This window comes from Pinus tabuliformis, chromosome 5_1 (genome assembly GCF_031772625.1).
Source record: "Pinus tabuliformis cultivar Carrire ecotype Pingquan chromosome 5_1, CPIR1, whole genome shotgun sequence".
NCBI lineage: Eukaryota > Viridiplantae > Streptophyta > Pinopsida > Pinales > Pinaceae > Pinus > Pinus tabuliformis.
Genome location: NC_142305.1, coordinates 941833270 through 941905358, shown reverse-complemented (window position 1 = coordinate 941905358; position 72089 = coordinate 941833270). Strand labels below are relative to the sequence as shown.

At 37.3% G+C, this 72089-nt stretch overlaps 1 long non-coding RNA gene across 7 annotated transcripts; it reads left to right on the top strand.

The window, feature by feature from the left end:
• Positions 1–14848: 14848 nt before the first annotated feature.
• On the top strand, positions 14849–65827 carry LOC149167874 (uncharacterized). Of its 7 annotated transcripts, none has more exons than XR_016260964.1 (4): positions 14849–15656; positions 31337–31407; positions 59318–59854; positions 64690–65827. It is a non-coding gene; the product is annotated as an uncharacterized LOC149167874 (long non-coding RNA). The 7 variants fall into 7 exon arrangements; XR_016260966.1 differs by having other exon boundaries at positions 14850–15641; XR_016260965.1 differs by lacking the exons at positions 59318–59854; positions 64690–65827 and adding exons at positions 58092–58168; positions 59060–59186 and having other exon boundaries at positions 14855–15656.
• The last annotated feature ends 6262 nt before the right edge of the window (positions 65828–72089 follow it).

The following is a 72089-nucleotide window of genomic DNA, read 5'->3' as shown; positions in this document are numbered from 1 at the left end:
CCCTCTTATTCATTCATTTCCATGCATTTTGACTTGGTTCTCCCTTATGTTTCCTTGGCACTCCCTAACACTCCTTGGCATGCATTAACACTCTCTAGCACACCTTGGCACTCTCTACCACTCTATAATATGCCCTAGCCATACCCCTCTTGCAAAAGGTAAAGTCCTAACTTATTAACCCTATTATGATTTCATTTCCTTGCATTTTATAAACTATGTGGTACCTTTTGTTTTCCCAACATTCCCTGGCACGCATTGGCACACCCTTGCACCTGACACATCTTAGCATGCCTTAGCACCTATCATGTCTTGGAATGCCTTATCACCTGGCACGTCTTGACATACATTGGCGTGCCTTGGTGCTATCTATCATATATTGGCACCCATGACTTGGCATTGCCTAGAAATATGCCTTGTCACTCCCTCCTTGGCACACTTGGCACTCACTATAACTCATTGACACACTCTCTTATTTGTTTATTTCCATGAAGTTTTACAAGGTGCTCCCTTGTGTTTCCTTGGCACTCCTAACACTCCTTGACAACACCTTGGCACTCCTCAACATGCCCTAGACCACTCCATAACATGCCCTAGGACTCCCTAACACAAATTAGGACAAGTTGGAACATGTTGGAACTTGACAAGTCTTAGCATGCATTAAGATGCCATGGGATTATTCTTTGTGCGTGTGGGACTATTACCAATGCATAAGAAAATTAAACAACCTCTTAATGCACGCAAATTGCTATATAAGATGTCAACGAGTAAGGAGATATGCATAGATCAAAAGCATTGAAAGGACAATTGTTGAGATTGATAGATTTTAAATTTTGTTGTTTATTAAACAAGGCCTCGACACCATAAACACAGGGACCATATCTTGAAAGGCAGTTTGAAATTGATCTTATTAAGCCTAAACTGTAAACACCCAAGTGATCACACAGATATCAACAGTGTATGACGTGTCAACATTCTATGCATAAAAGGAAATCAATGGATAAAATGTAGGAACATCTAAACCCTTGCTAAGTCAACAATATTTAGTGAAAAATATGCCTGAGAGAGTTCTATTGGGACGTGTGCAAGGGTACATGGCAAATATTGGAGTTAAGCGCACAACAAAGAGTTCTTTGCCCAACTTGCCCTTGAATCCATGCACATTTTCCATTTGTCACCGAGAAAATGCACTAGTGTCCACGAGAGAAACCAACTACCAAGTCAAGTGCTAAATGTTATAAATTGAGATCTAAAGTATGCCACACTGATTTATATGAAATTCCATGATATGCAACAAGGTTTGTATGGTGAGTGCCAACAAGTGGAAGAAACATTAGTTTCAAATGACAAATGCCAACATGACAACATATTGTGTTAATCACATGATACCCTGCAAATGATGAAACTAAAACAAAGGAGAAGCACACTTAGCGCCCATATGAATGCCATGCCAAGAAAGAAGCAACCAAGTGTTAAAAATTGAGTGTTGAATGCACCCAAAACTCCAATAAAGAGCACACAAATGTCAAGCATCGTTATTTTCCAAGTAAATTGCTTGCAATCTGTTTTGGTCGTCATCATAGTTTTTTGGGTGGGAACCATAGATGGAATAGATGATACCCTTTTTGGAGAAAAAATGCATCATCCTATCAATGAGAATATACCTAGTAGTTTCTACTGCATTTTCTTAATTCCTTTTCGAATATCTTTAATCATCTTCACTATCTTATAAAAACCAATACATCATGTAAAGACAGATATCATGACATGGAAATTTTGTTTAAAAACCCTTATAGAAGATCTGGCCACAAAAATACGACAGAGCAACCCTCAATTTTATGTCAAAACATATTTTTTTAAACAGTAAAGAGTAGAAGGATTATATTAATCTATGGCCGTACGCAACCAAAAATCGAGAGAATTATAGATTGTTTACATTGCCATCCATGGGCAACACTATTTTTAGACTGTTCATCCAGACCCAATTCTTTTCCAAAAGTATGAAATTCCACATATCTACTTGATTACCACTATATACCCTACAAAACTGATTCAACATCAAAATATATTTATGTTTCATCATCAGAAAACAAAAACACAGGGGATTGGCTAATCTTCCATTGTAGCTAGATAATTGAGATAAATTCTAGTAATGTCTTCATCAAACCAGAGTTATTTTCTTCCAGTTTGATTTGGAGTTCTTCAATTTGCATTCTCAGAGCATCCACTTCATCCTCTAATTGATGAATCTTCAGGTTCTTTTCTATCTGCCTCTCCTGCATTTCATATGCTCCTTTTGTTGCTGATGAAGACATCTTTTCATAACTGCCAACCCCTCCCTGAGTTCAACATGTTCCTTGACACAGATACCACAATTTGGAGATGGGAAATCAGGCTGTGGAGTGCCCCTCCCCCGTTCCTTCACCAAGCGCCTAGTCATTCTGCCCGAACGAGGGCGACGAAAACCCCAAGAACTCGGAACTGAGACCACCTCATGGGAATGACTCATTGCCTCCATGTAAACAACAGATATACAATGATAGGAAGGGTTACCTGAACATAAATGATAAACACAGAGCCTCTCAATTGCTTAACGAAGACCATAGAAAGGATAAACACAGAGCCCAACAAAGACCACACAGAAAGGATAAACACAAAACCCAACAAAGACCACATAGAAAGGATAAACATAGAACCTCTCAATTAGCTCCCTTTTATCAAATGTACCAAAGCCCCCCTTTGCAAACACTAGCTTACACACCTAAGAGTGACTTCCCTCTAATCCCACAGCGGTGACAAACCCTTGGATCCCCAGAATTCCTAGACCTTGCCACAGGCTCCTTGAGCTAATTACCACTAGGACAGAAACAAACCCGCTCTTTTGGCAGAAGATCAAACCATTATTCCTCCTTATATATAAATTCTCGAGCCTTAGCCAAATGTGGAAATGAGGGACTGTGCACTTACCTCTTGCATCCCAATGATCCTCCATAATGTTCCTGAGTGTTGAAATGACTTCCATCTTGTCCAAATTCATCGTCCCCTCCGCGAACTGTCTGCACCAGCCCAGATGGATTAAATTCTAGTCTTGTTCTGAGGGAATTCTCATGTTTTTTCCTTGAATGAATACGCTATGGAGCCTGATCCGAGAAGTGAGTACCAGAGCTCCCACACTTAAGCACAAGCCAACTCAAAGTGTTACTACCTTCTAAGGACAGTATGCATGCGACAAAGGATAATGCACGTCACGCTGAGGAGATCCTCCACGAGGCGGGGAGGGGGGCATGTGATGAGAGGGCAGATGTGACAAGGGAGGGGAGGATAGGAGTGGGGGTGAAGTGGTATGAGCAAGAAAGGTGGCCTAGGTGTCCAGGAGAGGCAGGTGATGTGGCAGAGGAGGTGGAAGAAGGGGGGAGGGTGAAGAGACAAGAGTGAAGGAAGAGGGAGGTGCCAAGGGGGAGCCAAAAGGGAGCCATGCGAGATATGATGGGAATTATAAACCACTTGATCTCCCTATTTTCCATCTTATTATTTCAATTTTTAATGCAGGAATAAAAAATAACAATCAAGTTTTGGATTTTCATATAAGCAATTAGGGGATAGGAAAATGTCCCGCTACACCATTCACTTCGCTGCTTTCTTCTTTCATCTTGCATGCCAAGTTGGCTTGCCTGTCAACTTCCTTATTTTTCCCTCTTAGGATGTGAAAAAACTTTAATTGTCCAAAGTGAGGAAGCATTCCTTGGACTCTCCTGAGGATTTGATTCAACTTATTGTTCTGAGCTGCTGAGTTGTGGTTCATATGCTTTATGATCAGAAGGGAGTCCCCTAGAATATTCATATCCATGATTCCTTTTTTCTGAGCCAAGGTGAGACCAAGAAACAAGCCATAAGCCTCAACTTGATTATTTGTCTTCTTTCCCAATCCCCAGGCGTATCTATCTTCTATGATTCCTTCGGGATTAATGAGAATCCCTCCCCCTCCTGCCACCCCATGTCAAAACATATTTTAAACAAACCTCAACATGCCACAATCAAGGAGAAGTTGGTGACTTTTGTAAGGTCTTAGAGGGATTATTGAGAATCTCTCCCCCTCCTACCACCCCATGTCAAAACATATTTTAAACAAACCTCAACATGCCACAATCAAGGAGAAGTTGGTGACTTTTGTAAGGTCTTAGATTAACATTCCAGCAAGTCCCTGTAGCTACCTATTGTATTAGTCAAACTACAAATCAAAAGCATCATATGAATGAGTCACAAGTGTGAAGAAGATGGAAAGGGAAATCTCTGCTGCAATTATAATCAAACAAAGATTTGTATAAATGTTTAGCAAGAGTGCAATATTTCTGCACTAGATCAACTAGCAAAAGAGATCTCAAATCTAAAGATGAACCTATGCCTTCAACTGATACTCATAATACTCAACACCTTATAACAAATGATGTGGTAGAATGTTTTTTGTCCAATTGTTGTAGCATTTTCTCCTACATTAGTTTTATTGGGTGTTTTGAACATCGATAAACTTTAAAGACCATGTCACATCTTCCACATTACATTAATGGGATTTCAATTTTGACTATACCCTTTTTCATATTTCATTTATCACCTTGACGCATTCTCTTGCATTTTCTTCATCACCATGTGTTCCAACTCCAGTGATGCATCCATGCATCTTTTAACAAACTCAACAACCTCTATTTTATTTTGCTTTTCAATTGCTTGCATGTACATTTGCAAGCTCTTCACAACCATCTTCAAATTTTGCACCTCCACCTGGAAAATATACTTATGTTGCATTTCGTCTTCCTTACCTTTGACAAAAAACTTAAAGGATAATTCCTTCTCCTTGAGATTTTTCTCGAGGGAAACAATTGTTTCTTTGTATTCTTTGATATTTTTTGCAGTTGTAGTGCAAGTACTTTCTTTCTCTACAACGATGGCTTCAAACTGTTTCCTTTGGTCTTCTTCTATTTAACAAATAAATATAAAACATTTTCTTTCTCTTCAATTCTTCCTTCAAGTACTTATTTTTATTTCCTTGCTTCTTCAAGATCCCTTGATGGAAGTCATGAGAGCCATATTAGAAGATGAGAAACAATTTTACACTTTGTCAAATATTGGAAGTTGTGAGAGCCATGGCTCGATAAAGAAAGTTGCGGCCTTTAAACTTGTGCAACTAGGGCACCTTTGTTTCTATGCAGACCAATATGACTCCCACATTGAGGTCACACATCCCTCCAAGTGCTCCATAAGACCATGGTTTGACTTAGCCCCCTTTGGCTGCAACTTGTAGAATGTTCCCTCTTTTTATAGTTTTCCATTAGTGGTATTTTCCTTTTGGCTCCAACTCGTTTCTAGTTTTTTAATTGTGTTTTGGGTTTGGGTCACTGTCATGGAAGAGATCTAGGTGGCTGATTATTGGGAAGACCCAGTGCCAAAAGCCAACACCTTTGCGATGCCAGTTTGCAGATCGGGGCTTGAAGGAAGCATGACATAGGGTTTTGTGGCTCCACTTGGTAGATCGGGGCTTAAAAGAAGCATGAAACGGGGTTTTGTGACTCCACTTGGCATATTGGGGCTTGAAGGAAGCATGGTATAAGGTTTTGTGGTTCCACTTCGCATATTGGGGCTTGAAGGAAGCATGGTATAGGGTTTTCATTCATGGTATTTTTAGCCTCTTTTTGGATATTCACTCATGGAGGGTTTTCATTGGTGGGCTTCTATTCAAAGCAATAACATGGGTACAACTGGAGATTTGGGTCTTCACACTAGCATCATCGATTTTCCAGACTTCCGACGGCTGGGGTTTTCATTCCTTGGAGGGTTTCTCATTTCCACCTTTGATCTCCCCCTCCATCTTGTCTGCTTTTGATGATCCACTTGCTTATGGGCCGACAACTAGGGTTTTCTCCTTGGGGTTATCTGCCCCGTGTACTACTCCTCATGGGTTACCAATTTCCATTACAGAGCCCTACCTTTGCGGAAATATTTCGATACCATTGACAAAATTGTCTACCCTTGCCTCCCATGGGATTTATTCCCCCTCCTCGCCTCTGGCTCTCTTTGTCTAACATGGTGTGTGTAGATTATGTATATTGGCCATTGATGTTTTTGAGCTTGATCTTAGAGTTGGTGCCTGAGAGGAGTACTGTAATAACATTTGATATTATAAAAGCGTGTACTTATTGCATCTATGATACAGAGCATGTAAATAGTATGCAACCATATCTATATATGTATTATGTAAATGGCATATCATTGTATGACTCTCGTAAGAAGGCATACCTATTACCATTGTGTCCTTAATGATTTGGATAACTTGTTTAATATAGTGCACAACCACTGATAGAGCATGGGTCACGTGTTAGTTGAATTCTCTATGAGTGGATTGTGTTGGTTGTAAACTCTAGGGGGTGTGATAGGCCAAAACCTGAAGTTTCCTATACATTTAACTAGAGTTCATTGAGAATATGTATGAACCATTTACTTGAAGGAGATCTTAGTGGGTCGGTAGTTGCAATAGTTAGGTACCCATGTATTTTGGTGGATTCACTCCTTTATGTGGATGCTGACAATTTGGTAATGTCTACATGATCGAGGAATGAGACACAAATGCCAAGTTAGATAATATATATACTTTATTGATCAAAAGTGTCTTTAATGCATTGAACCAATGGAAGATGATGATAAAGACTTACCTGACAAAGATAAAGACATGTCCACCTCACTAAGGGTGAAGGTTGGGATTATTAACTCCTACCTATCATATAGAATATTATATGATGCTGGAGATTTGGGTCTTCACACTAGCATCATCGATTTTCCAGACTTCCGACGGCTGGGGTTTTCATTCCTTGGAGGGTTTCTCATTTCCCCTTTGATCTCCCCCTCCATCTTGCCTGCTTTTGATGATCCACTTGCTTATGGGCCGACAACTAGGGTTTTCTCCTTGGGGTTATCTACCCCGTGTACTACTCCTCATGGGTTACCAATTTCCATTACAGAGCCCTACCTTTGCGGAAATATTTCGATACCATTGACAAAATTGTCTACCCTTGCCTCCCATGGGATTTATTCCCCCTCCTCGCCTCTGGCTCTCTTTGTCCCGCCTGTCGGTTTTGAAGAATTTATTCCTTCTAGTTCTCTGGAAATTGCTCCTCCACCGGACAATCTTGTCTCCATTCATTTTTCTTCTCCCACAGTCCCCCCACCGATCTCATTGACACCTCCTCCATTGACCACAACCACCCTCCACAGGAGCCCACTCATTCCCCTGAGCTCAACCCCTGATCTACTACTAGAAAATGAAAGAACCCCTCTGTGAAGGAAAATAAGGACCAACTCTCCTTCGTTCTGGGTGACAGGATCGAGATGCATGAATTCATTCAAATGTATGAGTTTGCATGGGTGGGTTGTGCTCGTGGCATTCGTTTTAGCGGGATGGAAATATCAAAATGGATGACAAAGGAGTGGGGGGCTCACATCAACCTGCTACCAACTTTCAAGATACGAGTAAGAGGTTGGCTCATTTTCTTTTTTAGCAAGTCTAATGATGTTCATTGGGATCTGAATAAATTTTGGAGTTCTACCCCTTTCATTCTTAAGCATTGGACCCCTCTTTTTTATCCCACTCAGAGAGAAACTAGACAAGGCCCCTATTTGGGTTTGAATTCTTGAACTAAAAGTACAATTTAGGTCAGAGAAATTGGAAACAAGTTGGGGGAATGTTTGGAGGTCAACCTCACTTTAAAAGACTCTATGGAGATGAAGGTGGCAAGGGTAATGGTAAATATGGATATCTGAGACGACTTATGGGGTGAAATGAGACTCCAACATTAGGGAATCACTTCTCTTCAGACTTTAGACTACGAGGGCATCCCATTTAAATGCCATAGATGTTACAAGCATGACCACAATGCTACAAACTATCCCCTAGGGTTCCATGGAAACTAAGGCAAGTACACTCCCTCATCTCCCAAGATGAAGGAGAAAGGCTTTGTTGCGATGGTGTCAACTCATCTTGTCCTTTCTACAGTTGTCTCAACTGTCCTTATTGTCTCGACGACTTTGGCTCTATACCTCACTACAACTGTTCCTATGATCATTAATGGGGCTTCCATGGAGCACACATCTGATCGGCCACAACTCCACTTAGCCACTACTTCGATGACGCCACCCTCAGGTACTCTCTCTTCATCTGTTTCTTTATCTTCTATTGTTAGCTTTATTTTGGATTTGGGGAAAGATTGGAATACAACAAAACATGCACTCCCTATATATATGTTATTGAAAACAATTATAAGTTTGTGTGGCTAGGGTCATGTGGTAGATATCAACTTCTTCAATGAATCCTAGAAGTCACATCCCTTGGGTGGGTGACTTCAAGAACAAACCAAATCTACTTTCCATTGTGGCTAATAATTGGCCATGGTTAGCTTGATAGGAAAAAAGGTATTGTAAGAAAGCCTTATGTTTTTTGATAGCATGATTAAATCCTTAGATCAAATTCCATTTATACATGTTGATGTAGAACTTTTATGGTGGTGATAAAAATGTCTTGAAGTCAAAACTCAAAAAGTGTATTGAGCTTAGTTAACCCAATATGGGAGTGCAATCATTTTGTTAAAGTTCATGATTCTAACAAATAAAAGGAAACATATGAATATCCAAGATGAATGTTGAATCCATAATTTGAAGATGTATATGAAGACACCAAGTATGTTCATGACCCTAGAGAAATATGTAAGGAAAATTCTTTAGTCACATGTACCATTATCTTTTGTTGATTATTATAGCCTTGCAATGAAACACTTTTTCATGTAAAGGCCATTCTTGGGTTTGCTTGATATGGCGTGTTGTAGCTAAAAGGAAAATATAACAAGAGGTTGTATCTCCTATAGTTGTTAATTGATGAAATTTTGTTTAATGAATGTGGTGTCATAAGTCCTTAGATTAGTAAGTATAGAGTGCAAGACCAATTTGGATGCATTCTATATCTATAACATTTTCCTAGAGAATTAGTGGGAACGTTATTTGGGCACAAAGGTGTCTTGATAGATGGAAGTATGTTCATAAAATTCCTTATTGTTCAATGTTTATAGTTAGGTTGATGTTAGGCCCTAGAGTATAATAAATTCTTGATTATTTGTGCGGTCCCAATGTTTGGACAAAATGTATGATTGGTCTCCAATTTGTATGTTGTTTGAGATGAAAATCCTATAAGTAAATAATAATGTATGAGCAAATATGAAGAATTTGTTGTAGAGATGCTAGAAAGCTTCTACAATGAATAACTAGTGGTTGGTTATTATAGCGGTGAAAGATAAATTAAAACAATATTGTTTGACGCCTAGTGTTAATGGTAGATATTTTGGAATTATGAGTTTGCAATAGGGAGGACCTAATGATGTTATAGACATCATAGAGAGTTTTTGGAATTTCATCCAAACCATGACAATGATATTCCTTGTGGTAGCAATGGATATTGGTTAGAGATGGACAAACAAGGTACACTTTTTATTATATTGACTCAAAACTAGGACCATATGGAAAGATGAATCACACCTTATATTTGGAGGAAGTCTAACATGGTGTGTGTAGATTATGTATATTGGCCATTGATGTTTTTGAGCTTGATCTTAGAGTTGGTACCTGAGAGGAGTACTGTAATAACATTTGATATTATAAAAGCGTGTACTTATTGCATCTATGATACAGAGCATGTAAATAGTATGCAACCATATCTATATATGTATTATGTAAATGGCATATCATTGTATGACTCTCGTAAGAAGGCATACCTATTATCATTGTGTCCTTAATGATTTGGATAACTTGTTTAATATAGTGCACAACCACTGATAGAGCATGGGTCACGCGTCAGTTGAATTCTCTATGAGTGGATTGTGTTGGCTGTAAACTCTAGGGGGTGTGATAGGCCAAAACCTGAAGTTTCCTATACATTTAACTAGAGTTCATTGAGAATATGTATGAACCATTTACTTGAAGGAGATCTTAGTGGGTCGGTAGTTGCAATAGTTAGGTACCCATGTATTTTGGTGGATTCACTCCTTTATGTGGATGCTGACAATTTGGTAATGTCTACATGATCGAGGAATGAGACACAAATGCAAAGTTAGATAATATATATACTTTATTGATCAAAAGTGTCTTTAATGCATTGAACCAATGGAAGATGATGATGAAGACTTACCTGACAAAGATAAAGACATGTCCACCTCACTAAGGGTGAAGGTTGGGATTATTAACTCCTACCTATCATATAGAATATTATATGATGCTGGAGATTTGGGTCTTCACACTAGCATCATCGATTTTCCAGACTTCCGACGACTGGGGTTTTCATTCCTTGGAGGGTTTCTCATTTCCACCTTTGATCTCCCCCTCCATCTTGTCTGCTTTTGATGATCCACTTGCTTATGGGCCGACAACTAGGGTTTTCTCCTTGGGGTTATCTACCCCGTGTACTACTCCTCATGGGTTACCAATTTCCATTACAGAGCCCTACCTTTGCGGAAATATTTCGATACCATTGACAAAATTGTCTACCCTTGCCTCCCATGGGATTTATTCACCCTCCTCGCCTCTGGCTCTCTTTGTCCCGCCTGTCGGTTTTGAAGAATTTATTCCTTCTAGTTCTCTGGAAATTGCTCCTCCACTGGACAATCTTGTCTCCATTCATTTTTCTTCTCTCACTGTCCCCCCACCGATCTCATTGACACCTCCTCCATTGACCACAACCACCCTCCACAGGAGCCCACTCATTCCCCTGAGCTCGACCCCTGATCTACTACTAGAAAATGAAAGAACCCCTCTGTGAAGGAAAATAAGGACCAACTCTCCTTCGTTCTGGGTGACAGGATCGAGATGCATGAATTCATTCAAATGTATGAGTTTGCATGGGTGGGTTGTGCTTGTGGCATTCGTTTTAGCGGGATGGAAATATCAAAATGGATGACAAAGGAGTGGGGGGCTCACATCAACCTGCTACCAACTTTCAAGATACGGGTAAGAGGTTGGCTCATTTTCTTTTTTAGCAAGTCTAAAGAGGTTCATTGGGATCTGAATAAAGTTTGGAGTATTTACTCTACCCCTTTCATGCTTAAGCATTGGACCCCTCTTTTTTATCCCACTCAGAGAGAAACTAGACAAGGCCCCTATTTGGGTTCGACTTCTTGAACTAAAAGTATAATTTAGGTCAGAGCAACCTCTCAGGGAAATTGGAAACAAGTTGGGGGAATGTTTGGAGGTCAACCTCACTTTCAAAGACTCTATGGAGATGAAGGTGGCAAGGGTATTGGTAAATATGGATATCAGAGACGACTTATGGGGTGAAATGAAACTCCAACATCAAGGCATCACTTCTCTTCAGACTTTAGACTACGAGGGCATCCCCTTCAAATGCCATAGATGTCACAAGCATGACCACAATGCTACAAACTATCCACTAGGGTTCCATGGAAACTAAGGCAAGTACAATCCCTCATCTCCCAAGATGAAGGAGAAAGGCTTTGTTGTGATGGTGACAACTCATCTTGTCCTTTCTACAGTTGTCTCAACTGTCCTTATTGTCTCGACGACTTTGGCTCTAGACCTCACTACAACTGTTCCTATGATCATTGGTGGGGCTTCCATGGATCACACATTTGATCAGCCACAACTCCACTTAGCCACTACTTCGATGATGTCACCCTCAGGTACTCTCTCTTCATATGTTTCTTTGTATTCTATTGTTAGCTTTATTTTGGATTTGGGGAAAGATTGGAATACAACAAAACATGCACTCCCTATATATATGTTATTGAAAACAATAATAAGTTTGTGTGGCTAGGGTCATGTGGTAGATATCAACTTCTTCAATGAATCCTAGATGTCACATCCGTTGGGCTGGTGACTTCAAGAACAAACCAAATCTACTTTCCATTGTGGCTAATAATTGACCATGGTTAGCTTGATATGAAAAAAGGTATTGTAAGAAAGCCTTATGTTTTTTGATAGCATGATTAAATCCTTAGATCAAATTCCATTTATACATGTTGATGTAGAACTTTAATGGTAGTGATAAAAATGTCTTGAAGTAAAACCTCAAAAAGTGTATTGAGCTTAGTTAACCCAATATGGGAGTGCAATCATTTTGTTAGAGTTCATGATTCTAACAAATAAAAGGAAACAGATGAATATCCAAGATAAATGTTGAATCCATAATTTGAAGATGTATATGAAGACACCAAGTATGTTCATGATCCTAGATAAATATATAAGGAAAATTCTTTAGTCACGTGTACCATTATCTTTTGTTTATTATTATAGCCTTGCAATGCAACACTTTTTCATGTAAAGGCCATTCTTGGGTTTGCTTGATATGGCGTGTTGTAGCTAAAAGGAAAATATAACAAGAGGTTGTATCTCCTATAGTTGTTAATTGATGAAATTTTGTTTAATGAATGTGGTGTCATAAGTCCTTAGATTAGTAAGTATAGAGTGCAAGACCAATTTGGATGCATTCTATATCTATAACATTTTCCTAGAGAATTAGTGGGAACGTTATTTGGGTACATAGGTGTCTTGATAGATGGAAGTATGTTCATAAAATTCCTTATTGTTCAATGTTTATAGTTAGGTTGATGTTAGGCCCTAGAGTATAATAAGTTCTTGATTATTTGTGCGGTCCCAATGTTTGGACAAAATGTATGATTGGTCTCCAATTTGTATGTTGTTTGAGATGAAAATCCTATAAGTAAATAATAATGGATGAGAAAATATGAAGAATTTGTTGTAGAGATGCTAGAAAGCTTCTACAATGAATAACTAGTGGTTGGTTATTATAGTGGTGAAAGATAAATTAAAACAATATTGTTTGACGCCTAGTGTTAATGGTAGATATTTTGGAATTATGAGTTTGCAATAGGGAGGCCCTAATGATGTTATAGACATCATAGAGAGTTTTTGGAATTTCATCCAAACCATGACAATGATATTCCTTGTGGTAGCAATGGATATTGGTTAGAGATGGACAAACAAGGTACACTTTTTATTATATTGACTCAAACTAGGACCATATGGAAAGACGAATCACACCTTATATTTGGAGGAAGTCTAACATGGTGTGTGTAGATTATGTATATTGGCCATTGATGTTTTTGAGCTTGATCTTAGAGTTGGTACCTGAGAGGAGTACTGTAATAACATTTGATATTATAAAAGCGTGTACTTATTGCATCTATGATACAGAGCATGTAAATAGTATGCAACCATATCTATATATGTATTATGTAAATGGCATATCATTGTATGACTCTCGTAAGAAGGCATACCTATTATCATTGTGTCCTTAATGATTTGGATAACTTGTTTAATATAGTGCACAACCACTGATAGAGCATGGGTCACGTGTCTGTTGAATTCTCTATGAGTGGATTGTGTTGGTTGTAAACTCTAGGGGGTGTGATAGGCCAAAACCTGAAGTTTCCTATACATTTAACTAGAGTTCATTGAGAATATGTATGAACCATTTACTTGAAGGAGATCTTAGTGGGTCGGTAGTTGCAATAGTTAGGTACCCATGTATTTTGGTGGATTGTCACTCCTTTATGTGGATGCTGACAATTTGGTAATGTCTACATGATCGAGGAATGAGACACAAATGCAAAGTTAGATAATATATATACTTTATTGATCAAAAGTGTCTTTAATGCATTGAACCAATGGAAGATGATGATGAAGACTTACCTGACAAAGATAAAGACATGTCCAACTCACTAAGGGTGAAAGTTGGGATTATTAACTCCTACCTATCATATAGAATATTATATGATGCTTATGATCATACATGAAAAGGTTGTGGCCCTATTAATGTATTGATCATTGTGATGTAGAATTGTTATCAACATGTGTATTCTTCTTATGTGTTTTTAGAAGGTTGTTAGATCATGGCTTGATGAAAGATTTTGATCAACAAGATTTTTTAAGTTAGTACACAATTGAAATTTCCTTAACACGTTTTTCTTGACAAAAAAAACTCTTATTTATTTATATATGTACTTTTACATTGTTAAATAAATTGAACACACAATTTTGGTGTATAAAATATGTTCACTCTCTTATTATTTAGATTAAAATTTCAAAGATTAAAAGTTTTTTTTTTTTTTTTTTTTTTTTTTTTTTATGTCAAGGAAAAAAAGGACAAATTAGTCTTACATGAATTGAATTCTATCACATGCATGCATAGGTTATTCATCATCAGTGTGAACCCATGAAAAGAGAACTCTATGGTTAGGTATATTAAGATCTAGACAATTTTCCTTCTTACCACTCGAGCAAGTTCACTTTAACATATTGATGTCACTTTTAGAGATAGTGTGCCAATTACCTTCTATAAAATAGAGATTGAAAATGTAACCACCCACAAGTTTTTTATATTGTTTTATTTGGATGGGAAAAAAACAAAATGTCATGCATGAAAAATAGTATCTTGGTCTCTCCACGGTGAAAGAGAAAACACAAGTACATGTTATATATAGTTGCTTCTGACCATGCAAGGACGGACGAAAAGTAGAGGTAATATATGCATTGTTTTCACCTAAAACATCCCCTCCATCTACTCCTACTGGCTTTCTTGTGCACTTTTTTTATGCAATTAAGGTGAGTGCTATAACGACTTTATGATTTTGACATTAAATCATATTCGAGGTGAAAACATTTATATCCCATTAGGAGGAAAAACATTCTTTATCTTTCCTTATTAATTAACTATCTCCGTTTTTGAAACCATCGCATCTTTGGTCCATTCATTGCGATCAAACATTTTTTTCCCTCTTATTACGTACTCTCAAACCCTGTGTTGTTTATGTGGTTATAGACGTGCACTAGCCCCATTTTTAAGGGAAACTCCAAGTCATGCATTCTTTTTTATTTTATTTAAACCATCAACTGAAAATCGTGGCTTTATATTCACCATACTCAACCAGTCTGTCGTTCTATTGCAGAGGAGCCTAGCAGAGCAGGTGCGCCTTCTCCGTATTGTCAAGCAACAAAGATGATGCCTATGCCGGGGTTCCGAACACCCACAGCGCCGGGTAAGCAGAAGGAATCCGATCCCTGTCCTGCAAGTCCTTCGACTCCTACAGTCGTGGTTTCAACTAGCCCGGCTAGGAAGCTGAGGTCGGTGTCCTGTGTTGAGAAGGACAAGTTTAGAATGAAGCCGAGGCCTCACTACTCTTCATCTAGTCAAAGGGCCTATCGACGTCGTTTCTGGCGACGGCCAAGGGCACATTTACTATAAGGTTGAGTTCCGGGCACATTTATTGGGAGGTCGAGTTCATTTGGATTGGAGGCAGAAATTGTTCAGCATTACCAGAATTATCTTGAGGACAAACTCAGTTACCGGAAGGTCAAGCCCATCAATTATTGTGACCATATTTCTGAAGAGGCTGAATCTATGTGGGAGTGGATTTGTTATCGGAGAGGTCGAATTGTTGAGCCGGGATGAGAGCATCATTTTTGAGGTCGTATCCTTAAGCGAAGAGTAGCAAAAGTTATTGAAGGTTCCAATGTTTTAGAAGACCAAGATTAACTTCTTCTACAGGCCGATTTGTTTCATTGTTGCAATATCTATAAGACAGGTTCAACAATGCATTGTAAATATTCAGATCAAGCTAATAAGAATCATCATTTTGTCCCCTTTATATCTCTGTTGCATGTGTTCATTACTTTGTCTTTCAAATATTTGACGAAACGTTTGTCTTTGAAATGTTTGAAGAAATGCGTAAAAGAAGTTTAAATTTTTGTGAATTAAAACCAACATATTTTAGCTTGGGGACATTACATGGCAGTATCTTCCTTTATATTTTGGAATTGCTTCATGCCCTCATCATCCCATATAAGATCTTAGTCCTTCAACAAATTTGATATGGGTTTGGTAATCTCTACAAAATTTAGTATGTACCCATTGATGAAATTTATTTTATCGAATGGAGGTTGCACTAATTTCTTACTTCTAGGTAATGGGATTTGTTGAATTGCTTCTATGATAGTTGGATCAATCTTGATGCCTTCCTTTGACACCATGTTCCTAGGGAGTTTTCTTTCATAAACTCTGACGACTGACTTCTTTGGATTCAAGGAATTGCTTCGTGCTCTCACCATCCCATATAAGATCTCAGTCCTTCAACAAATTTGATATGGGTTTGGTAATCTCTACAAAATTTAGTATATACCCATTGATGAAATTTATTTTATCGAATGGAGGTTGCACTAATTTCTTACTTCTAGGTAATGGGATTTGTTGAATTGCTTCTATGATGGTTGGATCGATCTTGATGCCTTCCTTTGACACCATGTTCCTAGGGAGATTTCTTTCATAAACTCTTACGACTTCTTTGGATTCAAGGATATCCCATACTTTCGACATTCGTGGAAAGCCTATTTAAGAAGATGAACATGGACAAATTCCTTTGGACATAGATTGCCTTAGGGATTCGCCCCTTGTATTGGAGAAGAGCCAACCTAATGTGAGGGAATATACCACTGAGGTGACAATGATAATCTTTCTAAGTTTCTCTTGGGGTTTCACATCTATAGTTAGGGATTTTTATCTTAAGTGACAACTTGGATGGTAACAATTTGGCATTATTGCCAAGGGTAAAGCCCATTTCCTCATGTCTTGAATTTTCACATTCATATATTGATGATCCTACAATTACAAGTTGTAAAAGTTCACCTGGTGACTCCGCATAAGGAGGTTGTTTTGAAGAGATATTCTACAATAACATCCTCATAGGGCATTTTTCACTAGATTGCAGAACTGGAAAGATATTATATAAGAAAGGTATACAAATTAGCATGTCAGTTACAAAAGTCAAGTAGCTCAAGTATTTAGTTTGTTGATGATATAAGTTCCTTATTTTTAATAGATATGGCCACACTATGGTTAGATGACATCTACAAACCACTTGAATTCTCTCAAATTAATGAAGCTCCACATGAAATTCTAGAAAATGCCATTGATAGCATTCCTGCATTCCAAGGAAATAATGTTGTTTTTGCCTTGGATCATTAGCCAAAATTAGGAGTGTGATATTTAGAATGGGAGGAGTGGGACACTTAGATGTCACCACAAAGTTGTTTGCATTGTCTCCTGTGGATGATGTTGTGGAATGGTGGAAAGGATTGCTTGATAATTAATTCAATGCATGGCCCCCCTTCAAAATGCTTTCCTTGAGAAACGAGGAGAATGAAAAGATAATAGATACTTATTATTTGCTCTAAGTAGTGCTAAAGGAAATCAGAATGAAACTATAGAAGAGTTTAATAAGTGGTTTAACCGGATTGTGCAAAAATCACCGTGCAAATATTAGAATTCTAGAGTTAACCATCCTTATATATTACCTTGATTCAATTGATGGAAAGATTGGTTTCCAGAGCAGAGAAAAGGATCCCCAGAACCTTAAGGCAGTCCAAATTTCAACAGTTAAAATTGTGAAGAAGATGACCATTGCTAGTAAAACAAATCAACCTAGTTCTTCAAGCGCAAATATTGCCTGAGTTGAAGCAAGATCATGAGTGGTTAATACAATTGTTCTTGCTCTTACTCCTGCTGCTGTAACAAAATTAATAGAATCTATTAAACGTACGGAGTCCATATTTACCGAACATAACATAGCCATGTGTTGTGCTCTACAACAACCCCCCGTTTCATATCATTTTTTTTTTTCATAACTATAATATGGAATGGGTCCCTTTTTATTTGAAATTGGTATCAACTTATTTTTATTCAAAAAGGTCCGAAACGAAATAATACATTATAAAACCTTTTTGATAAACCAATTAATCGGTCTTATAATAAAAACGAATAATCTTTTTATCATTGCGATAAAGCGATCGCAAGATCGCATATCGCAATGACAAGGGAGGCAGGACTTAAAAGACCCATTGATTTTCCCCGACGCGACAATGCACAAAAGGCTATCGGATATCGGGAAGGTAAGCAATCATAGCAAAGGGCCCCTCTTCGCTCCGATGCGATATCGCTATCGGCGATCGGGGATATACCATGCCTGCATCTAAAGCCCTCGCTCAAAACTCCCGATGCGAATTGGCGATATCGCTATCGGCAATCGGGGATTCCGAAAGGAACCAATATAACAACTTAAGCTTTCCCCCGATCGTCGATTGCGATAAAGCTAAAAGCGCAGATTTCAAAAAAGATTGGTAAAGCCGGGATATTTTATGGTTATTTAGTATTAATGGCCTTTCTTTTCCCGATAGCGATTCACTTGCACTCAACCGCCAAAACATCAAAGCCACGCTTAAATGAATCATTTGGCCAATAAACGACATAATGAGCATTTAAAGGATTGACAGGTTTAAACGACCATTTAATGAAACAGTAAGTCTAAAATCTCTTCAGAGATTGCATTCGTGGCCACCTTAATTTAAATCCTCCATTATTCATTGATTCATATATCTCGTTCTTCTTTGGTTTGCGCTATCAATTCTCTGCATTATGTTCATTTTCACTCCTGTGCAAAGCTCTTCCGAAGCAGTAAATTCAAGAAAAATGGGGAAGAAATCTAAGAAAACCGCAACAGCTTCCTCTTCGCCAGCTATAGGGCAACCCACTGCCGATCCAGGAACAAACAGAAAGGGACTGATATCCGACACTACATGTCTAGGACTCGGCAAAACTACTTGGCTAAGCACCTATAATTTGATTGAGGCCGAAGAGCCTGAGGTAACAACAGTGCAAGCCACAGCAGACACGACTCGAAAATCTGATACTACTCTAAAGGATTTAGCCGACTTTTCCTTCATTGGATAGCAGCCCGGGAACAAATTCTCCCATATATAGATGTGGTGAAGTGGGCAATTGAAGAAATCCCAATCACAAACAGAACATTTTGCACCATGGACGGGAGAGTCTTCGGTTCATTTCAACCTGATGATTTGAGGCAAATGTACCATTTGCCTGTACCGGAGAAGAAGTAACAGGGCATTCTTGGAAAAATTCAGAAATGAGAACGAAATTGAATCTGAACCCATTCGGGATTGGAGGCAAAACCCAACAAAACACAAGCATGAGTCTTCGGGTAAGTACTCTGTCGATTCTTTGTGTTCTCCTTATTGTTATGCCGGGATAATGATGTGTAGATTGTGGGGGTTACATAATTCCGCAAACTTCACTATAGAGATGGTTCCTTTGATGGAGGCAACATGTAATAGTGAAATAATGGATTGGGGAACTATACTGTCTGATAAGCTAGCAACCGCAGTCCTTGAATTTAGAAACAAATCCCGCATTACTGAAAGGGTCATTCCCCCATTCTACTATAGTGCCTATATCTTGGACACCCTGTGTTTTAATTCTGAATTTCCTGTGCTTGGATGGAGATGGACTCCACAAGACCCCATGCCCATTCATATATACCACCAGAAGTTATGGAAAGCCCACTATAAGCACCATTTACATCAAGTTTGCAATGGTTTTATGTTACCCATTCACTATTCCATTTTTGATAAACCTGCTCCTAAGATTTCCTACCAAGCGGAGGTTGACTTGACATCCGTAGGAAGATGGTTCGGAGAAGAAAAATTCACCTATGTAAGAGTTTTCGGCAGCCAAGCCAAGCCTCATGTCCTCCCTTTGTACATACCCGATAAACTGTTAGCCCGGGAGGTAGCCTATTAGATTACATCCGAAGGAGTTACACAGACTCTAAGGAACAAAAAGAAGCAGGTTTGGCCTCCTTTTCCTCTAAGATGCGGTGTCTACGCTCTGCATGACTTTAAACATGCAGAGAAAGAGGCTGATAAGATCAAGGCACTAAATCTAACCACTCTTCCTAATAGGCGGTTTGATCCAAACAAAGTCGTCTGAACAGGCAAAATTAACTAAATTCGATCATAAAGAAGATATGTTTGATGACCTGTTCTCCTCAGCCGAATCAATATTCCAGGTTAAATCGCTGGCCAGAATGAAATATCAGGATGACGGGTTAGTTGAATCTAACAGACTTAGAGAACAGAGGTTGCAAACTCTGCCTCTAGATCTATTAGCAACAACCCCAATGATAGAATCAAGCGAGCCTGAGCAACGACTCACTAAGGAACCTCCTGCTACATCAAAAGAGCAGGAGGAAGTGCAGGGAAAAGAGAAGGAGGAAGTGCAGGGAAAAGAGCAGGAGCAGAGCAGCACAAAGGTGAATGTAGATGCCCAGATTGACCCGAAATTGCTCCAGGAATGGCAGCAATTCGACTCAATCATAAGCAATCTTGAGAGCTCAAAGGAAGTCCAAATATCAAAAGCGGCTGACACACAGGAGACAACATCTAAACAGGTTCCAAATGGAACCAACGACCTACCCAGTACTACAGGAATAGAGATAATTCCTAAGGATCCCTCCGATCAGATTGTTTTGCAAGTGGAAGAAATACCTCCATTGGATGTCTTTTACAGCCCAAAGCACAGGGCTGTAATAAAACGATAGCGGAAAAGGAGAAGGACTGATCAACCTTCCCTATTCCCGGAACAAACAGTGACAGCCAATGTGGTCTGGAAAGAGGAATTTAATCCTTCTGATGACCTTACTAAATTGTCCCAATATGCTGGAGCCTATTCAGCAGCCACCATGGACAAGGCATTAGAAGTAACTAATCTGTTAAGAGAAAAAGACCAATCAATCGCCTCGCTACAAGTACAGTTATCGGAGGCACAGCAGAAGGCAGAACAACTGGAGCAGCAATTGTACACACAACAACAAATAAACAATCAATTGAATAAACAATTGTAGGAAGAAAAACAAAGAATTGATTCAAGCGCCGTTCAAAAGCAGAAGGAGCTGTCGGAAGCGCTGGCAAAATTGAAAACGATGCATGAACAGATGGGGAAATCTAAAGATGAGCAAATTGCTCAATTATCAGCCCAAATAGAGAAAACCAAGAATCTTCCACAGCCAGCTGAATTCAGAGCCGAGGCATTACAGATTAACAAAGCATTGGTGACACAAATAAGGCTGTTATGTCAACAAATCGCCCAAGCAGAACCTTTATGTGACTTAACAGCATCAATAAGTGATAAATCGGCTGATGCTAGAACAGACTTGGAGCAGGCCGATGAGACCTTGACTAATTTTCTTGAGTGGCAAGACACTGATGAGGGACAGGCAGCTAATTTGCCAAAAATCCTAGAATCACATAAAGAGATCCTATTTATGGAATGGCAGTCCCAGTTAATGAAAGCAGAGAGAGCAGTTTCCAGATGCAAGTTAACCACAAGTAATTTGGTTGAATTGATTAATGATACTCTCTACTTATCTAACATGATCTCTCAATGCACCCCAGGTAAATTGCTATCAGCTAAAACATTGGAGCAGTCATGTTATCAAGAGCTGGAGAAAAATGGGAGATTAATCGCAGGAATTAACAGTTTGACATGGGACATCTATTGGTTGTTCCTAGTCAAACCCTACAGCCAGAGAGCCGCCCTCAAGTGCCTCACAGATGCAATCAGGTGTATCATTCCCGATATACAAGATGCCACCTATGCTGCCCAACTCAATTCTCGTCTTAACCGACCACCAGAAGTGGAACCAATGCTTGCAATATGCCAGCTCAGGTCTAAAGGCAAACAGCCTAAGTGATGAATCATGCTGCCGACTGCCAGATTGCCGTGAGAAAGATATTCCGAATCAAGTTGTACCAATTAAGTAGGATTTTAATTTCATAGTTAGTTAGTTTCAGTCAAGTATTTATAGACCCTTTCAATGCATTGGAAAGGGTCGTAAGTTTTTGTATATGACTTAAATCTGAAGATTGCACTACTGTACTTCAGGAATATTCTTTTATAAAGATTGGACCAATTATTCCAATTTTGATAACAAAGCTTTTATGTGAATGTGCACTACTGCCTTTATTTAAAAGTATTTCTGCGTCGGAAGAAGGAATTCAAATAGCGATTGATATTGGGAGTGATTTGCAGCTCATATGGTACTATTATCTATGTCTGAGTTCATCCTGTTTATGTGAATTGTTATTTGATCGCTTTTGCTATTATCGGATATATGCGTGTGTTTTAACAAGCATTCTTTACAATTTCCACTATTGGATGTTTACAGCATGCTTTTCTTTTGTCATACATGTATCAGTAATATAAAAGGATAAGTGTAACAATGTTGTGTTAATCACTTTGTTCAACTACTTGAACAAAGTAATCATTAAGTAAATGAATGTCTATGTTTATTGTGTAGAGTCATCTATATGCCTATCAATGAACAGAGATCATCAAGAATTGCACTTAAGAGAATAGAAGCCTCCCGGGATAGAATAGTCATTTATATTTTTGCTGATAGATTAAGTCATCTATTCATTATCATTTATTAGAAACCAATCACTCATCCATCCCCTTTTATTCATTACTGGGAAACTGGTCCCATTATATCCAGTCGGAGCCACCATCCCAAACGGAAAAGGAGTTGTATAAGGTCTGGACCGGGTGGTCATCCCCCAATGTTGATACAACAATTTTCGGGGCATCAACACCATGCTAAGTAGATTGGTAAAATTGGAAAGAGCTCAGTAGTGCAATAGATATCCAGGAAGGGGAAACAATGTATGGGATATGTTACCCAGTACGATGCATGGGCATATTCTTAAGGACCTTTGGTGGCATTGTTAGACATTCACAGGTGTCTAGATTATTCATTGGCATTATACTAAGACTTATTGATTATTATGGAAGCACACACTTTTCTTGGCATTACCCGTATGGTTCCCCATGGAATTGACCACCACTCAACTGTTGGTGCTGTGATGTTTTTGATAACGATGTCATATGCAAAGTGATCAATTCATGTCTTTGTGTGTTTTTTGATGGCATGTTCTAGTGTATTCAACATTGTCATGATGACATGGTGGTTTATTGGTTAAGAGGGTGTACATTACATAACCCCTTTTATTATTTGATTGTTATCACTTTTAATATATTCCAGTCCTCATAATGTGTCATTTCTACATTGGATGATGGTATTGATCTCATCTGTGAGCACTCAGTGGATATAACATGTATTTTCACTTTATTAATTTATTTATCATGTTGACTATGGTTATTTAGAGTTTATTTGTCCATGCAAATGTAGATGGTGATTGAGGTTATTTAACAGTTGATTTTTTTTTGCGTAAGTATAAGTGATTTTATTGATTAGAAGCCATAGACAAGTCTGCCATAAAATGCTAAGTCTCCCCTCAACATGCTTGCCACTTTGCTTATCAATCAAGCCATCTAAAAATAGATGCATGTGCAAACAATCTCCAAACTCCCCCTCGCGTGCAAAAAAAAATAATTCTAGATCATCTAACTGCCATGCATATCACTTTACAATTATTTCCAAGTTCCAAAATAAAAACTTTCTAAAAAATACTATAGTAGCATGGCTTTCATAGATGCGCCCTCTGTTTGTAAAGTGATTTTCATTCTCACCTGAAATGCTAGTGTAGAATAAGGATGAAAGAAAAGAGGTGCCAGCTGTCAAAGATGTTCTTTTACGAGTAATGTGACAAAATGCTTAAGATTGCCTTCTATTATGATACAATATTCCCTAAATGTTTGCAAATCATCTTAGGTCGAGCATTATGTCCTAGTTTACATAACATCAAACTCATAACCAACATTGTCACACATGTTATTATTGCAAGGCCTTGAATAACACGCTCTATTTCTCCACAAGATAAGAGTGCAATGCTAGGAGGCTTTACGTGGGACATCACACTACCTCTCAAGGCACATACGCCATCCGGATGTTCACAAGGTATGTCCTTTTAGGACTATTCTTGTCTTGCATTCCCAATCCTCAAAGAATATCGATCCTCTTCGACCACTCTTATCTTGGATACCCCGTCTAATGCTCAAAGAGTGTTGGTCTACGAGACTACTTCCCTATCTTGGATTTCTAATCCTCAAGGAGTATTAGTCTCAGTTGCTTACCCAATTTTCCGGACCTCATTCTCTTTTCATGAACTTCACTAGACGTACCACGGTTAGTCCTGGCCTAGTGCATGACACATGAAGTAGAGAACCATATCCATCATCACTCCCTCTTAGGGAGGAATGTCCATCATCACTTCCTCTCAACCAGAGAGGAGATTCACATTCCCTCTCATACTTGGGGAATATATCCAATCTCCCTCTCAACTAGGGATACCTGACCATCATCAACTACTTGTTCTTTAGTGGAGATCATAGTAGTAGCTAGTAGCTACATGGGATCCTCCTTTCACAACATCATGTCATATGTGAACTTCGACCTTCCTAAATATCATTTAGCCATCCTTTTTCACAGCTTCTCATTGAGACAATGTTCATCACTTTTCACATCACTTGATCACGGTCAGTTGTATCCTCTTAATTTAAACAGTGTAGAGCTTAGTCATAGCTCTCTATGAACATCGGGAAAGTGACCTTTATCAAAACATGATCATCGAGCTATCTCATGTCCTGCTACCTTACTGACCAGTGCAGTGTACACATGTTGTCATAAATTCCTTTGGGCCATATGCCAAAGTCATCACTCAATTCATACATTGAGTTGTGACCAGATAGTTCCCAACTGTCTCATGAATTCCTGCAACACATCTTTCCAGGTAGCAAAGTCATATTCCAATCAGGACATCAATACCAAATCAATATTAGTGTTACCATGATAGCTTCATTAGATGTTATGTTTTGCCTTTTTGTCAACATCCTTCATCATGGTTCTTCTTCATGCTGGAGTACTTTTACATACTCCTAGCCATCCACTTATCAACGTGGATTTCAAACAAGTCACATCTATCAGAGTTTCTATAATTCCCTCTAAATTCAGCAGTTGTCCATACTTTAAGAGACCATATCGGATGTTGATCTTCATGCTCAACTATCATGTCTTCAACCAGAAGAGTCTAAACTTCAGAACATATCATGCTTATGCAACCAAGCATATTCTTGCACTTGCTCTTCCTATAATAATCTGAAAACACCAATCGAATTTACTAAATAAGAATTCAAATTCATGCATACCTCTTTCTTCAGCTAGCCATCTAGTCAAAAACTGCTTCTTATCTTGAAGATGAGACTTCCTCCATTCTGCAACTGTACCTGCAAACTGCTAGGAAGCTTGCTCTCAAAATATGAGAGTATAGAATATTCCTGCAATGTCATCATGATTCTTCTTCTACAAATTGAAGAATCTCTCATGATTTCTTTCTTGTAGAGGATCTTTGAGATCCTCTCTTGCTATGACATGATACAAAGAGTTGCTGCATGCATTGGTCCTACTGCCAGATGACTTCTTTTATGAATACTTGAATTCTTCATATTCATATGCTTTTATCTATGATGCCAAAATTAATACTTCTACCAATGCATCTACATGATCTACTCTCCTTAAGGATCTTCAACCTTAGTCTTCTTTTCAGGTTCTTTTCCTTCTTCAACTACGTGAGCTCCATCCCATTCCTTTAAGGATTCTTAGGACAGTCTCTTTTGAAGTGTCCATAGTCACGACATCCAAATCATTATATTTTGGATATATTTATCTTCTTTTGACGAGGTTCGAACTTCCCAAACTTCCCTTTCTTCGACTTCTTTACTTTAGCAGCAAAGGCTTGAGACTTACCATTGGGATTGGTGTCATCCTTTGCCTTCAATTTAGTCTCTTCCAAGATGCATTGAGACCATAAATCATCAAAGCTTGGAGTGTCTTTCTATGAGTAGATACCAGTCACAAGAGTGTTCCATTCGAGAGGTAGAGCATTGAGCATAGAGGTTGTCAATTCTACATCTGAAACAATTTCTACAAGAGCTTGGAGTTGATCCCTCAACTGAGATATCTTGACGAGGTATGAGGAGATGTCTTCATCGAAGGATAGCCTTGTCTTGTCAAGGGACTCCTTAAAGATATCTTCTGTCTTGAAGTGCTTACTACATATAGCTTAGTCAACTTGTCATAGATGTCTTTTGCCTAATCCAATTCTGCAACAAATGGAATAAGGTGACCCTTGATTGATTCAATAAGGATTCTTTGATCCCTTGTTTCATCCTTGAAGTATTTGTTCCAATCTTTGGTATTGCTCTTATCTGGTTCTGCAAATTTTCCTAGGACATGGTCCATGACATCATTTTCTATGAGGATAAGATCTATCCTGTTCTTCCATGCTTGGAAGTTGCATGTCCCATCAACCTTATTGCTTTCTTTGCAGAATGAAGACATAATATTAGATGCTTGAGACCTATGAAACCGGATTCGTCCAAAACCCTGGACGAATCGCGAATCAGACACGATTCTGTCCTGACACGTGTCATGATGGCAGGACTCGTCGTGTCCTCTTGTGGCACGTCGTGTCCAGGGGCGTGTTCTAAATTTGAAAGCGTGTCACGATTTTCCTGTCGAGTCCTGGTTTGCGGATTCGTTTTCGGATCTGCTGCTAGGTTAAAACTTAAAAGGGGCGTGTCTCTCCCAGTTGACGGCAAAGGATTCAGTCAGACTTCAGTGTATTTGGCAAAGCCGCAAAGGATTGCATCATTGCTTTGTTGCAGCGAGGAGCGGACAAACTGAATTTTGCTCGGATGTTTTGCGCCTGGTATTTTTAGTATTAGTTTCACGCATTGCCAATTATCGTGCATTTCATTAATTCTAGTTTCACTTGTTCTGGGGCATGCGGAACACACAATCAATCTATGGCATTAAACAATATTATTATTATTATTGATGGTTGAAGATTGCATTTTCACTTAAAACGAATTGTTTAAGAACAAGTTTAAATGCAAACATACATCTTGAAACAGAGACAACGGAAAAAATGACCTTAGATGTGCAGATATATGTATAGAGGGTTTTGCATACATGTATTATTTTAAAATAACATACTTCCTCTTAGCACGTTCCAGCGGGAATATGCTTTCCCAATTCGGGGAACGTTACAGTGAAGTGTAACCGGTTTAAAACAGTGTAACCGGTTTAAAACAAGGAATATAAGATCATTTTTTTATGTTTATCATTTATGTTTATGTGACTTCAGTGTGTTTATCATTTATGTTTATGTGACTAGTACCACTGACATTTATTTGAATTTTGTATGTAATATGCATGCTAATAGCTATAGATGAAGAATCAAGATCTATGTTTGAACTTTGAAATCAATAAATTTGTATCATTAATTAAAATTTGTATAAGAAATATGCTAATATCTAATTTTTAATGTATACATATATATAATTTTAAATATATTATAAATTTATATATATATATATATATTTTTAATAAAATAATATATAACGTGTCCTAACGTGTCCTGTTCCGGGGGGTCAGCGTGTCCCGAATCCGACACCACGAATCCCGAATCCTACGTGTCCCGAATCCCCGTGTCAGGTGACTTAGCTTGAGACATAGAGAGCAATACAAAACTTACTTGAATTTGATGATGCCTTTAAGGTTCAATTCAATTGTAGGCTTGCTTCAAATGGTCCCAAGACTAAGATGCCAAGCTGCTGCTCCTTTTGTCTTCTGGTTAGGGTACACTGTAGTTACCACTACAGTCCTTCTAACTCAGCCTTATTCTTTTCCAAATAATTGTGGATGCCTTCTGATCAACAGATATTTAATTCACTGCTTTAACAATAGATTTGGTACTTGTCTTAAGGCTATTGATCTGTGCAAATACTCTGCAACTTCGGCCCTCTGGTTATGGCTTACAACAGTCACTGCAAAAACCTTGAGACTAGGCTTAAAATGCCACTCCAACCTGCGATCTCCTTTTAATTTCCAGGTGACTTCTTCGCTGGCTTAAAGGACTACTTCTAAGCCACTGTAGGTCTTCCAAACTTAAGACTACAGAACTTGCCTTTCTTGACAAGTGAGACAGAACCTGCGACCTAGGTTAGGCCTCTTCTCAGGCTGCCTGTAGAGGTTTCTAGGCCTCTTCAAATACTTCAGAACCCTCAGCTTTGTAGCACAGAGTTTCGGATTTGTTAGCTGTTGCTCTAGCCTTATACTAGCCCTCAGACCCTCCCGAGGTAGATCTGACAAAGAAATCGGTCTTTTCACAGAGGTATTCGAGTGCCCAAACTTGTCTTTGATCCCATGTTCAACCTCCTGCTCTTACTTTGTTTTCCTCTTGATTTATTCAGCCTTCAAAGAATTCAAAAACAACCTCTTTTTCTTGACTTTCAAACCCTTTTGACTTCAAACAATAGTGGTCTTCCAGCTGCCTATGACCTTGACCTTAGCTCTAATACCATGTTGAGAAATTGATTAGGGCAACAAGAATACAAACTTCTCTTATCTTGACAAATTACTTGTGATGTTCTTTTATCTTTGCTTCTTTATTATTATTATTATTATTATTATGTTCTTATCATCAAATAATTTTCCATACACTGAAGATCACAAACAAGAAAGAAGGACAAAAGATATAGGCTCCAAGCCAGGGCAAAACCCCTCCAAGGGGAAAACCCAGAAATAACTTCTCTTCTTATAGAATCAATTCAAATGAGACTTCCAGGACTCAAGACCAAAACAGGACATCCACCAAGAACCGAGCCAACAATCAAACAGGTCTTCTTCAAGACAAAATAGAGTCTCTAAGGACATCGAAGCAAAATCTCTTCAAATCAAGGCTAGACTAGCCTTTCGGCCTCCCAAAGAAGCTTTGCTACTTTTCCTGCAATTCTCACACCTGTAGAGTATCCAGAAACTCTAATTACTTCACACATGTAAGCTGTAATAGATATAATTTCAGAGATCAAACATTGTTAGGGTTTCTTGGTCCTTTGCTTGGGTTTTCCTTGCCTTCCAAGGCCTTCTCACTTCCTTTCCCATTGCAGATCGAATGTGAGATGTGTACACCAAGTGTGGTTGAAGTTCCTTCTTAAATTAGCCTTTCCAAGAGGTTCGAATAGCCCTCTATAGGCCAACTTCATCATAGCTGGACGACTTGGTCTTGGAAGTTCCCTAGACTATTCTAGATACAAAATAATAATTATTTTCTTGATATAAGTGCCCAATAGGGTCTTTTACAAAATTTGACTCTTTGACTTATGTTAGTCCTAGGAGCATTAATAAAATGCTTGACCTAAATGACAAAAGACTTGAGCATGAAACCCATGCTTTACAAAATAATCTTCTTAATCTTCGTTTTATACACGAGTCAAATGACAATTATGAAGACCAAAACTAGTTACATTTTCCAACATCCTCAACATGATCTTGTGATTCTTGTTTGATTGTGTATAGTTGTATCATTACTTGGGATTCAAGTGTTGAAAATATCTGATTACATACTGTTCTCCAGTCAGTTCGATATGAACACTTAGTTTCTTTTTCAGGCAGCAAAAGGGAAGAAAGGCAAGTGATAGAAATCTATCAAAAAAGATAAACTCATGAATCATATCATAAGATTATTGAAAGGAAACTATGGACAAAGTTCATGATAATGAAAATGTTGCTGATACTTTTGAATTAAAAACAATATGAACTTGAGTCAGTCTGTTTTCGTACCTGCTTCTGTGCTTGAAGCATGCTTCGTGCTGAAAAAACAAGTGCTTGTTATTACATATCAGAAGTCCTAGGCTAAGAGAGTGCCCTGGTTGATGAATATAGCAAGTATGGGCAAAGCAAGAGCAGCCTTAAACATATGGAAGAACCATTGTTTACATATTGGATGCACCCCCAAAATGTTAATTGGATCGATGGCTACTTTGGCTCCATGCAACATCAGTTGTAAGCAGATAAAGCCCTTCCATGATTCAAATCAATCCCTGAGATTTATTAGAATACCCTTTATTACATATCCACATCCTACATGTTCAGCGAGACAGAGAAGTCTGTATTTGTCTATTCTTTCTTTACTAGGCATATATTTCAGTCAGCATGGCCAACATGCACACTATTGACTTGATTACATCCTGCAATCCAATGGCATTAAATCTGCACTAATAAAACAGATTTGAAAGACCTTGAACTTCCAACGGCCACAATTTTGTCATATGGTGTACCTTCAGGGTCCACAACCATTCATTTCATTAGGACTGGCAAGTCCCATACAATGGGAAAGCAAGCAGAAGTTGAAACTTTTATTTAATTAACCCATATAGGTCGACTGATGGATGGTCACTAACAATGAGAACCAAGGTATATATGCTCTCTTGTACATCGTACTCTTAGTGAAGATTAATTATTGTAACCAACACTATTACTAATATAAATACCTCTACATTTATCAGAGTTTTTGGTTGGGACTGTGAAGATGGTTTAATCTGACTTGTTTCAAGTTAGCACTTCACTCATCATCAAAGAAGTGAACTCTTCACTCAAAGTGTGCCAGATTAAATCTTTTTACATGGTTCATACCAAAACTCAATAGTGTCTACCCAAGAAAGCCTCCATTTGACTTCAACTTGATTATGACCAAGGTACATGAACTATAACATGGCAGATCAAAAGTTAAAACCATCCCTGGAGTGTCTCTCATAACTTTTTGCATTATTCTAGCTCTTAACATATGCTTGTTGAATGATTTGTTTGTGTGGATGCATGTTAGGATCTTTTGCAGGATGTTATTGTTTCAACTTTCCACTATGGGAGTTCTTAAAAATTGAAATGCTTTTAGAATTGAGATTCCTTTGGTACTTCCAATTCTGGAATTGGTGACATTTGACACTTATATATCTTCTTTAAAATATCTTGGGCATGGAGATTGAAATAGCTTATAGTGAAATCTCTACTTGACCTGACGGAAGAAATTTTAGTATCATATAACTTGTTTTTTGCCTGATAACAAGCATCCTAACAAATTTTTCTTTCTCTAGAACTTATAAACTGTCCAGACACAGGCACATTTTCAGGTTTGGCAATATAGTCTCAATCTAAAATTGTTTGAATGATACCCACATACAATCAAAAAATACGTTTATATCATAAAGAATAATCAATTTTTTACCAATACCCTAGCTATTCCCATTGTGCAAGGAAGGTTCCACTTCAAAACCGAAAAATAACAGTCCATCCTCAGTCCACACTGGCACTAGAATCAGTTTATAACATAGAGGTCCATTGTATTCAATGACCAGATTCATTCTCACACTAAAACATAAAAAACTTGAAGAAAAGTGACAATCTGAAATCAAAACTTCAGTAACTTAGATTCTTTAGTACATTTTATGAGAAATAATCCTTTGTAGCTACCCATTTTGTTTGGGATGCAGATTCTTTAAATGGTGTTTCATGTGATTTATTTGAATCTTGTTGGAATGTGATAAAATAAATTCATAATTTGTACCTTGGTTTTACAGTTTTTGGGATTTATCTATCGAGATTTATGACAAAGCTTGGTGGAGCTGGATGCTCTTTTCAACATCTTAAGGTAATTTTCTTTGATAAACCCTAGGATACATGTTGATTTTTAGTTTCGCAAGATTTCAGAAATGCCATTAGCTTTATGTGTGACATAATTAGTTATATTTTTTGCATGTGCATGTTGGAGTGTATATCTAAACCAATTTAATCATTTTACTTGAAAATTTGTTCGGAATATTAACAAACCATAGTATGGCACTTCTAATCAGTTATGAAAAAATGGCAAGCAAACATAAATCATTATATAAAATATCACTAAAAAGAGATAGCAAGCATTTATGGAAGCCAAATCTGCACAATGTTTATTAGCTTTTCATTGGCATTGAGAATGTTAAGTCTATTTCTATGATTATTGAGAATTAGGGAACTTTTATAAGTGAATATTTATTCACCGAGTGGACGAGTATCCCTTATGGTCTATAACTTTTACCATATTTGCTCTATTAAGATCTTTCAAAAAAGCATACTTCAAGGGCCCCTACAAGCAAAATGTCGTAGGCTTTTTAGGCCAATTTCACGTGATTTTCTTGAGGGAAGCAGAGCCAAGTTTATGATATATTTTGTGGGGTTTTTATGGTTCAACACACTCTAATGTAGAGTAAATTTCTCTGGTAAATTCTAGATTGCAGAATGAAACAAAATGGGGTAACAAAAGAGAATAATTTTGGAATTTTTTGATTGACACGGGAAAAAGACTAGTGCCTTGATTTGTTATGGGCACGTTATAGCAAAATCTAGCACATAGTGTAAAGCCTCAATAGGTGACCTAGACAAGTACAACACATGGGAGTGTTACCATTGTCACCTCAACAACTACTCCCCTTTGATTAGTGAAAGACACAGTCGAACACGAGAGGATTTCTTGGTAGGGCTTGGGGATCAAGTAACCCAAGGATCTTAATCTAAATGCCCCCTAGGGGTTCTACGAATTTGATAGTTAGAATAACATGTAACAACAAATAAAGTATGATGTAAGCCCTAGAGAATGGTTGAAAATGCATGAAAAACTTAGAATTAGCTTCTCCAATGCACCTTTAATTAAAATCTATGCATAAGGCATACATCAACAAGTCATTAAATGCTAAAAACACAAAATTTTGTTGTATTTTAACCCTAATTTACCATAAAACAAAAGGAAAAACAATTTTAAGGCTTTAGTAGAATGCCGCAAATGATAAACACTAGCGTGTTATCAATCTAGGGAAAATGGAGTCTAGGATACAAACTATTTTATGGTTTCTTTTGGAGTGACTTTAAATCCAAATAATCTAAGGAAAATAAACTAACATACCCCCAAATTTTACCATTTCGCTCACAACCCTAGGCAAAATTAAACCAGAAATATCTATACAAAGTGACCAAGTACATTGAACAGAACCAAGTATAACGAGAAATATATGCATAACCTAAACATAATACACAAATTGAGCATATATAACCACAATACTACAAAACCATATGTATATGCAGTGGAATAAACATAAAACCCGTTTTCAATTACTCATCTGTGAATGTTGTTGGCTCGCTACGGACCTCTGACGTTCCACCCAACCATAGACCACACTATTCATTATCTTTCTACAGTTGGTCACCCTCGAGAGGGGCTGCAACTCCATGGGAAATGATAACCGCAAAACATCCAAATATCATGGCCAAGATGCACCCAACAAACACGTTGCTCTAGGGCTCCAGGAACTCTACAGGCTAATTGTCAAGGTGTCAACCCAACGAACACGTTGCTCTAGGGCTCCGGGGACTCTCCAGGCTAATTGTCAAGGTACCAACCCAACAACTGTGTTGCTCCATGGCTCCAAGCATCCTCTAGGCTAATTGTCAAGGTGTCAACCCAACAACCGTGCTGCTCCATGGCTCCAGGGATCCTCTAGGCCATAAATAGCCACAAACCCTTAGAGCACCAAGCTCCTGGAGACAACATAGGGGCTCATGTCATAATAGGATGCATCTAGTTAGGTATGGTTAACTTAATAACCGCACCTTGGCTAGATCTAGGGTCCAACCCCCAAGCTTTCAGTCACATAGACTCAGTTTCACCTCCTTTAATAAGTATCTTTTTCCTTTATTTAATATTATAATATTAATTTATATTATCATAATTCCAACCGTGGGGTCATGGGCCTCTCATACTCTTTCTGTTTCAGTCCACCAACAACCATTATGTGCTTATCAATATTCATAAATTAAACATGTTTACCACATCAAATATATGCATATAAAAGATAACCATGCAGGCACACTGACCCCAACACACAAACAACATACACATGGGCATATCGCCCTAAAAGCAACTCTCGGCTCACCATGCTAATTAATTATGTCTCGGGTCACTACCCTAATAATTATGGTCCTTAGACCCATTACATAGGTGCATTGCCCGTAATCATATTCATAACTTGGCCCACTGACCTAACCTGTGCCTACACAGAGGCATACTAGCCTCACAAGTCCCAGGTTCACCAGTCAACGCATATCATACATAGTTATTACATTAATCATTCAGGGGCAGAAGTAGGGGTCTTACATTCCCCTCCCCCTTGGGATAACACTGTCCTCGGTGTTCCTTTGTCTTCAACAATACACACGTACTACCAGGTCACTGGTATTCACTGCATCTACAACTTAATTCTCTTCATTTCTCATATTCTTTAATAAAGACATCTATTTGTTTGAGCTCACAGTATGGATCCTTCCTATGGCTCACTCCACCTCACTATCACACCCTAGGTTGTAAATGCACCTCGTTTTTTCTTGGTGAAATAAATTCATGTATTGAAATAAAGGGTAGTGTTCATAGGATAAGAAGTGTATTTTAGCTCAAGGATCATGACCTTCTTTCATTTGGGCTTTTGAGTCAGTACATCCCAACACACTTATATAGGCCCTAATGCCAGTGATGGATTGCACTCAGGGATGTTAAGGAACTATGGTTCCTTCTGTATCATTTTGCTTGGCATAATGTGCTTTGTTTTCTTTCTTTGGCCAGAATTGCATTTATTGTTATACAACTAGAGTGAACTTTTATGATGTTTACAATCTTCTCTCTATTATTCAACAAAAGGCTGGTTCAAATCTTGCATGCTAAGTTGCCTAATCCTAGTTGAAAAAGCTTTCTAGTCTGAAAGTTTAGAACTGTCCCTGTTGTGGCCATCACAATGCTCATTTTCTAAGATTTGAATGAAATCACAACCTTGGCCACTGCAGGGCCTTGGTATGCCTTGATTAAGCCACTCTCCGATACGCTTGATGCAGGAGAGGTCAGATCCTTTTCTTTTACTTTCTTTTGTTATGGGTTCTTTCCCTCGTGACCAGACTGCAAATATGTATTTTCAATTTCTTTCCACGTGATTAAGTATATCCCTCAACCATTATACTAAATCATCATTTGTGCTTTATCAACTCAAAAACTATTCTTCTTTTGAAGGTGTGTTGTACTGCAAACCTCACTTTAATCAACTCTTTAGGAACTAGAAGTCTTGATAAAATATTTGAAGGTAAGTAGAGGTTTAAGTTTTCCCAAAGGTAATTAGAAGTTGAATGACGGTGAGTTACAATATTACTCTATATCTTTTTGCAAGCTCTCAACCTGCAATAACTTATGATCATGTAGGTATCAAAGTATAATACATCTCTTGTCAGCTTACACTGAGAAGTTGCAAGTTTGTGACTAAAGTATAATGCTTCTCTTGTTAGCTTACAGCGAGAAGTTGCAAGTTTGTGACTAAAGTATAATACATCTCTTGAAAGCTTACAATGCGAAGTTGCAAGTTTGTTTCTATGTAGACAGGCATGGAGATGTTGTACTATTTTTAACAGCATAGAGAATGTTGTAAAAAGGCATTCAGTGTTGGTACATATTTCTATTCAAATATACATATATAACTTATAATCATGTTCTTGTTCTGTTCTTAGACAATATCACTTTATGGTCCCGTCATTATAATTGCAATTTCATTTTGAGGGTAGAGCCTATTATCAACAACATCTGCTTGGTTGTGTCCTTACAAGTGTAAAGGGTTCTACATTTGGTTATTGAAAGTGTGAAGCGCAGTGATGAAATTTGCACGAGCATCTTTATGATTAGATGTAAATTAGGCAGTCATAAAATCAGATTTCTAGATAGTCTAAAAATAGGATTTCTTTAATTAAGAAGGTTGTTTGTTGATGTGCATTAATGTTTCCATTTATAAATAAATTCAGATATGTGCAGATTATGACACCAAACAGGGTTTCTGCTTTGTTTTATGGCACACAAAGCAACAACGTTGTTCTGCTTTGACAACAACAACACCCCACCAGTTTCCCAACCCACAATATGCCCACAGCTCCCTAGACCCCAACAGCTGAAGAAACTGAGCCTCTTAGCTCTGCGCAATCCTAGCAAGGCTGAATTGCTCTTCTGGCCAATTGCGTCAAGCCTACCTGACTGAGTAGGATGACATGCCTGTTCGTGAGCCTCTTCTGCCTCTGCGCTGACCCTTTCTCTGGCTCGAAATGATGGCGCAGGCCCTCTGCGTCACTCCTTCTCTGCTGCTTTCTGCTTAGGAACAACTTCTGTCTCTCGGGACAACTGTTTCTGCTGCAAATTTTCTGATTTCAGCTGGTGCCTTCAGTTCTCCCATGATCTGTAACCCTCTGATACCATGTTGAAATTTCTAAGTTTAACCAATTAGAAATTCTTCTCGCACTATCTAGTTTATTTCACCTACTTGTTTTATTCTTTAACAAGTTATTTAACCATATAAATACTAAAAATAAACACAAATGTAGTCTCAACCATCTATAGATCATCAACTGAAAATAACAGACAAACACACAAGGGACACTGTTATTTTTGGACAAGGTCAGGATCATGTCTGTTCTAGATAGACATAGCATCAAGGGCTTCGCCTTGAGAACCATGGCCATCCCAGTCGACCCAGCTAATAATGAGAGGTATGAGGATGCAATGGCCAAGGCAAAGTGCATAATCCTTGATGGGGTCAAGGATCATGTAGTTCAGCATATTGCCGAGAAGAACACAACAAAGGAGATGTGGGATACCTTGATGACATTGTATCAGGGCACTTCCATGCAGAGGAAGATGCTACTGGAGAATTAGCTGCGGTCGTATCAGATGCAGAAGGGGGAGCAAATAGATCTATACCTCAGCAGGTTGCAGGAGATTCAGGACCAACTTACTTCCATAGGGGCCACGCCGGATCAGGAGTTCATGGTGAGGACTGCCTTGAATGCAGTCTCTGAGGATTGGGATACATTTGTCCAAATCATTTTGGGCAGAGCTAATCTTCCAAGATGGGAAGAGATGTGGGCAACTCTTCGCCAAGAAGAGATCAGACGACTGACCAAGGTGGGAAGTAGCAGCAAAGGAGGTCGAATCAAGAAAGAGGAGGAAGAGGATGCAACTCTAGCATCTACGGGACAACAGGGGAAGAGAAAGAAGAAGGTCATCTCCAAGATAAAGTGCTTCCATTATGGGGAGCTGGGTCATTATGTAACCCAGTGTCCCAGAAAGAAGAATAAGGGAGAGGCTTCTAACTCCAAGGCAATTCCGGTTAAGGCGGAAAAGGAAGTTGAGACGGATGACGACTGTGCCATGAGTTCTCATGCATCTCTAGAGAAGAGGTGGGGTGACATTGCGCTGTAGTCAGGTGGACTACAGAAGACGAGGGGCAAGATTCTTGAGGTACCCAAACTCTTGGATCATATCTGGCTATAGGAGCCCCGAGAGATAGTAGTAGGATGATGGATGTCGGTAGAAGCAAAATACAGATGGAGCGGCAAGGCAGTGCTAGAGTGCAGTGGTCTCTGGCACCGCAATGAGAGTTGCAGTAGTGCGAGAGGAACAAAGGTGATTGTAGCAGTGCAAAATAGCACAAAGGTGGTTGTAATAGTGCGAGAGGCACAACGGTGTTGCAACAACGTAGATGCAGCAGAGGGAGCACAGGATAGCAACAGAGGTAGCTTCAGCGTGAGGGGGCTTCTAGCCTGACAAGGATGTCAATATTTGGGTAGATCAGTTACTTACTTCTCAGTAACTGAGTTGCAGTGCAACAATTAGCAGTGGTAGTGCTATGGACAACAGGATGCAAGAGAGAGTTGCATAGTAGATGTAGTGTTGGGAGGAAGGACCAACAACAACACATATGCAAAGGGAGTTGCAGTACAGATGTAGCAGTGGCAGTGGCAGAGCCATGGGCAACAATGCAAAGGATGTTGGGCAGCAGGCCAAGCATCAACACAGGTACTGATGCTAGATGATCAGGGTAATGTTCAGTGGTGGAGCATTACTAGAACACATTCCTCGCTAAGAGGGAGTGTTGATTTGGGGTAGCATCGGATGTGCTCTAGCCATGAAAATTGGTGGAGAGGCTAAAGCACATGAGATCTCCAAGACCCAGAAATGGTTTGGGAAATTCCACCTGGTTAGCGAGATATTAAAATAATTAATATTTTTAATGGAGTTCCTAAGTCTAAACTTAGGAAAATTAAAATATTAATGGCTATTAATATAAAACTGGGTGAGAATGTTCTAAATGACATGGATCAAGCCAAATCTAATCTTAGCCATTGATTAGAGATTTAATCTCAGCCATTGAAGACTCAACAGAAAAAGTATAAGAGGAGGCTTGAGGGTCAGTTGGAGATACACCAAGATTGATTAGTCAGTTCGATTTTTTGGAGCGGGGTTTGCTGAGAAAATTCGAACAAGTGATCAGAGTTGCAGCGAGGGGCAGTGAGTGCATAGCAGAGAGGCAGAGATAGTGCCGAAGGATCAATGTTGAGGCAGAGGAGGCTACACAGAGCTAGCAGGAGCCACGCAGAGGGCCATAGTGGCTACACAGAGGCTAGCAGGGCCTGCGTGGGTGACGCAGAAGGCCAAAGAGTCAGCACAAAGCAATAGAAGGCTGACGCAGTGGGCTTCTAAGTGACACAGAGGCCAGGAGGGCTGGCGTAGAGCTTCAGAGAAGCGTCAGAGAGAATTTCGTGGAGCAGACTTGCTGAATATCTGCTTCCGAAGAGAGGTATTAATGCCAGAAATGTTTCTCTGTTGGGTGAGCCAGTTTGGCACCCTAATTGTACTCAAGAAAGCTGCTTAATAATAAAACCCTCAGAACTATTGCACCAGTTTTCCCAAGTTGGGTTTTTCCGGGGACGATTGTCCAAAAATAACGGTGTCCCTTGTGTGTTTGTCTGTTATTTTCAGTTGATGATCTATAGATGGTTGAGACTACATTTGTGTTTATTTTCAGTATTTATATGGTTAAATAATTTGTTAAAGAATAAAACAAGTAGGTGAAATAAACTAGATAGTGCATGAAGAATTTCTAACGGGTTATACTTAGAAATTTCAACAAAGAGAAATGCCTTGCTTGTGGAATACAGTTTATCCCATTGAAAAGATCATTATTTTTCAATGTTACCTTGTCCACCTTTAGGATTAGATTAGGTAAAATTACTCTGTATTAAGTTAAAAATGATACCAAATCTCAAAAGTATTTCTTGCTTGAAACATAGAGAGAGGCACTTTTGGTTCAGTCACCAGTATGCCTTCATTGTGTTCATAGTTATTGTATGTCACATGATCAACAAAGGAGTTTCTGACAGTAACATCTCAACTAAAGATTAATGAATTGTCTGATTGGACCTGCTATTTTATATTGCAGGTTTTTGTGGAAGGGGTGGGATACCACAAGGCGTGATTTAATTATATGCATGGTGGTTGTGTTATCAATCCCTCGAACTATATTGCAATTGAGGGCAGGCTTTATTGCAAACATCACCATGCTTAGCTCTTCAAAGAGAAGGGCAATTATAGCCAGCTTATCAAAATCCATCTGTCAAAGAAGTATTGAAGAATTCAGTTCTTGAGTGATTATGCAGCTGAAGTTTGACAAAATTATCTTTGGTGCAATTATCCCCATTTGTTCGTTAGCAAGGTGCAATGTACAGAGTAACATGACTATTGGGGACATTGGTATTTTATTTCAGTGATATGATGTTTAAGCAAAGCTATTTTCATATTACCTTTTATAAATGGTTATTTTGATCTGTAAGTTGGAGTGTTTCAATGTTTATAATGACTATGGGGTTGGTACAACTGACTATTAGACTATTAATTGAGGCACATATACTAAGTTGAGTCCATGCACAAAAGACGTTGTTGATGTTAAGTGGCTATTAGTGGAAGTTACTATGATTCACTTAATGCTCATGTTTAAAGCAATGCGTGTTATGTTTTAATATTGATGTCAAAGTCTGGTTGAGGAAGACAGAAGCAGGGGTTGTGCTGATCACTTGAGAATATGTTATATCATTTAATGTCTTTCGAAAAACATAGTTATTGAACATTTTCTGAGGTTTGAGATTTGTATTATCTCAAGGCGTTTGAATTTACCTATAAAGTGCTCTTATTGGTATTTATCTGTATAATTTCCCTTTGATTTGGTACTATTCAAGCAACACATGGACTGAATTGCTTGCTAAATATGCATCATTAGCAACAATGGAATATGGTGAGATTTGGAATTTTGTACAATATTGATGGATATGGGCTATGACATTACAATAATTTATATTAGAGAATTGTGTTAGCAAGATGTTCTGTTTTGTTTTATTTCTTCTTTTGTTTATAGTTTGCACTAAAATTTAAGAATACTTGTGTTCCATAAGTACCAAAATAATAGTATGCTACCTCTAGTTGAATATGTACTCTTGTAACAAAATCTCATTGATTGTACTTTAAGCTAGCCCTTAATTTCAATTTTCCTTGGAATGGCCTGTACCATACCATTAGAAAACTACTCTTGGGCATAATGATCAGAGATTCAGATGTGTTTGAATAGATAGATAGTTGTGTCTCTATTCTCCATAGGCCTTAGACATGTACATAATCATTTATTTTGCTGCTTCAAGGGTTGGCATCTTCCACGTAGATCACATTAGGTTTGGATCAAAAGTTCCCCAGTCAGAAGTTTCTTTTTAATTTGTTGACATTTTAAAGTTGCCTCTCAGATTATTCCCTTATGCACTCATGTTTTCGAAAGTTTCTCATGAATTTTGGAGGTGTTGTCGCACAAAGTTTCTAGGCACCGCGACAACGCTTAGAGTAAGGGTTGTCACTCTTATCCTTACTCCATTTAGACTCTCTCCTAGACAAGTCAAGGGGGGTTGTCCTCGGGGTGAATGAATGAGGATAGCCTGTGAAACACAGACTCTAGGAGACTTAAAGATGGGAAAATTGATGAATGTGAAACAAATCCTGGTTAATCGAGATTGACAGATCTAGCAATTAAGACAAGTAAGATACAATCACAAGAAATAAATGATTTTATACCAGTGCCTTATATTCAATTTTCCATAAACTAGATAAAAACAAGTTATCCAGATCAATTTATAAATGTTGCAAAGTGACGATCATGAATAATTAAATGTCAACACTCCAAAATTTTATCATGCAAGAGCTTCTAGCAATTTATCTTTCTCCTATATTCAATATGATTTTAAAACATTAATCGCACTTGACAATAGAGAAATCACCACCATAGAAATTAAAATTTTACACTTAACACACAAAAAGACACCAAGGAAATTTGGATTAGAATTTAATTATTCCTTAGGTAAATTTTTAATGTGCTAAGCTTATGAAGCAATGTTTAATGTGGCAAATGAATGTTTTAATGTGACTAAAAATCAAATCAAAAGTCTTTTATCAAATTTAAATTTTTATGGGTCGTAGGTCACATAAAAATAGAAATTTCTTAATTGTGAAAACTTAGATTCCCTTTTGATTTATTTCATTCAATGTCAAAGTCACCAACTATATCTATATCTATATATATATATATATTTTTTTTTTTTTTTTTTTGCTTTTTAATTTTTTTAGCTTTTTAAATGTTTTTTGAATTTTTGTTGATGAAACAAAATAAAAATAAAAAGAAGAATTCAAACAAAACTAAAGTCAATTAAGGAAAAAAAATAAAAATAAGAAAAGGAAATGGAGAATAACCAAACAAAAAAATTAAAATTAAAACAAAATAAAAAAAGGAAACTAAACTAAACCCTAACGCATATCACAAATAAAAAATAATATCGAAAGTAAAATAAATCTAACCAAAGTAACACAGGTACAAAAAAATCAAATAAAAAAATGAAAATGCACTAACCCTAACTCATATTAAAACATAAAGTAAAAATAAGAAATCGAATTGTTATGAGTGTATCAAACGTTTGGTTTTGCAGGTTTGGAAACGACAGAGAAGAAATCTCGATGGAGGAGAGGGATATGACAGCGGGATGAGGAGCTACGAGGGAGAGAGCTTCGACGCAGGTGGGAAACTAAGTGAAGGGCACTGAGCACAACAGGACGAGGAAGGAGTTTGGGCAGTGTTGAAGCTGCAAGATGGAGGGAGGACGCACGAGAGTAGAAAATGAAGGGTTATGGGCTAGGAAGGGATGCCGACAGGGAGAGGAGTTGCAGGTCGATGAGAGGATGTGGGCAACGGTGTTAAGGATTGCTTACGGACAGGAGAAACTGGTAATGAATCAACAGAGTTTGATGCAGGCTTTGGGCAGCGTGGGTTCTGCTGCGGACTATTTCGAATGGGCAAAAGAAAACTCAATAGAGGGAGATGAAGGTTAGAGAGAGCAGTCAGATAGGGAGCGGTGAGGTTTTGCAGCGAAGGGAGCACGCACGAGCCTAATGGGTAATGGAGCTCGGGTTTCAAACAACGCTGTGGAGGTTGAATGAAAAGAGGGAGCCGGCTAGGGTTTCAGGTTTGCAGGTAGGAATAACAGACATTTTTGCAGGCAACAAACAAATTCAAAATTTTCTATTGGAAAACCCCAGGCAACGGAGAAATGGTAGCCCAAAAATTCAAGATAAACCCAAAAAAATGAATTTCACACCAATGTATTTTTGTGCTTCAGATTTGCCCTTGAAACCCTTAAAAATTTCCAGATCTAAAAGATTTTAAAATCCTTGCATTGTAATTTTTTTTTTGAATAATATCCTTGCAGAGCGACGGTGAGGCTAGATCTACCTCTAGGGCCTAGATCTGGCTTCAAAATGAATTCTCCTTCAGATCTGTACATGTAATGACAAAACGAAACACCCATAAACGGGATATACAATGATAAAATAAAATAAAAATAAAAAATAAAAAACAACTAAATTACAATAATTACACGCTGAAGGCTCTAAGTAGCCATATCTATCATTATGCCGCACAAAAAATTAAAAGATTTTTAAATTTTAAAGGTGATAACTCGAAACCCTTCGTGTATGACCAACAAAATCTTATGATAAGCCCAGAGCTAATTTAGCTGGGCTCTTAAGGAAACAAAGATCGAGAGTTGGCTGGTCCAACTGGAAATTTCCCCTAACGCTCGAGGATCTACAATCAAAATTTCCCTGCAAAACTCAATCCAACCATCAAAATAGAGCGAGAAAATAATAATAAAATTCATGCAAATAGAGATACTTGCTTACGTTCAAAATTTAGATTATTCTTTAAACCCCATTGATCGAGCAAGATCCCTGTACTCAAATCACTTTTCAGAAGCTATCATCAATGGCTTTAGAAAAAATTATGCATGAAAACAACACATCTTTTAGTATTCCCATGTAGAATAACACCAGCAGAATTTAACCTCAATTTTTTTTTATTATCTAGAAAAAAGATTACATAAGAGCTTCTTGCTAAACACACGACTCAGAGATCAGATCTATCAACTGACAAATAACTTCCTATTTAAAGATAAATCCTCCAACGACTAGTTCGAGTGATTTTCATCAAAGCAATTTCGATACTGCTGATGAAAATTAAAATTTCTTTTAATCTCATTCGTTGAAATATTTAAATATTTGGGGAAATTCGAAAATTTTAATTAAATCAATTTTTTTTGAGTTAATTTCCCTAAGATTTTGACTTTGACTTAACCCCTAGGGATCAAAGGTTTAAAATTGATCAAAATAATTAATTTACCTTAGTCCTAGGACCTTTTAAAATTTATTTTTTTAGGACCGACGAATTTTGCCTTTGGAGAATTTAATTTCCCTAGGACCTAGAATTAATTAAATTTTTGGCTTAGAATTTTAATTAATTTTTGACCAGAAAATTTAATTAATTAACCTATGAGGGGATAAATTAATTTTCCAACCCTCAAGACACTTTACATCATGATTTTCATATTTTTTACATCATAAGGGGGAAAATCCATTTGTAAAAGACCCTTACAGACTACCCATTTCTGCGACACAAATATAATCTAGCAAACCAAACAATTTGTAATAAAATAACCTAACCAAATAGTTAGGATTATTCCCAAATCACTTTTACATAGACTCGATCTAGAACACTAGGACTTGACTACGATCCTGGTGACAAAATCCATTCCAGGTTTGGGGTAAGACTCGAGGAGAAAATCTGCCGACCATTCGGGAATGGATTGGTGAGACAATAAACCTCTCAGAATGGAGATCGTCACTAGAAAGGTAGGTTTACCTAGGTTGTTACATACATGACACAATTCTGCTGAGATTATTTACATCATATACATGCAGAATGGGTTCACATTATAACATGTTGATCAGGCTGAGGATGATAGCTGGACGGCACAGACACATCGATCATATGCTATCCCTTTTGCGGAAAAAAAGACGGTGTACTGCTATGGGTCGTTGACACGTAGTGGTCAACATCTGGCTCTACTTGGGGACATGTTGTTGCGTCAGAGGAATGTGAGAATCCAGAATCTGCATCCATGCAACACACAAGATAACATAAGTAACGTCCATCCAAAAATCATCATATAATATTAAACACATGAAAGATATAAACTCTTCATTTATTAACTAGTCTAATAACATGAAAAACATAAATATGACATAACTACAAAATGGAACGCTGAAATGAGAGGGTGTAGGGTTAGGAATAGAATACAAAGGATGTCTGATGGCATCATATGTCATCTCTGAAGTACAATTTGAACATTTTGGCCATTCACAGGTAAATTTAGTGGTTCGCCTTCTAACGTGCTCAAATGGAATGAGCTAGGGCCAACAATGCCTCGAATGATGTATGGTCCCAGCCACAAACTGTCAATTTGTTATGCTTTCCTGGTTTTTCATTCTTTCGATCCCACAATAAGACCACATCTCTAACTTGCAAAGATCTAGGATGAGATTTTTTGTCAAAGCTTTTCTTGATGTTAGATTGATTCTTATACATATTATCAAAAGCCTTCCTACGAGTTTCATCCAACTCTACAAGTTGATCAATTCTATTCTGGACAACAGTTTTATTGTTAGTAAAGCGCTGAAGGAGTTGGTAAGTGTTGGGTCCCTATAATACTAGTGATTACCCCATTACTATTGTAGTTATACCCCTTATTTATATTGTGGTGCCCCTATTACCCCCATATTGTTATTTCTGTGCCCCATAGAATCCCTCTATTGTTATTTTTGTGGCTTTATATTATTATTGTTAGGTCGGCTGGATTATATTGTGACTCCTTAGACTCCTATATATAGAAAGGAGGTTTTGTCATTTGTATCATCCAAGAATTGTTCATTCATGTAATGTAAAGGAGGTTGCCCCCTTGAAGAGGCTGAATTCTATGGCGTTGATCTATCTTTTCTATATTTTCTTGAGCTGGTTTCATAACATTTGGTATCAGAGCTTTGGATTGTAGGGTTTCGCTGCTCCAAACAGGTCATCGTGGCATTTTCGCTATAACTTTTTTTCTGTGACGTTTCAGAAGTCGCAAAAAAAACCCATTTGAGAAGAAATCGCGCTGAACCTTGGGTCCGAATTTCAGAGCTTTTCGCGTGATATTTTCGGAGATATGATCTGAGAAAGTTGGTCTTTTTGCAGACTCCTGAATTACACTCAAAACAGGTGACCTGGGGAAAATCGTCATAACTTTCTTTCTGAGCATCGGATTGAAATTTCGTAAGAAGGTACAGAAAGAGGACGGACTGTAGTTTTCTTTTATATATTTTTCAGAGTCAAAGGTTGAAACAGTGACACGTGGCACTTCATACAAGTTCGCTCTACTGAACTAGTCTATAATCAGGTCACTGCGGAAGATTGTGCATAACTCTTTCTTGGAGAATCCAATTTGGATCAGACTAGTGGCATTGGAAAGAGGACATAGAAGGCTACTATAGATCACAATTTCAGAACCGGATGATTCGAAATTACAGAGATACAACAGATTCAATATCAGGCTTCTACAAAGTAAAAAAATGTGTGTTTTTTTTTTTTTTTTTAATTTTTGCATAAGCTTGGTTTGAAGGAATTCAAAGGGCATAGTAAAGCATTATTATCGGTAACTGGTGCCCCGAGGAAAGAAAATGCAAACACCTAGTAAGGAACCTGAAAGCTCTAGCATGACTCATGAAGAAGAGGAAGAAATGCTACATGATATATCAAAATTACAAGAACAAGTGCAACAAATGTCACGCTCACAAAAGCTAACAGATGCTAAGATAAATGGCGTGGAATCTAAGATAAAGGGCATGGAAGCTAAGATGGATGATTTGAAGACAAATTTGAGGACAAATTTGAAGACAGACATGATAGATTTGAAGACAGTTGTGACAAATTTTCTACAAGAAATACTTACTAATGGTGAAAAGGTTGTAAAGGAAACTCATGATGTGAACAAAAGAAATGTTAATCATGATTCCATAGACTCTAATGTTGGATCGAAGACCCACCATATTCCAAAAATCGATATGAGGAAGTTTGATGGCAAGGATCCCGCCACATGGATATTACAGATGGAGCAGTTCTTCGATCTCAATAATGTGCAAAACACACAAAAGGTACGTATGACAACTTTATATTTGGAACCAAATCAGTTTGTATGGTATCAATGGCTTTGCTCTCGTAAACAATTTATCACTTGGGCAATTTTTACGGAAGAATTGATAGCACATTATGAGGATACAAAAAGCAACACTTTTTTTAGCCAATTGATAAGTCTCAAACAAAAGGGTTCAATAATGGAGCACATTGAGGAGTTCCAAAAATTGAACATAAGGGTAAAAGATATTCCAGAGCAGCATAGGATTGATGTGTTCATAGGGTCTTTAAAGGATAATATCCAACATGATGTTCGCCTTTGGGAACCTGATTCATTAGAGAAGGCATTCAGGTTAGCAAGAAAAATGGAAAGCAAAATTATGGCAACTAGGAAGCATACCATTCACAACTATAAAGACGGAAGTGTTGTTGCCCATAGTCTTCCACAACCTACAAGGTTGACACCACAACAATTGGAAGAAAAAAGAGCAAAAGGGCTTTGTTACAATTGTGATAGCAAATACACAAAAGGTCATAAGTGTGCTGAGAATAAATTATTCTACATAGATTGTGAAGAGGAAGAAGAAAAGGAGCAAGAAAGGTCAAAAGAAGAGGATATATTCCAGGAACAAAGCCTAGATGAAGAACAAATAAATCCGACCATATCTTGTAATGCATTGGCGGGAATTACCACTCCTCAAACCATCAAGATAGAAGGACAAATCAAGAAGAAAAAGGTAATAGTGTTGATTGATTCAGGAAGCACCCACAATTTTATTCATTGTAGGGTAGCAAAAGAATTGAATTGCTTCCTATATCCAGCACCAGAGTGTCAAGTGATGATTGCAAATGGAGGAACAATAAATTGTTCTGGAAAGTGCCATAATATCAAGCTATCCATGGGAGAATATGTATTGACTAGCCCAATGCTTTCCATTCCAATGGGAGGTGCTGATGTTGTACTAGGAGTTCAATGGCTACAATCCTTGGGTACAATAGCTTTTAATTTTCAAGAACTTTTCATGAAATTTTCTGTGGAAGGAAAGGAAGTTGAATTAAGGGGTATTGCAGGGAAACCAGGAAAGATAATCAGCTCTAATGGCATGACAAAGCTTCTAAAAAAGGAGCAAAGAGGTGTAATTGCACAATTATGTTCGCTAGATGTTTCCACATTGGAATCATCTATTTCTCCAGATCTCCAAAAAGTCCTGGACAATCATTCCAAGGTATTTGAGACTCCCAAAGGTCTCCCACCTATGCGTGATCATGATCATGCTATTCATCTGATTCCAGGAAGTGTTCCTCCAAACATCAGGCCGTACAGATATCCATATGTCCAAAAAAGTGAAATTGAACGTATGGTTGCAGAAATGCTAGAGGCTGGTATAATTCAACCGAGTCAAAGTTCTTTCTCAGCTCCAGTAGTATTGGTGCACAAGAAGGATGGATCATGGCGCATGTGTCCAGATTATAGGGAGCTCAACAAGCTCACTATTAAAGATAAGTTCCCCATTCCTGTCATTGATGAATTACTGGATGAATTGCATGGATCAATTTACTTCACCAAGTTGGATCTTCGTTCGGGATATCATCAAATCAGAATGAAGATTGAAGACATTCCGAAAACGGCATTTAGAACTCATGAGGGTCATTATGAATTTTTGGTCATGCCTTTTGGCCTTACCAATGCACCTTCAACATTTCAAGGTTTGATGAATTCAATTTTCAAACCATTCCTTAGAAAATTTGTGTTAGTATTTTTTGATGATATACTAATCTACAACAAGTCTTGGAAGGATCATGTTGAACATGTTGACAAGGTGCTACAACTATTGGAGGAGAAACAATTATATGCAAAAAGATCCAAATGTTTCTTTGGAGTCCAGGAGGTGGAATATTTGGGTCATATTGTATCTCATGAAGGAGTTAAGGTAGACCCTAGCAAAATTAAAGCCATTAAGGAATGGAAAATCCCCACATCCATAAAGCATCTGCGAGGATTTCTTGGGTTGACAGGGTATTATCGCAAGTTTGTTAAGAATTATGGGAGAATAGCAGCACCTCTAACAACATTATTGAAGAAAGATTCATTTTCATGGACTCCGGAAGCAACAAAGGCCTTTAAACATCTTAAAGAGGCAATGTGCCAAGCACCGGTCTTAGCTACACCGGACTTCACAAAAACCTTTATTGTGGAATGTGATGCTTCAGGAAATGGAATTGGTGCTGTTCTAATGCAAGATGAAAGACCCATTGCTTTTGAAAGTCGTCCAATCAAGGGAAAGTTTTTAAGCAAAGCTATTTATGAGAAGGAAATGTTGGCAATACTCCATGCACTTAAGAAATGGCGACCCTACCTAATGGGAAGACACTTCAAGGTAAAAACGGATCATGATAGCCTTAAATACTTTTTAGAACAAAGATTATCCTCTGAAGAGCAACAAAAGTGGGTCACAAAGATGTTGGGTTATGACTTTGAAATCATCTACAAAAAAGGGAAGCAAAATGTGGTGGCAGATGCACTCTCAAGAAAGGATGAGGATGTGGAAGCATTGTTGTGTGCCATTTCTATTATCCAACCAGATTGGATAAACGAAGCAAAGGAGGAATGGAAGAATGACGAAGAAGTGTGGGCACTTATTCGAAAGCTACAACAAGATTCCAGTACTTCTGATACATTTAGCTGGCAAAATGATTCGTTATGGTACAAAGATCGCTTATACCTCTGTAAGAATTCCCAGCTAAAACAAAAGATTCTTATGGAATTGCACACTTCTCCCTTAGGAGGGCACTCAGGATTTTTAAAAACTTACCACAGGGTTAAGAAGGAATTTTTTTGGGATGGCCTTAAATCAGATATTCAAAAGTTTGTGGCGGAATGTTTGGTTTGCCAACAAAATAAAGTTGAAACAATTAAGACACCGGGTCTATTACAACCTTTATCCATTCCAAGCCAACGTTGGGAGGAGGTTTCAATGGATTTTATCACAGGTTTACCCAAGTCTGAGGGAAAGAGTGTCATCATGGTGGTAGTTGACAGACTTACCAAGTATGCACACTTTTGTGCATTATCACATCCATTTAAAGCCAGTACAGTTTCTACTGCATTTATGGAAACAGTTCAAAAGCTACATGGAAACCCAAAGATTATTGTAAGTGACAGAGATCCCATTTTCACTGGAAATTTTTGGACAGAATTATTTTCTTGTCTTGGTACTCAGTTAGCTCATAGCTCATCTTATCATCCTCAATCTGATGGGCAAACTGAGATAGTAAACAAATGTTTGGAAGGATATCTTCGTTGCTTTGTATCTGATAAACAGACACAATGGGTCAAATGGTTGCCTCTGGCTGAATGGTGGTATAACACTTCCTTCCATACAGCAACAAAAATGACCCCATTTATGGCACTTTATGGGTATCAACCACCATCCATCACATCATATTTAAGAGAAAATTCTAAGGTTCAGGCAGTGGAACATCACATCGAACATCAACAACAAGTCCTCCAACTCTTAAAGGATAACCTCGTGTTGGCACAAAATAGAATGAAACAACAGGCAGATCAACATCGCAGTGAAAGAAGTTTTGATGTAGGTGATTGGGTATTCCTACGGCTACAACCATATAAGCAAATGTCCCTAAAGCAAGCTAAGAAGGATAATAAATTATCACCAAAGTATTATGGTCCGTACAAGGTGTTGCAAAAGATTGGTACTATGGCATACAAATTGGAGCTTCCTGCAGCTTCTCGATTGCACCCAGTTTTCCATGTTTCATGTTTAAAGAAGGTTATAGGCGACAAGCTCCCAGTTCAAACAATATTGCCAGAACTTGACGAGGAAGGAAAAATTATATTGGAACCGGAAGCAGTCACAGAAACAAGAACTCGACAGCTACGAAATCGATCAATTTCAGAGTATCTTATCAAGTGGAAGAACTTATCCGCTGAAGATTCCACATGGGAGGATGAGAATTTTATGCAGAAGTATCCAGAACTACTCAATCGTTGAGGACAACACTTTTTTGAAGGAGAGGGGCATGTTGGGTCCCTATAATACTAGTGATTACCCCATTACTATTGTAGTTATACCCCTTATTTATATTGTGGTGCCCCTATTACCCCCATATTGTTATTTCTGTGCCCCATAGAATCCCTCTATTGTTATTTTTGTGGCTTTATATTATTATTGTTAGGTCGGCTGGATTATATTGTGACTCCTATATATAGAAAGGAGGTTTTATCATTTGTATCATCCAAGAATTGTTCATTCATGTAATGTAAAGGAGGTTGCCCCCTCGAAGAGGCTGAATTCTAAGGCGTTGATCTATCTTTTCTATCTTTTCTTGAGCTGGTTTCATAACAGTAAGTTGGCAATTTAAGGTGCACTGGAAAAGTTGCATCCAGGCCATAGACTAATTCAAAGGTACTTTTACCAGTAGCTTTCTTTTTTGTTATCCTATTTGCCTATAAAGCATACTTGATTTTAGTATCCCAAGATCACTTGTTATCTCCCACTATTTTCTTGATAATGGTTATAAGATATTTATTACTTGATTCAACCAGGCCATTACCCCGAGGATAATAGTTAGATGAATGAGATAACTCAATGCTGTACTTAAAACAAAATGATGAAAGTTCCATAGAACTGAAAGCTTTAGCATTGTCAGTGGTGATCTTGACAGGGACACCAAATCCAGTATTTATTTGATTTTCAAGAAAGTCAATAATAACCTTTTCCGTGGCATTCTTAGCTGGAATGGCTTCTACCCATTTTGTAAAATAATCAGTAGCGGTCAAAATCCATGAGTAACCATTGTTAGAATTTTCATGGAATTTCCCTATGAAATCCAGACCCTAATGTTGAAAAGGAGCCTCAACAACCATAGGTTGGAGGGGCAGGGCAACTAGTTTTTGCTTCCCAGTGAATAGTTGACAGGACTAGCAACTTCTAACAAATTTGTGCATATCAGTGAAAATTGAAGGCCAGTAATATCCAGCTCTAAAGATTTTGTGGGCGGTAGTTCTAACAGCATAATGCCCTCCACAAAATCCAGAGTGAAACCCGGAAATCAACTTTTTAGACTCAATTTCATCAACACATCTAAGTATAATGCCCTTTAGATTTCGCCACCCAAGGCCATCCTCCATGAGACAATACTTAGAAGCCTTTAATCTAAGAGCCCTTCTTTTATGAGCAACTAAATGGTTAGGACATGTAAGATTCAATAGGTAATATATAATATCCTTGTACCATTCATGCTCTCCTAACCTTTGTAGCTCAGGTGAAGATGAATTGTTAAGACAAATCAAACCAAGAGCTTTTTTGTTATTTTTAGTTAACATCTCAGCTAAATCTTGACCCTTGACTAACTTGGTGGGTTTAATTTCCAAATCATATTCTTGAATTTTCGTTACCCACCTAGCACAGGTCCCTAAGCAATTTGTTTGAGTTAATATATCTTTGACAATGGAATGCGGGACGAAAGCAATGACTTTGGAGTATCCCACATATGTCCTGAAATGCTTAATAGATTTAACTAAGGCATAAGCTTGCTTTTCCATGGTAGTGTAATTGAACCCAAAATTTTGGAGCGCTCTACTCATGAAAGCAATAGGCTGTTCTTGCCCATCTTTATTTTTATGAAGTAAGACACCAGCAATGGTATCTTCAGAAGCAAAAGAGAAAATCACGAAATCCTTGGAATATTCGGGACTAATTAAAACAAGAGCTTTGGCTATAACATTCTTTATTTCTTGAAAAGCCTTTATACTGTCTTCTTTCCATTTGTGTCTTTTTTCAAAATACTTTGAATAGGCTTTGCTAATTCTGCGTAATTCAGAATAAATCTTCTAAGGAAATTTATTTTTCGTAGGAAGGACTGGAGGGATTTTAGATTATGGGGCAGATGAATATTTTGAATTACCTCAACCCTTTCAAGATCAATCTTGATCCCATCCTTTGAAATTATGTGACCAAGTAACTTCCCTTCGGTTACCCCAAAGATAGATTTAGCAAGATTTAAGGAAATGCCAAATTCCCTACATTTGTCAAAAACTTGCCTAAGATGACTTATATGATCAATACAATTCTTAGAAAAAACAATAAGGTCATCTTGATATATTTCAATGAATTTTCCAATTAAACCCTTAAAAGCATAGTCCATAGCCCTTTGGAAAGTAGCCCCAACATTCGTTAAACCGAAAGGCATTCTTATGTATTCAAATGTTCCCCATGGTGTGGTGAAAGTCATTTTATGTCGATCCTCCTTTTTTACCCAGACTTGATTATACCTGGAAAAACCATCTAACAATGACATCATCCTGGATTTCTTCACTCTTTGCAACTTGATCTCCATATTAGGCAAAGGGTAATTATCCTCTTTACATGCTAAATTAAGGTTTCTGAAATCGACACATTCTGATTGTACCGTTCTTTTTCCTAACTATCACCAAATTTGAGCACCATGTAGAATGCCTAGTTTGAGCAACAATGTCAGCAACAAGCATCTTTGTGAGTTCCTTTTGGACTAAGGGGGCCAATTTAGGATTTATTTGTCTAAGTTTCTGACGAAATGGCTTAGCATTTTCATCCTTTAAGGGAATAATATGTTCCAGAACATCTTCCCTATAGCCTTTTAATTCATTGTAAGAGAAAGCTAAAACATCCCTATACTCTTGAAGTAAATTTATTTATTTATTTATTTCATCTTCATTAGTACCTTTACCAATTTTAATAATTCTAGGATCTTTAGATGTACCAATGTTTACTTCAACAAACTCTCTAGGATCAATTTTATTTTCCTCTTTCTTCTTAACAACGTCATGTCGCTCAAAGTGTTGCTCAAGAGCAACAACATTCCGAGGAGTAGGATTTAAAATATCTTCATCGATATCAGGTCCATCCTTTATAATTTACTTGAAAACCGTGAAACTCATCCAAATTGTCTGAGAAGTGAATAATTTGTCTTTCATCATCAAAGACCTACCAATGCTCAAAATTATCTGGGACAAAGGTCTAAAAACAATTTCCATCTTAATTTTATTTTCGATTAAATTATTAGATAATTTCATGGTGGAAGCAACAATAGTAACTCATCGGCCAAACTATTTTTCTCCCTTGGGATAGCTTCAAGGTTAATGGCATCAAAATACTCCATGGTATCCCACACATCATTCCTATAATTTTTTAACCTCTGATTTTTACATGTGAATCTATTTTTAATTTGCATGATAACTAAATCTGAATCACCCTTGATACTTAGCAATTTAACTTTTAAAGCCTTTTCCAATTCAATACCCAACAACAAGGCTTCATATTCAACCACATTGTTGATTGCTTCAAATTCTAACCGATAGGCAAATTTGAAAATATGACCAAGGGGAGATTTTAAGACAATCCCTGCACCTTTACCATGCCTAGATGCTGCACCATCAAAGTATAAATACCAAACCTTATCTTTTAAATTACCCACTTTTTCTTCAACCTTGGCCTCCAAGGGAATGATAGAATTAGACAGGATAGCATGATTCCCTAGGCTAGGTTGTTCACTTATGATTTCATTGTGGGGACTTTTAAGATCTTCCACATGAAATCTCCTTTCAGGCTCTCTGTTTAACTTAAGATATCTTTAACCATTAGGGGAAGGAATCATAGCATATGACCAGTTCATTTGTATGCTTCCTCCTAAATCAGAGGCCCATTTCCTAGACAACAATATACCCCAAGCATCAGGCACATCAACCACAACTATGTCCATGACAATCATGATATCAGGGTAGACAGACAAATGGATTTGTAAGTCCTTAATCAACCCATGAACTTCGATTTTCTTCGAATCCATGGCACATATGTTATAGTACAACCTAGATATCCTTAAATTAAGCTGTTCCATAACTCTCTTAGTCATCACACAAGCGGAAGCACCATAGTCAAGCATGCAGTTATATAAGTGATAATTGTTCACAAGCAAAGTACTGAAGAACGAAGAGTGTTCTTTATTATCAGAATCCATACTCTGTATGTATATGGAGCATCCTGATAGAAAGCCTCAGGAGGTTCCTCTTGAGTTGCATTTACCTGGGTGCTACTAATAGCATTCAATAAATTAGTCCTTTGGGAGGGGATCTTTACTATTTCGGTGACAGGGACCAAAACTTTAGAGTTATTAAACCAACCTCCTAAATCAATATTCATTCCAGAAGCTAATCCAAAGTTAAGACTTTGAGAATTAACTGGATTATCATTTTGATTTCTCCTTTGATAAGTTAACCCCTTGTCCTTAGCGATTTCAAGGACTTGCTCAGGTGGAGGTTTCTCACCAAAGAGCTTAACTAAGACATCAGTTTCTTGACCAAAATTATTGATACTATATGAAGATGTGAAAGGTCTGACGAATTGACTATTTCCCTTGACCTCTTCCCAATTTTTTTGCGACAAACGATATTCTTTACCAACCACATTTATCTGGTTGCTTGTCCCAAGCATCTCATGATGCATGATTCTCTTGATAATAGGACAAGTGGCTTCTTCATGAAGCTCATCACATGTTCTACAATAAGGTGGGGTCTCCTCCATAAGATTATTCTTTTCAAGAGGGTGAGGAGGCCTCTACTCACTAGACTGACCTTTCTTCTGCCAATTATTTCGATTATTATTATTATTATTATTCTGACCCCTAGGTTCATGATTTTGCATTTGAGCTCTCTCCATTTGAATTAACCTAGACTGTAACGTAGTTATTTCTTTAACATGATCAACAATCATCCTAGCTTGGTTTAACTCCATATTTTCCAACTTCTTAAGTAGTTTTTGCATCTTCTTCAAATTCTTTTTCTTTTCCTTTAGGTTCTTTTAATTTAACAACAGATCTATCAAACCCAGGAATTTCAGATTTGCCAGAATCCTTCTTATCTTTTTCCAGCTCTTCAGCTGTGATTTGACAAACCTTGTAGTCACCAGGCTTGGTCCTTCTTAGCTCATAAGAAGTGTCAGGATTGAAAGCATCGAGATAATATTATAGAAGCATTTTCTCAGTTGGTTTGTAATCAATAGATATTTCTTTAAGCATACCATTAAACCTTTTATTAAATTCTTCACACGTCTCATTTTCTTTCTTTTTAATGACACTAATGGATTTTGCTAGAAATCGATCTTCTTTCTTATCACCAAATTTCTCTCTAAAAGCATTAAGGAGGGAATTAAATGAATCAATGCTATGATCAGGCCTATCCCTAAACCAATCCATAACATCCTGCTCAAGGGTCAAGACGAAGCATTTCATTTGCACATCCTCATAATTATGAGCATGAGTGAATTTAGCCCACCAAGTCTGAAAAGCATATAAATGAATTTTAACAGTGATTGCATTATTTACTTGGAAAGCGGGTAACTTGTCTAGACCATTATTAGGAAGGTTATGGGTTTAACCCTTGATGTTAGCAAAGTTAAGAGGCTCATAGATATCCATGATGTTTGGAACGGGAGGATACAAGAAGAGTGAATGGATTTCATAGAGAGCTTCCTGGCCGAGATTGTCAAGGAGTGTACGAGAATAGAGCTTATGTAATCTAGCTTTGAGAGCCCTTTCAGGATCCAGAGCAGGATTAGCCAAGCTGCTTGGGTTCCTCCTAGTACATGCCCTTGTAGAGGATGAAGGACGTGGAGTCGTCACCCAGACAGAAATCTAACTTAGACACAGAAGATGGTATGATGAAAATGAGATGAAGATGAATGGGTGAAGATGAAAGGATCAAGTGATGAGAAGAGATTGAGAGGACCAAGGATCAAGTGATGAGAAGAGATTGAGATTGAGACACTTTGTGCGACAACAAGAGGTATGGCATATGTTTGCAGGTTTAATGCCTGGTAAGTTTATCATCGTAAAACTTACCACTTTTCCATTCTCACCTTCCCGTTTTGTTGTCTTAGCCCTTTCATTTTGTTGTTTGCAAAATTGTATCTTCATTTTCTGACTCTTTTTGTTGTGTAGTTTTACTCGTAAATTTTCTCTTTGCAGATTTATTCCTCACACAACTGAGTTTGCAAATATTGTGCTAGTCTATGATGATGTTTTGTATGTTTCAGAAAGTGCACAAGATGGAGCAGAGTATAAGACAAATATTTTGTATTGATCAACACGAAAATACTTTACATCCATGATGTTCTTCATTTCATGGGCGGTTTCCAACATAAAATCAGTTGAAAGATTCTCTGACTACCAAACATAGACTATCCTATGATTTCTGTGTTAGCTTTACTTAGTTGCTTAGAAGTGAGAGTTCTCCTTCAGAAGTGGTGCAGAGTAAAAAGAGATCTAGCGTAGCAGAGAAGTTAACACTCTGGCACCCTGGTCCACCTCGAATGAATTCACAATATTATAATAAGCCTTTAAGTAAGTGCAACAATAGCAGGTGTTGAATTATACATGAAAAGAGACTTCAAAACTTTGCTACTTCTGTTTCACAGTCATAACTTGAGGCACATTACTTTTGAAGTAGAAAAAAAGAGTGTAGAGATCACACAGATCAAAATAATTCCTTGAGAATCACATGCAACTTTACTAGATGTATTCCATTCATGAAGAGGAAGGAGCCAATTATGAAATATTTTAACAACATCTATAAAAGTACTTTATTCCTGAGTTCAGATTGAAATGATTACTGATATTCCAAATCTGTAGTGATTAAAACCTGTGTATTATTATGCTGCATGGCTTATGTAATCGAATTAAGTAAAACTAGGGATATATGATGTAAATATTTATCAACTTGTGGTCAGCCTGGAAATGGATTTATAAGAGAGGTAATTATATTTTTGGTTTTGACGTAATCATAGACATTTTGATCTAGAGATTTAAATTATTATACTAAAAATGTACTGTAATTTACAGGCTGGAAACTGCTGAACAAAGTGGTGATTTTATTCTGAGGCTTGCCTCTTCTCCAATTTTTCCAAGGTTAATGATTTCAAATGTATATAATCTAATGAATTTGAAATAAATGTGATTGAAATTTAGAACTCGATCTCTGTTTTTCTTCTTTAGTTAAATATTGCACTATTTCACAACACTGGAATTTCTGGCATTTGTATCTTCAAGATACCATCTCGCTTCATAGTTTCGTAAATTATAGTTGCATATTTATGTCAGCTTCTATCTTTTATCTCAATTAAACAGTTAAGCAGATGCCATTCCTTTTCCTTTGTTATTCTTTACATAATTTACATCAACCATGGACATTTTGAGGCTTTTGCAGATAAACATGTTAGTGGCTCTGGTGCATTAGTAGTGGGTCTGTCCAATTGGAATGAAGCAATTGATGTTATTGACTATGGATCACCAGATCAGGTTGTTTGTGAGATTACATGATATCCCAATATTGTTTTCTCACTCATAGAGCATATATACTAAAGCTTAGATACAACTACCTTTCTTTATGGGGCCTTCTTCTGATAACTAATCCTATTCATATAATGTTGTATTCTTGCTCCATTAAACATATACCATCTATTCATGGTTCACATTCTAATGGACCTTATGATGGAGAGGACATGGGCTTTCCGTTTAAGACACTTTTCTTAGTTTGGTGATTCTGTCATCACGTACGCTGTAAAAGGCATGTAGCATGTTTGCTATAAGTTGAGTCAAGCGAATAATGATCATGAAAGCACAGCCATGGATAATCTTGTAGATGATGCAGACTGTCTTGTGTCATGCTTGACAATGAAGGTTTGTGGATTTATAAAATTGTGTGGTAGATTAAGTATTTTCACTGCTCAGAATTTCTGGCTGCTATTGGTCACATCAAATAAACATACTAACATACTGTGGTAATTGATTCATTATTGTATTATATATTCAGGTAGACAAACATTCAACTTGGTCCTATCTGGTGTATCTTCAAGGTCATGTAAATATGTTCTAAACACACTGATGCAGGTAAATTGCTTTTCCATTAGATTCTTTCTACCAACAATTTGTTTTGTTTCTTTTGTTGGTTGGGTTGGCTATTTGCTCCATTGTTCAACACCCTACTTGACATATGCAGACATTCCAAATAAATAAGGTTTCCCACAGGGTGAATAAGACACTTTGCAGAATCTTATCTCTGAGCTTCTTCTATGGCTCCTGTATAGCCTGGCCAATACATTTAATTGTCATTAAACAAAGATAAAACATGCCATATTTCCCACACAATTAGATGAGTCCAGAGAGCCAGAAACATAAATTAAATTGTGTGGAATCATGTCTGCATTGGGCTGTGGGTTGTCATGCATAGTGGCCCCCAACCTAGTAAGCTAGGTTATGCCGTCATTTAATCTTGTAGGAACTGCGAGAGTCTGGTGACACAGGAAGTCAATGATCAATTTTTTAAGGCCTAGACCAATTTTACCCCTGCATGCATCATTCTACCATATATTGACCTTAGATCATGGTAGAATTTTAATAATTTTTGTAAATTTGTATTGGATTCTCATTGGATTTATGATTAGAAAAATGGTTCTTTTACTACAACATTAGCTTACTCAGGTTATGTGTCTGGTTACTATTAGGAAGATTGTATAAATGTGAACGAAAGGAAGGTTATGTGTCTGGTTACTATTAGGGAGATTGTATAAATGTAAATGGAAGGAAGGTTATGATATTTTTCCCAATATCTTTCCTGAGGCGAAACGTGATTCACAATTAGAGATGGAAATTTATTTCTTATGACTAAGACATGACAATCACTCTAGTCTGCCTTGTCAGGCTACACTTAAGCAAGTTGTGAAGCATGTATTGGCATTGATCATTCTATTGATTATTTCGTACATAAATTCATCATTTCAGATTGGGAAGCAATAGACAAGATTACCTCACCACCAGGGGCAAACTACAACTACAACATTTCTGCTTCAGTCAATGCAGGAATTGACATGGTAGATAATTCTATTTTATATTCTCTTCTTTAATAGGTCTTGAAATTCTCCCTTTTTTACTATGTTTTACCATATATATATATATATTTTTTTTTGTTTCAACTCACTAGGCTCTAATCTTCTATTTTATTTAGTATTTTTGAAGAAATAAGTTGTTTTAATATTGCAGGTGATGGTCCCTTTTAATTTCCAAACTTATGTTGATGAGCTCACAGCTCTAGTGAACTCGAGTGTGATCTCCATGAGCCAAATATACGATGCAGTTAGGAGGATTCTAAGAGTAAAATTCGTCATTGGTTTGTTTGAGCACCAAGAAAAAACGCTCCTTGTTGGGCATGGTTGGCAATCTTGTAAGCATAACATTTTTCTTCTTTCCATATCTTCTTTTTTCTACTCTCTAACATTATAATCACATGACTTCCTTTCTGTAAAAAGTAAAAGACGTTTTCATTCTTTCATGATCCATTTGATTCATAAATTTCATTGCCTTTCTTTACAATTCGGGCACATAGAGAGTTGGCTAGATAAGTTGTACAAAAGTCTCTCGTTCTCTGGAAGAATGGGAAAATGCTTGGAAATCCATTATTGCCTCTTGACAATAATTCTCCAAAGATACTTGTAGCAGGCAGTCATGCAGGAAATTTGGGGCACCGATGTGGAGGATGGACTATAAGTTGGGAAGGTGGCAATGGTGCAACAACTGCAGGTAAACTTGACAAATTTAAAAGGGTTAGTTCCCACAAATAGTTATTTGCTAGCAACACAAACCCCTCTAAACCAAGGTCTGAAATGCATCTCTTTGAGCTCCATTACTTTAGTTATCAGCTAGCCATATGCAAAAATATGTGAAGTTGAAATATATATAGTGGAACTTCATAATTTCAGGCACCAACATGTGAAGTTGAAATATATACAGTGGAACTTCATAATTTCAGGCACCAACACGTGAAGTTGAAATATATACAGTGGTACTTCATAATTTTAGGTGCACATCAAATATCCATTTAGATGTTTATGTGTTGGGATGGGATCTATACTCAATGAACCAAATGTGTCGATTAGATATATATGTTGATAGATTGCCTCCAACCCCATATGGACTAGATAGATGTGTCTGTGCTGATCTATAAATTCAAAGCACCCAATACTTACAACAGTGGCATATCCTATGTCGAGTTTGGTTTGAGCTCCAATATTTGACCTATTAGGCTTCAACTAGCCATTTGCGTGAACTTTGAAGTTGTGATATGTACACCTTGGAAGTTCACAATTTTAAATGTACACATCAGATGCCTATTTAGATGGACATGTATTGGGATGGGATTTGGGATCTATCAATGCATCCAATGTGTCACACCCACTCCCATAGGGAATACATAGATAGGTCTTTGTTGTAATCTAGATTCAATACAGTAATATATCTGTATTATGGGATTTTGTTTCATATTAAAAATATTCCTTTCCTTCTCTTTCTAATGTGTATTGATAGGTTTGTGGTGTGATTTATATTCAATGCACCTAATACTATCTGACACCATTGGTATATCCCTATGTTCGGATTTTGTTTCATATTAATATTAAATACTTTCCTCTTCCAACGTATATGGGTGGTTCATCTCCCTCCCTATTGAGACTAGATAGGTCTTTGCTAGATTTATATTCAATGTGCCCAATGCATTGTCTATAATATATATAGGTTGAAGTATCAATCCCACCCTACAAGACCAAATGGGTCTCTGTTGGATCTATATTCAATGCCTTCAATACATCATGGCTTGATATATATATATATATATATATATATATATAGGTTGAAGTATCAATTCCACCCTACAAGACCAAATTGTCCCAAGGGGTGTCTAGGCTTGACTAAGTCTCACAAAATCATCGTGACAATATCCTGCAGTTGTACAAATTATTCTTCCATCCAATATTAGGGCTATCCCTGGCCTAGTCTCAACTTAGATTGAAAAAAAATGTTAAACAACATATGACTTTGTTGGATTTATATTCAATACATCCAATGCTTTATGTGTGTGTGTGTGTGTGTGTGTGTGTGTGTATATGAAGAATCACTCCCATCCCAACTACGACTAAATGGATTTTGGCACCCAATTTATTTTCTGTATATTTTTGTTTGATGAATCACACCTACCCACTTGGGATTACATAGGTCTGTGCATGGTAGCAATATCTAATCCACTAATGTATCATTTAGGTTCAATATATCTTTACACTAAGAATGGATGGAATCTGATGGATCATATGTTGAAGGATCACCCCTACACCCATGAGGACTTGATGGGTTTGTGCTTGGATCTATATTCAATGGACCCAACACATCCCTTTGGATATAATTGTCGATGGATCACCCCATCCCACCCATTTACATGACTCTTGTGATTTTATATCCAATGAACCCAATTTATTTTCTACATTCAATATATTTTTAAATTTAGCCTAAGTGTGAATGGAGTACCCTAGCCCCCCTATTGTAGAATGTACCTTACTGCTTCTCTCCGTGCAACTACTGTCTTTCAAAATTTCACCTAAATAAAAATCATCTAAATTCACAAATTCTATGTAATCAATAATGAGAAGCACTACCAATTAGTTTTCTAGACCCCATTGCTAGTCGCATTCATGTAGCTCATTATTAATAATTACATCATATATATTCATTGTTTTTTACTTTTTGGCATGCAAATCAATGTTTTAGAGGCAATTTTTTATATTGTTACAACAAATTTACATGATTCACAAGGTGAAAAATCAATCTTTGCTGTAATTGCATATTTTAGGTTTTATAATTATAGGTCATTTACAAGCTATAAATGTCTTGAAAGTTTTACTTTTAATTGGGTATTCCATTGGACATATTGAATATCTTATAATTAACTATTTTTCCCTCCACTCACTTTTCATAACTTCCATAACCATTAGGTAGGGACCTGCAACTTTAATGCTATTTTTTTTTTTAGTAAAAGTTTTGCCAAGACTTTACAAAGTTTTATAATGTATTGAAAGTTGTAGAATTTACAATTTATAAAGTTTCAAGATCTAAATTTTGAAAGGGTGCTAGTTCAATGGAAGAGCACTTGCTTTACAAGTAGGAGATTGGTGGTTTGATTTCATCGTGCCATGATATTCAAGTGGAATGATGATGATTAGTTTTTAGTGATGGAGACTCTTTTGACTATCACCAATGAGCTTATGGTGACATTTTTCGACCCTCACCAAGGTTGCTACTGTTGTTGAAAATATTTTGAGATCACTAACTCCAAAGTTCGATTCCAAAGTCTCTTCCATTGAAGAAATGCAGGATTTGAAATCTCACTATGGAATAGCTCCATGGGATCTTGACAAATTTTGAAATGAGAAAAGGGGATACATAAGGTGTTAGAGAAATAGCATTCAAAGCCACATACAAAAGAAAAGAAAAGGAAAAGCCCAAAGAAACAAACAACGTTTCAGATGAGGAAGAAGGAAATTTCATAAGAAAGTTGCAAGTGGGAACTGGTAAATTCAAAGATAAGCTTCCCTTTAAATGTTTTGCTTGTGGAAGAGTAGGTCACTATGCATCCAAATGTCCATATAAAGAAAATCATGAAAAATGAAAGGATGTTGACAAGAAAAATGCCAAAAAGAAGTTTTTGTGCCAAGAAAAGTTTTTATTTTAATGAAGATAATTAAAGCACATATCATGACTAGGAGGATTTAGATTCAGATTCTAACACTTGTTACCAAATACTTATGGCTCTTGAAGATCAATCAACTAGTGAATTAGATAGTTGTGAAGAAGATAATTTAATAAAAGCATTGAAAGAAAATGATAAATTCAGGAATGCAAACAAAGATATGGAAACAAAATAAAGTAGTATGATCAAGGAAATAAACATGTTAAGAATGCAATTGGAAGCAACCAATAGAAGAACAAAGATATTAACAAAACAACTTCAAGAAAAGGAAAAGCATTGTGAAAAATTAGAATCTGAAGTTGTGACTCTAAGGGAAGATTATAAGAAAATCAACAAATGGGTAAAGGCATCTGAATCACTAGAGAAGATTATCAATGAACAAAACTTTCCTCTAATCAAGACAGGCATTGGATACAACCACATGGCTTCAGATTCACAATGTAACGACAAGAATAGTTATCATCAAGTTTTTCAAAAGAAAACTGAATTAGGTCACACATCTGAAAGAAAATCTCCTAGATCAAAGTCAAGATCAGTCCCTAGGCATAAATGATGGTTTCATGGATATTGTTTTTCTTGTAACTCATTTGGGCATAAGGTCACTAATTGTAGGTCAAGCATTTGGAATGGAAACAAAATATGGGATAAGTTCCACAAGTTCGAGCACATGATTAGAAATTGCAAGCAGATTTGGAGGAAGAAGGAACACTAGTGAGAGACGTAGGGAAGATTGTCTCTACTGCATTCCATTATTATTAAAAGGTATACTTATAACAATGACTACATAAGTGAATGTGAGGTACATATTCTCATGAATAATAGGTGATGATTATCAGGTCCACATGATCACTTGTGTGTGATCTCAGGGAGAGTTATGCATATGCATCTTAATGATGATGCCGTATGTTGTTTTGATGAGTTTATTGTTGACATTGCATCTAATGAAGTAAAAGTGAACACGAGTAAACATGAAAGGTTCAGGGGGAGTTGTGGTTATAAAGAATCAACAATTTACTTTCTATACACGGATCTTATGAAAGACATTCACATGTATACGCGGGCTTTGATCTATACAATTGCGTATGTTTCTCTGAGATAAACAAAAGTGGCACAGATTCAAGGGAGCTTCTCATATGCTTCCATAAGTCATTATTGGCTTTTTGGTTCTTATATTGACTTGTTGCAGACTGTTAATGGTGCCCATATGCTGCTTAGGAATGATGTTGGTTCATGATGTTGTTGCAAAATGTTATTACTGCGATTGAAATAGTTTTTTGGTTCATTTGTTGGTTGATATGATGGATACAATATGATCAGAATTGATGGTGAAAGGTTGGCACAGGTTCAAGGGGAGCATCTTTTATGCTTCTAATAGTTCATTGTTGGCATTATGGTTTTTTGAGCACTACTTGTTGCATGATTTTGCATTATGATGAGTACATATTGGTAATCTAAATGTATGGTTGTTATTGTTGTTACCATTGAAGTTACAAATATTATTGTCATTAATTATCAATGATGCATGGATTGCATGAGATGAAGTTATGGATGATGTATTGCACTTGGTTAAGTTGGTTTGAAGATGTTGATGATGCTGCTGATCAATTCTATACTTTTTTTTTTTTTCTTTATGTTGAAGGTTATCTCTGTTTGCACATATGTTATTGATGCATGTACATGCTACCTATGGTGTTTGATATTGCTACTTGAGAATTGTGGTTCTTACTATATGTGGAGAGAGTGTTGACCTTGATGACATAAGGTCAAGGGGATGAGTTGCTGACATAGCTTGATTGCACAATCTTATGGGTGATGCTTGAAAATATTGCATATTTGATTACAGGATGACGATGTTGGAGAGATTGATGCTACACTGTCATATCTTACATTACTTCTTGATGATGAGGGTGTTCGTGTTGATGTCATTATGAAACCTATGTTGCTACTACTTGATGATAATGTTGTAGATTCCTATATTTGTGCATGGTGGTTCTTGATGTCTATCATGGTCCTGCTACCTCATTATTGAGGTCCCTATTTTTGGTTATAAGTGCCATATATTTCTCTTGATGTAAAGGTCATGAAAAGACCCATGTTGTAATCATTGTAAAAGTCGGTCATGTATGCGCTATTGGGAACAAGTCATGTCAAATATGTAACCCCATTATGTTGGGTGATTGATGTAATCATGAGAACATAGAGTCATTGGTATAGGATAAGTCATGTATTGGGTCCTACAGTCTTAAAATTTTATTTTCTATATTTAGAAGGTCCAACATATGCCTAGGGGGAGCATGGTCAATATGTAGCTTTCATGATTCATATTTAGCAGATCAAACCTACAACAATCAACACTACAAGGGAAGTACTTCATTCAGCCTAGATCAACCCTTTACCCTTGATTTCAAAAGGGGAGAAAATATTGGTGTTTGGAGAGAAGACTTGGTGTTTGTAGGTGGTGTCCAAACACCAAAGTGGTTGCCATCAAGTACAAAGGGGGATATTGTTGGCATTATGGTTAATGTGTTGTCCTTGATGTCCACCTACTTGACAAAGATGTACTAGATGTCAACATTGCGATAATATGATGATTGTGGAACTCATGCGTATTGGTGCAGATGCTATGGATAGAGAAATGACAGTTCAGTGAGAGATGGATGAAAAAAGTGAATTTTGAGAAAGTATATGTAGTTCTTGTGATGAAGGGTCACGTACATACATAGGTCTTGTGAGTAAAAGTCACATACATAATCCAAACCATGAAAATATGGATAACAGAGGTCATTACCATGGTATTGGCCCATAGTAATTGGAGCGATAAAGTTTATTTGGTGCCGTCAAAGAATGATAACGACTTTACCAAAGGATTTACCTGAGGTATTGGCTAAGGAAAAAACTATATAAGGAGATGGATACCAAGGTGTTATGTATGCAAGTGAATAGTTATTCATGTGTGATCTGATCTGAAATAGGTGTGCACCAGGAAGGAAGGAGAAGACTTAGATTTGAAAGATCTAAAGATGCATTGAAATATATGATTGATTGATTTTCTTGTTAAGTAGCTAACAAAGAAAGAATTGTTTAAATGTATTTGAAGTGATCTGTGATTTGACAGTAAGGTATGCCCAGTGTGTGTTGTGTTTGCAACGAAGGATTGATTTAGTGATTTAAGATCTATACACAAGTTTTATTTAGTAATGTCGCGTACATACGCAAATGTGGTTCAATATTATAGTGTATAAATTCTATGACAATGTATTCTGTGTGTTGAAATATATATAAAGGTGTTGTGCATGGTAATAACGTACACACGTTGATCTATTTTGTGGATGTTGCGTATATGCACTAGGGTTTGAGTTTCTGATTGATGACAGTTTATGATATCTGTTCTATCTGTTGTTGTTTGTTAATGATGTATCGATAAGCATGGTCTATATCTGGCACTATTGATTAGGTTGATTAGATTGTGGCTTGGTACATTGATCAGTGATGATGTTGCATTACAGTTGGATTTTTAGTAAGTCAATATTGATGTATCTATTGTGATTTGGGTTTTCAACGATTCAGTGGTTGACACAGTGATTCAGTGTGACAATATTTTTAGTAGTCAGTGATTTGAAATATGTATGCAGATGTTATGCAAAGGAAGCACGTATATATGCAGGTTATCTTAAAAACAATCGTGTATATATTTTGAGGTTCATTTGTTTTGGCTGGCTTTTATATTTAGTAGCTTGATGCTTCAGAGCTTCAGTGATTATATTTCAGATTCTATATTTAGTTTGGTTTGGGCATATTGTTGATGTGGGTCCAATTTGAAAATATGATGAAAGGTGTCCTACCGGTTTTGATGTTTTGAGACAGGTGGATCCAGTATGAAACATTTTGAAACGTGGTCCACGAAGGGTGTTGAGGGTTGGAGGCTTCAGTGAGGGAGTCAAAGCTTCCTTCTAGTGGTAGCTGGTAAATTTGTTTAGGGGGTAGGTGCTCACTTCTAGTAGGAGTCGGTAAACAAGATTATGGGGTTGTAACTCCCTTCTGGTGGGTGCTAGAGAATGAGTGGAGGTTGTAGCATCCTATAGGTGGGTGCATGCGTACTAGTACACCAGTACTAAATTTAATGGAGATTTTCTTTATGTAATAAGAAAGAAGGCATAGACAACGAGAGTGGTTGTTTTCTCCCACATTGGGTTTCCACCTAAAATCCTGGTGTTTTACATGTGTTGATTATGTGCTATGGTTTATCTATTCACATACTGAATGGTTAATGAATTAACAATGCAATGATTAAGTTAAATCACTAATGTAAGATATGACAAATTAAGTAAAATGGATATATGTTGTTTACATTCATTGAAGTCGTGTACACACACGGATTTCATAAAGAACAATAACGTACAAAATTATGAATATGGAGTTGAAAGTTTAAGTGAAGTAAAAATACTGATTCACCCAACCTACCCCCCCCCTCCCCCTTCTCAGTGTTTTTCCTAACAAGTATGTCACTCTTTAACATGACATTGTCACTTTTATGTCTGGGTTGGGAAATCCATTTTCCTCTTAGTTGATCATACCTCATTAAAAGTCTTTAGAATGATTATTGATCTTATTTTTTGAGCCAAATGTTGCCAAGTCGAAATGTCGTGTCACCAATGTGTTCAAGAGAAGTCCAACCTCAATCAAAATTAACTTGCAAACCATAGCCTTCAATGCATCGACCATCTCTGAGTCAATCTTGAATCACTCCAAATTTGTTCTTCAAAACTTGACGAGTTTCATGTCGTAGGCCCTCCTGTGATGGATCGCTTCCTATTGACTTCAACTCATCATATAGGAAGTTGATATAGAAACCTCCTTTAGTACCTTGGAGCATGCATGCCTCAATGGTAGGTTTCTCCTTTTGACGATAGGTTCTCATCATTGACCTTCGATCATATCATTCTATGAGTGTTTGAATTTAAGACATCTATTCACACTTCATAGATTGTACTGGAGTGCCTTGAAAGCCATTGTCATTATTGGTGGTTTCTCTCTTACTTGTTAACGGTTCACATCATTGACTGATAATTAGGTGATTTCTACCATGTTCGAGTTCGAGACATTCACTCACATGGTTAGACTCATACTATGGATAGATAGAGATGAATACCAAGACCTTGGATCTAATTTCATCTATCTAGGCTATGTGGAGTTTTAAATATTCATGATTGTAAATATAAATCCATATTTGATGGTTGTGTCCATATTAAGTCTATTATTGATATGGATTTTGTATATTTCCATACTTTTTCTCTGAGATACTTGTACTCTGTGTATGGGAATGACTACCTCAGTGATGATTATATGAAAATATTGTAATCCTTGATTGTTTGTTGCAGGTTTCCAACCAGTTGGTCTCTAACCCAAACTTTTGCATGATAAAGCGCTTCAATCCTCAAACACCCTTTCTAACTTTTCACTTTAGGGGGTAATATGTTACATGTCATTTTTTCACCATTAGGCAAATGACCGCAAATATGAATCTCCCAATATTTGATGAACTCTTGCAAGCAATCCCCTACAATGTTGGAAGGAAAACCATTCTGAAAACAACAAGAATCCTTGATTACATTACTTAAAAACCTATTTTCAAGCAATGTTGCACTTTTCCTAGCAACTATCTGTGTAAACACAATTTTAATGATTGTGGCTTGCGCAATCTGCCGCTCCGTTTTCCATTAAAAAGTGTGACAACCTTTTAACATAAGTAAAAATAAAAAGCAATTTCTATAAGCATTGTTGGGGAATATTATACCAACAAGAAGGACTCGAGCCCCTACCTATTTGAGCCTCACCCCATGTTTCATGAATCTATTCCCTCTCATTATGAAACCCTAATCCCCATCTTTATGGATCTGATCCTTATAAAGAGAATCTCTAACCCTCTCCTATTGTATTATAAATTCACTACATACCAGAGGGGAAGGGGTTGACTTTTGATGTAAACTTATGCTGTCAATTTGAGGTTGGAAGCTTGTCACTTAAGGGAGGATTGAAGACTATTGGAAGGATATTTGTCAACATCAAAGCTAGGTTGTATCTCTCATTTTCATTCAATTATAATACAAAAGAGTATTTATTTCTCACTATATTGTCCATTGGATGTTTACTTTCATTGTCCATTGGTTATGATATTAGGTACTAGTCTCCTTGATCACTGCTATAGGTCATATTGAATCATTTATATATCATGTGCCTTTGATCCTATGTTTTTTAATGTATTTGCAGGTTTGGATTTTGAACATTTGGAAACTACATCAAACCATAGTAAGGATCTTCATTAGGCATTTCGTTTGGAGGATATGGATTTCATACCCCATTACTCTTGCTTATGATTCAATAGAATGGACCTAGGGAAAAATTTACTAGTTTTTTTGTTTGTTACTAGATTCAGTCATTGAGTCTAGGGAGTTATTGTCTTTTTTCGCAAGAGAAGATTTGTCTGCCTAACAATACTATTGAAAATTAGGCTACGAATTTCCAAAAGTATTGTGTTTCCCAACAAAAGTATTGACCTCAAAAACATTGGTAGGCATCGACCATTTCATGATGCCCTCCGTCTTGGTAGGATATATGTTCAACTCTCCTCCACCAATCACATATTCTAAATAACCAAAAAGTACTATACAAACTCACATTTCTTGATATTTTCCGACAATTGGTGCTTCTTCAAAGCCTCTAGTACCTACATTAAATGTGAGATGTGCTCCTCCCATATAGCACTACACCAATATATCATCCAAATACATAATAACAAATGAATCTAAATATGGGAACAATATATCATTCATTAATCTCATGAATATAGATAGTGCATTGCATAAACCAAATGACATGATTAACGACTCATACAAACCTTGTCTAGTTTTGAAGGTAGTTTTCCAGGTATCTTATTCTCTAACTCGAACTTGATGATACTATGATTTTAAGTCTAGCTTGGAGAAGAATTTTTCTTGTTGCAACTATTCCAACATATCATCTATCCTTGTTGGGGGATACTTGTTCTTGAGTTTTATTTTGTTAAACACTCTGTAATCAATGCACATTTTCCAAGTCTCTTCCTGCTTAGGCACAATTATGATGGGTGACCCACATGATGAGGTACTTGGTCAAATAAGACCTTGCTCCAGTAGCTACTGCAACTACTTCACCTCATGTTCTTCTATTACAAACTACCTATATAGACTAATGGTTAGCAATGGATAATTCAACAACAATTGGATCTCATAATCTACTTCCCTCTTGGGTGTTATCCCTTTAGGCTCCTAGAACACTCCCATGTATTCCTGTAGTTTCTCTTCTCATTATTGTCTCTATTATTTAGTGCACCCTTCCAAGGATGACTTTTCTCTCCATTGACTCTTCTACATAATGATTTTCTCTATAAAATAGTAAACATACTTCTTGCTAGAACTAATCAAATTATTATCTCGGTTGGAACTTACTAACTAAAATTTTTACTTTCCATTGTGCACATTGATGGTGAAGGATTTCCTATCCTTGATGAAGTAGTATTGGTTGGCTCTCTACATGAAGATTTCATCCTACCTGTACATATAGGGACTCCCAAACACCACTCCACATACATCAAGTGGAATTATATCCAATTGTACTTCATCAATAAAATCAACACTAATAGCAAACTTGATCTTATACTATTTTGTTACCTTGATTCCTTCATCCTTATTTACCCAACCCAATGGATATGGGCTAGGATGATCTCGAACCTCCAATCCCAATTTGTTGATCATTTCGATTGCAATGAGATTCACCTATGATCCCGAGTCGAATAAAGCATCAATTTTGCCTTCTTGACCTCTATATTTATGTGGAAGATTTTATTCATCACCTTCTCTTCCTATTGGTGCAAGCTACTTAGGTTCAACCCTTTTTCATTGACGTACATACAATCATCTCATACACGTGTGATATAATTTCCAAGTGATTACTCGAATTTCTGTCCATGAGATTTTTCTTCTTCATATCCTTCTTTTGGTCCTTTGAGTTGAGTTATGGATGTAGTTCATAGCACTTCTATCTATGACCATCAATGTTATAGTGTTTGTAGTGGTTGTTGGGATATTTCACTAGTGTATTTTGGCTTATATATTTGTGTTCCTTCACCCCTTTCCATTTCTTCTTACCTTATTTGGAAGCTTCAATGTGTTCCTTTTGTTTTGAACCACCTGATTACCCTTTCTTTAGGCTTATGTTTTCTAGGTATTGTGCCTGTACACAAGTCTCATCCATTGTTTTGTGTTTGAATTCATCACTTGGCTTCATAAATGGCCATGCAGACCCTCCAGATACTTGAGGAGCATTTCTAGGTTCTTGGGAGAGATACCCAACATTACTACCATCTTCTTGAATTTTATGGTGTACTCTTATATACTCTTCCCTTGTCTCTACTTGAAGGTATGCCATCAAATACATTGGTCCTCTACATACTTGATATGGTGGAATTGGGACTTTATGAGAGTTTTGAAATCATCCCGCTTCGTTATTGTGGGATCCTCCTCCAGCCTTATGGTTTCTATGTGGCTTTGCCAACAAGTTCTATTGATCATGTAAACTATCGTTTCAAGTCATTAATGTTGTTATATGATTGTTCTCTAAGCGTTCAAGTTCCTCTCTAAAGAAGCTTGAAGTGTCTTCTTTTGTTAGAGGGAGACATGGTGCACCTTCAAGAGGTAACTCCAACACACTCTTTTGCATTAGTTGATCCTCTCTATCATTAGAACATGCGCTGGACACACTCCCATGGAATAGTGCACCTTTTAATTTCAGTCGACACTTGTGTTGTAAAGGCTTGCGCCCTAACTGTCACACTTGGAGATTAGTGTCATTTTACTGTCATTTCAATGATATATATTGGTTTTGAGTACTGTGCATATTTTTGTCATGTGTTTTATTGGGTATCTGTGTGTGATCATGTTCAGGACATGTGGTATGCTCTTACTCTCACTATCTTGTCCCACCAATTTCACACTTAGTCAATTTTGGAGTTCGTCCTTCATGTGCAAGATATGAGCACATTCAACTTTCATCCAAGTGATGAGTGCATTGTGCACTTCCAAGCCTCAATTGTGAGATTCTTGTCTCCAAAACCTGCACCCTATGCCCATCTTGAGGACAACTCACTTAGTTGTGCATTATGCATCTCTAGACCACATTCACCCAAATCCTTGCTTCTTACACTTGCCT